The sequence below is a fragment of the Toxorhynchites rutilus genome, chromosome 2 (assembly GCF_029784135.1).
Source record: "Toxorhynchites rutilus septentrionalis strain SRP chromosome 2, ASM2978413v1, whole genome shotgun sequence".
Lineage (NCBI taxonomy): Eukaryota > Metazoa > Arthropoda > Insecta > Diptera > Culicidae > Toxorhynchites > Toxorhynchites rutilus.
Genome location: NC_073745.1, coordinates 48,314,990 through 48,387,078, shown reverse-complemented (window position 1 = coordinate 48,387,078; position 72,089 = coordinate 48,314,990). Strand labels below are relative to the sequence as shown.

The 72,089-nt window shown below is 38.7% G+C and overlaps 6 protein-coding genes across 6 annotated transcripts in view; 4 read left to right on the top strand and 2 right to left on the bottom strand.

Moving 5' to 3' along the window:
- Positions 1 to 30,655: 30,655 nt before the first annotated feature.
- LOC129768338 (chymotrypsin-2-like) lies at positions 30,656 to 31,646 on the bottom strand. The gene is made up of 2 exons (XM_055769916.1): positions 31,542 to 31,646; positions 30,656 to 31,482 (listed from the first exon to the last, which is right to left on the bottom strand). Exons 1-2 carry the CDS (start codon positions 31,591 to 31,593, stop codon positions 30,785 to 30,787), a joined length of 750 nt encoding a protein of 249 aa, XP_055625891.1. The 5' UTR covers positions 31,594 to 31,646; the 3' UTR covers positions 30,656 to 30,784.
- Positions 31,647 to 32,374: 728 nt separating this feature from the next.
- LOC129769251 (chymotrypsin-2-like) lies at positions 32,375 to 33,245 on the top strand. The gene is made up of 2 exons (XM_055771370.1): positions 32,375 to 32,432; positions 32,494 to 33,245. The coding sequence occupies exons 1-2, from the start codon at positions 32,375 to 32,377 to the stop codon at positions 33,204 to 33,206; spliced, it is 771 nt and encodes a 256-aa protein (XP_055627345.1). The 3' UTR covers positions 33,207 to 33,245.
- An 11,107-nt stretch (positions 33,246 to 44,352) lies between these two features.
- Positions 44,353 to 45,216, top strand: LOC129765723 (trypsin-like). The gene is made up of 2 exons (XM_055766142.1): positions 44,353 to 44,410; positions 44,472 to 45,216. Exons 1-2 carry the CDS (start codon positions 44,353 to 44,355, stop codon positions 45,185 to 45,187), a joined length of 774 nt encoding a protein of 257 aa, XP_055622117.1. The 3' UTR covers positions 45,188 to 45,216.
- A 568-nt stretch (positions 45,217 to 45,784) lies between these two features.
- LOC129771032 (chymotrypsin-2-like) lies at positions 45,785 to 46,661 on the bottom strand. Its single transcript, XM_055774276.1, has 2 exons — positions 46,604 to 46,661; positions 45,785 to 46,540 (listed from the first exon to the last, which is right to left on the bottom strand). Exons 1-2 carry the CDS (start codon positions 46,659 to 46,661, stop codon positions 45,822 to 45,824), a joined length of 777 nt encoding a protein of 258 aa, XP_055630251.1. The 3' UTR covers positions 45,785 to 45,821.
- An 8,302-nt stretch (positions 46,662 to 54,963) lies between these two features.
- On the top strand, positions 54,964 to 56,313 carry LOC129768287 (chymotrypsin-2-like). The gene is made up of 2 exons (XM_055769820.1): positions 54,964 to 55,060; positions 55,119 to 56,313. The coding sequence occupies exons 1-2, from the start codon at positions 55,003 to 55,005 to the stop codon at positions 55,829 to 55,831; spliced, it is 771 nt and encodes a 256-aa protein (XP_055625795.1). The 5' UTR covers positions 54,964 to 55,002; the 3' UTR covers positions 55,832 to 56,313.
- Positions 56,314 to 70,403: 14,090 nt separating this feature from the next.
- Positions 70,404 to 72,089, top strand: part of LOC129764427 (neuroligin-1-like) — a 615,422-nt gene continuing 613,736 nt past the window's right edge. Inside the window, exon 1 of the mRNA XM_055763494.1 lies at positions 70,404 to 71,863. The gene's annotated coding sequence lies outside the window, so the exon portion shown is untranslated. The remainder of the gene's footprint in view (positions 71,864 to 72,089) is intronic.

Below are 72,089 nucleotides of genomic sequence, written 5' to 3'. Positions count from 1 at the left end.
TGACAGTTCCGGGGAGAATTAAGGTCTTCCATACTTCTAATACCGCAAATTTCTTTAAGATTGTTGTGTTTCGGATTTGGTCACCAACTCTTTTTAGCAACACGAAGTTTTTCTGTGTACGCTTAAAATAATGTTTTATTAAATATATTACTTCTGATTGAATTCAATTGCTTACAAATTTGGTGGGCTATGGTTGCAGAAGCGGTATTGGGCCCAAATATTCCGGAATCGAAATTAAATTAAATGCTTTAAAAAAAAAACCTTTCAGATGGATACTACACTACACGGCTTGTTTTTGATGAGAGCTCGATCCAATATGGGGATTAACAAAGGAATTTATGTACAGTTTCTAGCAGGCGGTTTCTGGCAAGCGTGTTCCCTTTGGATGAGTGAAATAGGGCTGTCGCTGGTACCGATATCGACAGTGGTACTGTGTTGAGGGGTCCCGTCGTGACAATATAAATATATATATATATATATATATATATATATATATATATATATATATATATATTTATATATATATATATATATATATATATATATATATATATATATATACATATATATATATATATAGGTTTATTCATTCATTCATTCATTCATTCTGACTTGATTATGAATTGATTCTGATGCAACTTTAAACATGTGATTACCAAGTTAGCGGTAGTCTTACGTCTCAGTTGCGGTTATATCACACATATAACTCACTCCTATTTTTTTTCATTTGTGACATGTGACATTTACAGTTTATTCTGTCACTGTCATGCTATTTTAAATGATGAAATTCATTTTCGGTATCAACCGTTTTCGTTTATTTTGCTTTTGTTAAATTCTGACATTCGAATCACAAAAAAAATTAACGACACAATTGGAATACTAAAGTACTCCCGAGCAGTGTTCAGTTGCTTGAATTGAAATACAAGATGCAGGAGACAACTTTCTAAGAGCAATACCCTAAAATTTATATTACATGTGGCAAAACAAAAACTGCTCATACACTCTTGCGAAGAACCAAATTTGCATTTGTGTACCATGTGCTCACTTTTTTCATGAATTTATAGCCTCTCCAGGAATCATGAAAAACTTTCTACGTAGCACTTAGTTCAAGCAATTTTTTTTGACGCGACTAAGTTGTCCGGAGTTCGGCTAGTTCTGATCGATTTTATTTTCCATTTGTGTTGACGTAGTGTAAAAATTCTTTAAAACGGTTATGGAAACGGATATCTATCGATTTTATCGATTCTTCAATCCTAAGTGAATGATTTTTTAGCACAACCGCGATTTTTATCAACATAAAGGGTGTGTCACATCAAATTGCATCACGGAAAAAACGCCGTAGAAATTTAATTTTTAGGAATTATATATTCAGCTTTCGCTTATAATCAGATAAGAGTGTATAGATCACGTTGGCCATGCTTCACTGTCAATTTTTCGTAAATTTGGAAAAATGTCGTCGAACGAAAAAGAGCGTCGTGAATTAATCCTTCGCACTCATTTCGAGAATCCGGAGTTGTCACATCGGGACATCGGTAAGATGCTGGGAATCGTCCAATCCACGGTCAGCAGAGTACTAAAACTGTTTTTCGAGAACCTAACCATCGACCGGAAGGTGAAGAACGGCAAAAATGGATGCTCCGTCAGTGAAAAAGATCACAACCGCGTAGTTAAGCAGTTTAGGCGTGATCCGAGAAGTTCGGTCCGGGATGTCGCCAATAAGCTGAATTTGTCAAATTCATTCGTCCAGCGGACCAAGCAGCGGGAGGGTCTGCGTACATACTGTAGTATCCGCAGTCACACTACTCACCTCTCAATGTAATCATCTTGGCTTTAGAGTACCTTACATAATAATTTACCTTTATAAACGATACACACACACTAACTCGAAGGAACAATAAACGGCATTCGTACTTTGACCAACGACCAGGATTCACGGTTTTATTTCCTCTCTCTCCGATCGACCAGTTGAATACTACATTTTGGCGACGAGGAAAATGGCAAGTCCAATGGGTGAGTATTTCACATAGAAAAGGTAACAAATCAGCCCGAAGCCAATTTGTGCGTTGAAATCAAAATTGGGATGGATCAGTCGCTTAAATGCGGACGTAAAATGTCTGATTCCATTCTGCGAAAGAGCAGGAGATAGTATGTGATGTAGAATTTTGAAATGAGTCAGTCGCTTAAATGCGGAGTTTGAATGTCTGATTTCATTCTGCGAAAGAGCAGGAGAAGGAATTGCTGTGAAAAAAACAAAACTTGCAATGGATCAGTCGCTTGAATGCGGAGTTATAATGTCTGATTCCATTTCTGCCAAAGAGCAGGAAAAGGTTTTGTATACGAATGCACGCTTCAATGCGGAAGATTGGTTATGTTATCTCATTGTTGTGTAGGTGAAAAAAAATAATACTATTCTCAGAAGGCGAAAACGACGGTGCTCAAGAAGGCAGAATGTGTGCGTGAAATTCGATATTAATCCAATAAGACACACTGACATGAGTTTGACAATTGGATACGATGTGAGAGTGATAAACAGAAAACTAAACTTGTTAGAATGATACGTAGAAGGATAATACATAAGAAGGCAGAATGTGTGCGTGAAATTCGGTATTAATCCAATAAGATTCACTGACATGAGTTTGACAATTGGATACAATGTGAGAGTGATAAACAGATAATTAAACTTGTTAGAATGATATGTACCGTATTTGAATCGTGTAAATAGTTTTGTTTTTTTCCTCAAATTTATTAGACAGAATACACTGTGAAAAAAATTGTAACATTTGAAAGAAGTATAGCATTAGGTGATTACGTGATTATTTCATATTCTGTGAATAAGAAAATTTTCGAGGTCAATAAATTGAAGACTGAATGGTAACAGTTATTTTGTTGCATATTTTTACAGAAATGATTCGAACGCTGGGATTACAGTTACAAGCATTCGACTATGCTTCTTACACCGATGATGTTGGTATCCAATGGCGTAGGTGGCTCAGAGCATTCGAAACGATGATGCGAGCCAGCCGCATAACTGATGAGGACTGGAAAAAAGATTTATTACTCCATTATGCGGGACCAGGGGTCCAACAATTATTCGAGACATTACCGGAATTACCAGAAGCGGACATGCGTGGGCCGCTGCTCAACGTAGACCACTATACACCAAACATGACTAGCTACGACGAGGCTAAAGCAAAGCTGAACGATTTTTTTTTACCTAAGGAAAATTCGACGTACGAGCGTCATTTATTTCGCCAGATGAAACAGAAAGGGGGTGAAAATATGGATGCATTCACAATTAGGTTGCGGGTTCAAGCAGAACGTTGTGGTTTCGAAGACAAAGTGGATGAGAATATTAAAGATCAAATCATACAAAACTGCCAATCATCAATTCTACGCCGTGACTTGCTAAAGCGAGGTGATGTTAGCCTCGAAGAAGTACTGAGTATGGCCAAGATCTTCGAAACTGTGGCTCAACAAGAAAAGTCGTTTACAAATGAAGCTACAATTAAATCACACGTCAGCGATGTCAATGAAGTCAATGTTGTACCTCATTTTGGCAAGAGGGCTCGTTTTTCTGAATCAAGACAGTCTGGATGCTATCGCTGTGGCTACATGGGTCATCTGGCTAAAGATGACAAGTGCCCAGCAAAAGGGAAAGCGTGCAACAAATGCGGTGGTAGAAACCACTTTGCAATAAAGTGCCGTAGCAAGCAACTGAATAGAGTGGATAGATTCCGACGTCCAGAAAACTGGAGAACTTCCAAGACAGATGGCAAGGATGGTGACTCACATATCGTGAAGCATGTAGATGATAGTTCAATTGGCAACAAAACAGAGTATATTTTTCATGTATCTCCTTGTGATGAAGACAACGAACTACAGTGTGAGATCGGTGGCGTTTCTGTTTCTGCGGTGATCGACTCAGGATCCAAATATAATATAATGAGCCAGTCCAACTGGGAGTATTTGAAAAGGAACAAAGTCATCGTATCAAACCAACGACGTGAAATATCCAAGGTATTCAAGGCCTATGGGGGACAACCACTTTTATTGGTTGGCGCATTTAGTGCAACGCTCAAGTTAGGTAATGTGAGCGACGAGACGAATTTCTATGTGATAAAAGGGAACGGTAAAATTTTGATAGGTCGTGACACTGCAACGTACATGGGAGTGTTAAGAATAAGCGTTCCTGTGAATGAAATTGAAGCCAACGGATCCTGTAAACTTGGAACAATCAAAGATATTGTCGTGGACATCCCTATCAGAACCGACATCGTACCGGTTGCTCAACCATACCGGCGTATACCGGTGGCACTAGAAAAACTGGTTGATAGAAAAATCGATGATTTACTTAGCAAAGGCATTATTGAGCCAGTTAACGAACCAGCCAAATGGATATCTCCAGTAGTTGTTGTACCCAAAGGCGATGGTAGTGACGTGCGTATATGCGTGGATATGCGACGGGCGAACGAGGCGGTCGAGAGAGAAAATCACCCACTACCAACTTTTGAAGATTTTCTACCGCATCTAGCAAAAGCAAAGGTTTTCTCTCGATTGGATGTAGAAAGTGCTTTTCATCAGGTAGAAATTTCACAGAAGTCCCGAGAGATCACTACTTTCATCACAAGAAGAGGATTGTTTCGATATACTCGATTGATGTTCGGTATAAACTGCGCACCTGAATTGTTCCAGAAAACGATGGAACAGGTTCTGAGTGGATGCGACGGATGTGTAGTTTTTATTGATGACGTCATGGTGTTTCGAGCTAATGAAACTGAACATAATTCGCGACTGGAAAAAGTTCTTCAGAGGTTGCAGAAGAGCAATGTTGCACTAAATGAAAGCAAATGCGTTTATGGCGTAACCGAGATGAAGTTTTTAGGACACGTTTTGTCAGCGAAAGGCATTAAGCCAGACACAGATAAATTGGAATCAATCCGTAGTTTTCGGGAGCCAAAAACCGGAGAAGAAGTTTTTTGGGGCTAGTGAATTACGTTGGAAAATTTATTCCCAACTTGGCGACATTGACTCACCCACTTCGTCAACTAACGAAACAGAGGCAGAATTTTGTTTGGGGATCCGAACAGCAGGAAGCGTTTGAAAAATTGAAGAATTATATGCTTTGTCCAACAACGTTGGGTTATTTCGATATAGACGATCGAACCCAACTGGTGGCGGATGCTAGTCCAGTTGGTTTGGGGGCAGTTTTAATGCAGGTCAATAAACTAGGCGCTAGAATCATAGCTTACGCCAGTAAGAGCTTATCGGATGTGGAAATGCGCTATGCGCAGATAGAAAAAGAGGCTTTGGCTCTCGTATGGGCTGTTGAACGCTTCCATTATTACTTATATGGTCGATCATTTGAACTTATTACCGATCATAAGCCTTTAGAAGCAATTTTTAATCCAAAGTCCAAGCCTTGCGCACGAATCGAAAGATGGGTGGTCAGGCTGCAAGCATATAAAGCAAAAGTGGCATATCGACCCGGTAAATCGAATATAGCTGATCCTCTATCACGGTTGGCTATTAAGGATAATATCTCTGGCAAGACGTTCGATGAGTGTGCGGAATACTATATCCATTGGGTTGTCTCGAATGCAAGGCCAGTCGCGCTGAAGATTACGGAAATTGAGCAAGCATCTGAGATAGATAAGTCGATTCAATCCGTCAGAGATGGTTTAGAACAAGACGTATGGTCAGAAGATGCCATACCGTTTAAAATATTCGCTTTGGAATTGTGTTTCGTGGGCACGATCTTGTTACGGGGAACACGAATAGTTATACCAGATGCTTTGAGAATGAAAGTTTTAGACCTTGCACACGAGGGTCACCCTGGTATGACAATAATGAAACAGAGATTGAGAGCTAAGGTGTGGTGGCCGAAACTTGATACACATGTCGAAAGATACGTTAAGAATTGCCGGGGATGTATGCTAGTGGCAGCACCCTCTGCACCGCAACCGATGGAACGCAGAGAATTACCGTCAGGACCATGGCAACATGTGGCTATTGATTTTCTTGATCCGCTTCCCTCGGGCCATTATCTATTCGTTGTTGTTGATTACTTCAGTCGCTATATAGAAGTGGAAATAATGACCAAGACGGATTCAAGTGAAACCATAAAGCGATTAGATTCCATTTTTGCGCGCTTTGGCTTGCCGTTGTCGATAACAGCAGACAACGGACCTCAATTTTCTAGTGAAGAATTTCGAGGATTTTGTGACTCAAACAATATTAAGCTAATCACCACAACACCGTACTGGCCACAACAGAATGGGGAAGTCGAGCGGCAAAATCGATCAATTTTAAAAAGATTGATCATCAGTCAAGGAATTAATACTGATTGGATTAATGAGCTAAACAAATATTTATTAATGTATCGTTCATCTCCGCACTCGACTACGAAAAGGACACCTTCAGAGATGCTTTTGGGCTACAATATTCGTGACCGACTCCCAAGTATATACCAGCCGAAGGATGTTGATGAAGAAATTATTGATCGAGACAAGGACTTGAAGATGAGAGGTAAACTATACGCTGACAAGCGGCGAAACGCTAAGCCGAACGTTATTTCTGTGGGTGATGATGTACTGGTGAAGAGAATGGTGAAGACGAACAAGTTGTCATCTAATTTCGACCCAAAAATATTTGAAGTTATTAAAAGAAAAGGTGGAGACGTCATAGTTGCTTCGAAAGAAACAGGCGTTAAATACCGAAGACATGTGTCCCATCTACAGCGAGTTCCAGAAAGTGTTGAGACCAATTCGTCCTTGCGCTTCAATGAAGGAGACAAGTCATTAACATCTGGCCGGATCTCGCTTCGTGCCACTATTCAAAGGACGTGTTGGAGTGGTACGAAGCCAACGGGGTCACCTTCGTTCCAAAGGAAATGAACCCGCCCAACGCGCCGGAGCTTCGTCCAATAGAGAAATATTGGGCGATTATGAAGCAGGCCCTCCGGAAGAACCCAAAAGTTGTCAAATCGGAGGCGGACTTCAAGAGAAAATGGATTTCTGTTCAAAAAAACTACAACCTGACGGTGTACAGAACCTTATGGACGGGGTAAAGAGGAAGGTGCGAGCATACGGGCTTGGGCTCGAAGTATGAATAAAAAGAAAATGCCAAAAGTTGTTTAATAGTTTTTATTTTACTGTCTAAAATTTTCAAAAGGATCGGTCTACTGGGCGAATTTCTACAGCGTTTTTTCCGTTATGCAATTTGATGTGACACACCCTTTAGTTATTAGTTATCAGGCCAATCTCATAATATTCAATCTAGCTGATAAGTCTCAAGTATATAAGAAGCGATTGCTCCGCTAGCTAACAATTACTTCAAAGCGAAGTATGTCTCGTTTATGTTTAGTGTTTCTGGTCGCCGGAGCAGTCACTGTGCTCGGCAGTGGTGAGTTGTGTTCAAGATTAGTGTGTTCCTAACATCTGTCCCATACCTGATCCACTCTCTCGATTCAGATCTACCCGCAGAGTACCTCCAATGGGAAGGACGTATCGTTGGAGGCTTGGACGCTAAACCTGGTCAGTTCCCGTACCAGGTATCACTACAATCCGCTGCCGGTTCTCATTTCTGTGGTGGTTCGATCATCAATAAACGGTGGACCCTGTCAGCTGCTCATTGTACTATCGGACGATCGCCAGGCAATACTCTCGTTGTAGTTGGAACCCATCTTCTGAATGATGGTGGGGTTATTCACCATGTCGAAAATATTTTGAATCATGAATCATACAATTCTATCTTATTAACGAACGACATATCGCTTGTGAAAACTGTGTTACCCATCGTGTTCACTGAATTGGTGCAACCTATTGGTCTTGAACCAAATTTCATTGATAGCGCTGAGGATGCTGTTGCGTCCGGCTGGGGACGAGTTGGAGCGAATGATCGTATCCCAGATAACCTCCAGTTTTTGACGAAAGACATCATATCTCTGGATGAATGTCGCGCTCGTCATTCCATTCTTCAGCGTGTTCGTGTTCATGACAACACTATCTGTACCTATGCCCCAGTCGGTAGGGGAATGTGCATGGGAGATTCCGGGGGTCCCCTCGTTCACAACGGACTCCAGCAAGGAATTGTTTCGTGGGGTATTCCCTGCGGACTCGACATTCCAGACGTTTTTGCTCGCGTTTCATCGCATCATAGTTGGATTTTGAGCAATACCGTTGAGAATTGATATCCGCAAAAGGTTGCGGTACAATTTTTGTGGAATCCATGTAACAATACTCCCAACAAAATAGATACAACGCGAGTGAAGCTCGATAAATGTGATCAAATGAATGAAAGAATGTAAATAAGAGTGGAAATGATGTAGTAATATTATATATACATAGAAACAAATAAAACAAAGTTGAATGTATGCCAGGTCAGCAGTCAAATTACGGGTGTCTCCATACCGAAAAACAGTTCTACCAAAAAATGTCAGTTTCTTAACGTTTCGATTTAGTAAAGAAAAATAATGTATGCATCAACAATTTTAGTTCTCGTCTATCATGAGAAATTGATCATCTAGTTCCTGTATAGTTTGCTGTAGTAAATCCTGACATGCTAACATCTGCATATTCTCTGCCAGTCAAGCGGCACTTAAAGCTCTAAATGCCTACAAGTGATCTTCAAAAATTGTCTGGAAATGCGTTTCACTTTCACGGCAATTGAGTCAGATAAGTTCGGTACAATTGTACTGGATTCCTGGCCATTGTGGTATAGAGGGCAACGTGCGAGCAAATGAACTTGCCAGAAACGGCTCAAACTCACCATTCACTGGTCCAGAACCATTCTGTGGACTCTCCGACTGTGTGTTGAAAAGCGAGTTGAAAAAATGGGAAGACCGGGAAGTGACAGCCAATGGCTGCATTTGCGGAACATTTGCTCTGTAACTGCGGAGCTCTAACTAGACGCAGACTTCATTATTCAACACCTTGATAAAGCTATTCTGGAGCCCAAGGAAATTTGGTCTGCGTCGCCGATCAGGATTATAAATTTCATCAAACAGATTATTCCTGATTGGCACCTATCACACTATAGCTTTCAGTTCTTTCTTTGCCGTCATCTGTGCTAGCTAGATGGGGGCTGTGGAGGTTTATGCTGATGTTGAAGAAGTGCCCTCGCATCCACAGTCTGCAGATTCGGTCGTTTATCGGCCACCAGCCAATCACCCGTTCCTAAACCCTTCCCAACCTACTCGCCCCTACCCCCTCACGATGTAAGCTGTACCCAACCCGTGTGTGTTGCAGCTCCCCTAGAAGATGGTGTAGCCATCTTGAAACGATTGAATCATCGAACCTTCCAGCGGTGTCTGCAGTGCTACGATGATCAAATTGCGAGCTCTCAATATTTTCGAAATAACTCGGGTACTCGCATGAAAGTTGAGAAACTTGCAGTTCCATGTTCCGAGTTTCCAATCTCTAGTCCGTGTTCTTTGCGTGGGTCTATTCTCATTGTACTGTCTTGAATTTATTCGTAAATTTTCTTGTGCGTTTCATTTTTACGGATGACCTGTAGGGCCTGCACCAACCCCCTGTCTCGTAGGCGGACCGGCGCGCACAGCTCTGTTTAGAGTCCCCGCTGGCACGAAGACAGTGATCAGCGACCCCTGACATGTAAATCAGACGTTGTTTTGAGCCGCATCTCCATAGTGGACAGACGCTCGGATAGGCCCCCTTTCCTGTCAGCTTACGACCAAGATCCCACCGGAATTGGTTACCCGATCTTCACTATGGTTATTTGTACCCCAGTCGGCACCGCTGCGAGATACGGATAGAAGTTACTGGAGAGGAAGCTAAGGACCACAACCATGAAAGATTTGAGGAGAACGATCTATTAATTTGATCGTCCGGAACGAAGAAAGAGATCTTGATTGATAAATGGACAGTTGCAGATTCTTGGGAGCTAATCCGGTTCAAATAATGGCTACGCAAGTGTGGCCGAAGAAACATCCAAAGAGTTCAAAGGTAGCGTGTGCATTTATCGATGTAAAAAAAATGGGTGGGTTATATTTATGATATAACCGCAAGGTTGACGTGGGACTACTGTTGGCCTAGTAGTATGTGTTTGTATTGATTAAATTATTGATAGAATGAACCAATTTTCGAATTCAATTGAGTTCAACAATTTGCTATCTAGAACTCGGATATCTACGTCCGGGATATCTTAGGTAGCCGTGATCCTGATCTTCTGCTTCATCTATGCCTATTCCTCTGAAACGCCGATGTCAACGTGTAATGATGTTTCCTTCGTTGTGTCCCTGTTTCATACCCCTCCTATCCGATCTATAAACTTTTACTTAGTCGCGGCAATACATACACACACTCTTTACAGATACACGGGTCGAAGGTTGTGCAGTCCACTGATCATTCAACAAGAGTCAAAGGTTGTACCGCTCATGACAACTCTACACGATCTGATGATTGTGCCGATTAGTAACCATTCTATCCTGGATTTCTCGAGTCGAGAAGACGCATCACGCTAGATATGAGGTACAGACTAGGGGGTCGTTGCTGGTTAATGATTAGCTGCATCACAACAGGAAGTATCCCGTGTCGGGTACACATACAGAGCATTGGAGACTTCAATATCCCAATTATGAGAACATCTTGTAATACTAACCTCGAGTTAAACGCGAGTAATCGGTTACTTATTCCTAACAAAGATGATAAGAAAAATTGTCAAAATATTGAACTCCCGGCCCCGTCAGGCTAATGCCATATGAGCCTTGATAAATATATTTATATTTTATATAAGTAAATATAGGTAAAGAGTTTGAACAGTTGCCATGTAAGATCAATTCATACATTATAATAGATTATGTTCTTCATTACAAATAAAGTTCAGTCTGACTGAACACCGGCTAGTTGTCAAACGATCATTGTATTTTTCATTTCCCTCTGAAATTATTGCATCTCTCATGTGTACGAAGCAAGGCCCGAAATCTTCGAAGGAGAAAAATGAACACCTACTCTACTCTCAGTAGCTTCCCTTTGACTAGAACTGCTTCGGCAGTCGCCCACAACAAAAAGTGACTTGACTAGAAAATGAATTGACTAGCGTTGGCTAGCGAGGATGACTGGTGAACTAGTCCAGTCAGTGGTTATTTTAACTGATTCGACTAATGAATACAAATCTGCCTCTTCACTTCTTCACATTTCTATTCCCCTAGGATAATAATATGGTATAAATGTCCCGCGTACCCAATCTTATTTTCAAGTCCATATACAGAGGAACGAAAACATGATTTTTAATGCAAAGGAGAAGTTACCCCATTAATGGACGGTTTATTGTCTACCCATCGTGAACTCAGGTATGCTATAAAGGTCCTCGCGTTAGTATTAGTAAATAGCGTGTAAAATAGCGCACACACACACTGCACGCTATTTCATACGTGTGAGTAATTTTCGTGTACGATACAAAAGAATCTTGCTCACCTGTAGCGTATGTCAAACCACGTTAAACTCAAACATCGATGCATGCACACGTACATGGGAGAGAGAAAGAGAGGAACGAATTCGTTTTGGGGAAGTCACTTCAAAATGCAATGAGGACAATTTGACTGGGAAGAATGAAATGATATAGTCAAGTCGGTAGAGGGAGATAGCGACTAAACGCCCGACTGACTGTTCAGTCGTTTTGGCGGAGAAACTACCTGAAGAAGCCAAAAGTCATTACTAACTGAATACGGATATAGTCAGTTAGATAGTCAGCTGACTATCATCAGTAGACTATGTCTATGCAGAGCCCTGGTACGTAGTTCTCGAAACGCGAATTTGCTTGATCCGATGAACTTCAAGCAGTCAGTTTCGATTTTGACAAGCAAGTCCAACGCATATTGTTGAATCAATCGACGTTATCGCAGCAAACGGTTATCAGCATTTTGTCTAATCATGAAACGGTGTGCGTAGAAATTCAGTGAGCAGAAAATATGAAGGCACATCTTCCAATGCAGTCTCAAATAACCGAACCATAGAGCTGTGTTCGTACCCACTTTTGTAGTCCGTGTTAGGACTATGCACATTCCGGAGTGCAAAACAAATTATAGGGGGCTGTGTCCAAGAAACGACCGCATTGTTGACGTAGAACTACGCTGTTATTTTTTTTCAATACGCTTGTTTACTTCGGATGTTATTTTAGAATGCTGCAAAATATTAGAAATAACTGTTTAGTAGAACGGTTTGATCGATTTGAAATAGCTTTTTGATTCAGTTGACGTTAATTTATGATTCTGTCTCGCCCTCGCAGAACAAACCACAAACTTATATGTTGCAATTTGTTTCATATCATAGCATTAAAAATTAGGGGGTCTCCGTATCCACATTGGTTGCGCGTTCGCTTAGTAAGCGATCGATCGTGAGTTTGAATCTCAGGCCCCTCATTGACCATCTTTGTTACAGAATAACTACGCCCACGCAACAATCATCAGCGATGGAGATCGATCCACGGTCGAGATAAGATCGATTCATCCATACAACTGCTCTGCTCTGCAAGATACATCGGGCTGCTGTGGCATCTCGCATCTCTAGACATCGTTCGTACAACTCAAACCAACCAGCATCAAACAAGCGTTAAACATAGCATGCAGACAGAGCCATATGCAGGTAGCTTGAAGTGGCCATTTTGCGCTATTCTCAAAAGAATCACTGTCTGTGAATATTACTGGCTCCGAAAAGAGTTGCATTACTTTCTCAGGCTCGCGATGAGCGTAGCTGTTATTCTTAATTGAGAAATTTTTGCTACTGGTAAGCGAGGCCAGATCACAAAATTCTAGAACTACACTTACTTTCTCGGTGACTAATAAACGAAATAAATTCTGTATGTTAATCTAAATAATCTCGAAAAGAGGTGCATTGCTTCATTATGATTAACATTAGCGCAAATGCCATACTTGTTGAAGGCAGTTTTGCGATTGGCACGCGAATCCAAATAACTCACAACATTCCAGCACAACATTCAGAGATCCATTATTCATACCCTGGCGCAAATATTCCTCTTCCGCTACCTGCCTTTTTTGTTTATATTTATTATAATGATAATAATACTGAAGGTCCCGCCTCATTCCCCTACATAGGTTTGAATTGGTCGATTATCTAATTGATAATTTATTTAAAAACATAATCAGTGTGGCAAAAAAAACGAACTGATTTACTTGATTAACTTGATTAAGATAAGACATCTCCTCTTTGTGATATCGGACCTTCACTCAGCTTCATCCATTCAAAAGTTTCTTTGAACTGCTTGTGAGAAGTACACAACAAATCATTCAGTTTTATCAAGTCACGTAAAGACGCGTTTGCCGTCAAGCCATCCCGTAGCATTTTCTGAGTTCACTGAAATACGACTGCCAAATTTATCAGACAAACTGTTCTGATCTCCAGATTAATCAAACATTTGACCCGTTGGAGGAATTTCAGGTTGTAGCCTTTCCATTCATTTTTACGGTTGTCTGCTTGATTCTTCAGAAATCGCTCATGGGCCTTCTTTACATGACAACATTTGCTCTCTCGATCTTCAATCAAATCTCCATCATAGCTGTGCTCCTTTGTATCAATTCAAGAACAATGAGAACAAACTCTACTATAATTTAATCGCTATCACAATTCAGATTTATCATGGCTGCAATAACTCGCGCGTGCTCAAACTGATGTAGACTACTTTCTTTTTTTTTATTCCTTTCAAAATCATTCATTATCATTGAGACGAAGATCTTTCTTGTAAATTAGTTCAAAAATAACTTCGTCGATTACAATCTCAACATTCATATTACATTTTTGACAGGTGAAATTCACTGCCGTTCAGCTATCAGCTATTTTAGTTACTCTTTTAATTTAAACATTTGTGTTTCATTAGCAAGGAAACGAATTGATGAACAGAAGTCTATGTGTGACGATATAATCGATTTATATAATTGAATTTCAAACACCGAGATACTTTATCTCTCTAACGCGATCAAGTGTCTCACCATTTATTTGTACAAAACACTCGGTGTTGTAATATCTCGAAGGAAACACCATGTATTTGGTTTTTCCAACATTTAGTTTTAACTACTTATAGTTCAACCAAATATTGAGACACTGCAAATCCCCATTTTAGTGCAATGCTGATTCCAATTTTTTAGCTGCTATGAACAGAACTGTATCATCAGCAAATAAATTTATATCACAAAAACGTAAGACTCGTTTTATGTCATTTATGTACATTATGAACAAAATGGGCCCTAACACGCTTCCTTGTGGAACACCGAATGTACAAGCTATTGGTTCAGAAACAGTATTAGCAAAAACAGTCCTCTGAATGTGATTACTCAAATAATTTTCGAACCCTTTAAATGCCGAACCCTCTAAACCAAAGCTCCGCAGAGTCTGTAACAACAAGGGCCTGGAAATAATTTCAAAAGCGCGCTTCACATCCAAGAACACTGTAATGACCGTAATCTCGATATATTCCTTCCATTTATCGCGTCTGCATAATTTGCACCACCAAACAATCGTCCATCATAGCATTAAAATATGAGGTGATTGTTGCATCGCGACAGGGCCAATTCTCACGGGAGCAGATACAGATGGGGTACCAGCGTATCGAAGATGCAGTATTTTTACGTACGGGTTATGCAGCACGCACAAAATTCCTGAACAATAATTTTCTTGGTGAGTCGATGATAGACTAGTTTGATGATTCCCCACACAATTGTGTAGTTCAGAACCTTAATGGAATGGCATCAGTTTGATGTAATGATTGCAATACCAGAGACATCAGCTAGTAATTAATTTGGTCGCGTCCACAACTCAATCCAAAACGAAGACATGTGATGACGCAAAACGAGGAAGCAATATTCATTGCTTCGTATCTAGAACGAGTCTGCAAGTTTGCCTCAGCGACATCTAGTATTTATGCTCTAGGCAAATATTCCCCTTCGCTCTTCTTCTTCTTTTCTTTGTTCACGTAGACTTCAAATCATTGTTCTCTGTTGATCGCCGATAAGGTGCTCGTTATTGACGGCATGGGTAGGGAAGCTCACAAATGAGCTGAAGAAATGTATGGGAAAATGGAAATAACTCTAGTTTTCATCAACTTAAACCGTTTACACACCGGGGGATTGCAATATATAGCATGAAAAAACAAATCTTTGGGAATTTACGATTCGTTTGGTATTTAAATCGTGAACATCCGTTCGCGGCAAAATCTGACGATCATCAAAATAGTTCAAAAATTATGAATTTTTAGTAAACGGTATTTTTGGAAAAAAGTGGAAAAAATAGATTTTTCGGACCACCCTAAAATGGAAATGGACATCGTAAAAAAAATAAAAAAATACTGGTCTAATGTTTTGTGATAGAGAACTGGCTGTATATTAACATTTTTTTAAACTTTTATTGTTTAGTCGTTCACCAATTCGTTGCAGCAAATGGTTATTTGTCTTCTCTCGACCAGTTCAATACCTGTTTCAAAAGCTGCTCAAAGTTTTCAAAGTCTGATCCTGCGACCTTAAATTTGATGTTTTGTTCTGGGCATATATTATCCGAAGAGTAAGATAAAGAGTTTTGGTTTCCTAGTTGATCTGAGTGAAATCAATAGCAAAATGTAATTCAAAAAAAGTTAAATAGATTTGCTTATCGAGTTGTTCAAATGATGTTAAATTCGTTTCGCTGTTTGGTTTCGTATTTAATTTGAATATTGAAAAACAGCTTCAGTTCGTCCGTGGACTACCTTCAACGACGGATTCCAGTAAGAGCAAACTTGTTGCAGATAAATTCAGAGTATTCAATGATTTGAGCTCCACTACTTTCCCCTCTCCATAGGGGAAAAGGGAGGATTTCACAGTACAATAATTAATTCTATGATAGTACGACACTCCTCCCTTTTCTGGAAGTAGACATACATATTTCAGCCAACCATATTCGAACCAAACATGACAAATGAAAAAAAATCGGAAAACACTGAAGGAAAATGGGAAAATGTCGAAAATTGAATTCCCATATGTTCTACAATAACATCGCGCGGAGCGTTGTCAGTCCATCTGATGTTTGATGTCTATATACGAGAAATGTGAATATTATACGAGAACATTATAATGACGAGTTTTGGTAGAAGTAGGGTAGGGTGGGGCTAGTTGGCCATTTTTGAATGAATTTAGCTATAACTTTGTAGTACAAAGTTTTGCGTTAGAATATTATGTAACACAATGAAGCTTACCTTTCAACTTTTCAATGAAAAATAACCAGAGATTCATTTATCTGACATTTTTCTTTTATTCAACGTTTTTTTATTTCAGAATAAATTGACCCCACACACGGGGTAAGTTGGTCAATCATGGGCATGTTTTTTTTTTGAGCAAATAATAAGCGTTTTTTCCATTACAAGTTTCCTTCATTATATATGAATTAATTAAATCGAAAAAAAAACAGTTAACAAATGTCATGTGGTGAAGTAAAAAACGAATTAATGAAAATTTCAAATTCAAATCGTTGTTGGAAATTAGTCAGGCTATCTTCTCTATCGATTTCGTCTCTCCTCCACTTTATGGCGCACCAGAGATGCCAGGTTTGAAGAGATGTCTTAATTTTGAAGACATTATGAAATATGTGAAGACATTTCAGTATGATAGCGTACGTGGACTTTTAAAAAGATATTATTTCCATGAAATTCTAACTATTGGCCGAAAATATCGTCAAAAAAGTAGGGCTTTAGTCTCAACGAACGAAGCGATGTGAATACATATTGTTTATAGATCAACCTAGATCTTTCAGACGACCACTTCACAAATCGAAGGTTTTCCGGTTACTTACCTTTTCAACAATTAATTTCATGGGTATGGTTTGAGTTACAACCAAAACATCGAAGCTGAAATAAACAAATAAAGTTATCACAGTTCCGTTTATGTGTGAAGAACGTTCCTCCGATACTATTGTGAAGACATTTGAAAACCTATTCTCGTACCATGCAAAGACATTTATAAAAAAAATCCACCTGGCATCCCTGAGGCGCACAGACAGTTTCGTGCTTGCATTTGTTTTGATGACAAATGTCATTGTTCATTGTTCGCCCCAAATTATATTAAAATATCCTCCAGGTATGCTACATTACTCGATGCATTATTGTGAGTTTTAATATTCAATGTGAGCGTTTATTATATTTAATTGGAATTTTACATAAAAAAATACAAATATCACAATTATATTGCAAGTGATTTGTGCGGTGGTTGGTATCAGGTTGTCTCGTTTCAAATACATTGGGTTAAGCAGTAAAACATATGCTTTCTATATTTGTTTATAGCTTGCGTAATGAAACGAAGCATGCCTGAAAATTTTATATTCGTTGCTCTCAAACGAGCAATTTGTGTGATCAACTAGCCCCTCTATATACAAAAAAATATTCATGAAAATTCAATAAAAATAATTTTAAAAGCGATTTCCAATAACATTCAAAACTAATACTTACAATAAACTTTAGTTTTACGTTAGAACCGATTTTTTTCATGATTTTCATTTCATGATTACTTATTTTCAGAACCAATTTTATAATGCGCAAACGGTGAATGATTTTTGGAAAATCGGCATCATGTTCGTATTTTTCAGCCTACTTAATAAAATGTTTTTCCAATCTACTTATTTTATTGCATCAGTAGTCGCTATTTTCCATTAATAGATCGCTAATTTTTTGGACGCTCAGATTCCAAGATTCGTCACTGGCCAACTTACTCCTATGACCAACTAGCCCCGCCCTACACTACCAGGAAATTTAGCCGCAAAACAAAAGAAGAAAAGAAAAAATATATTTGTAAGATGTTGTTGAAGGGAACAATTAAAATATGCTTTCTTTCACTGACATTTGATGGATGATGTTGAAGATCGAAGTATTAAAACGTTTTAGCACTTAATTGCAGAGTGTAATAGCTTGTCATATTGGAAATCAGGTCCAGCGTTGTGTGAACTTTTACATACTGACAAATATTCATAGCTCATCATTTCAATAGCAATACCAACATAAACATTATTCAAACTGACCTACTTTTCCTGATCGAAATGAATGTCAGGAATGAATAAAAGGCAGCCAAATTATTGAGAAAGCAACATTTCATTATATTTAGTTCAATTTAGAGAAAAACGGTAAACGTCATTAAGGTCTTCGATGTGAGTTGACCGCAGTTTGTTAGTAAGCATGCCGAATAAATTATTTGAGCTGATTGAGAACAAAGAGGACATATCTATTATGAACTTGTTGTAAATCATGCGAAAAAGATGGTAATTCTGTAAAGTAGTAATAATTTTAAAAACTACTAACATCTGGTTCTACAGTTATGAAACTCCCGCATTTTGGTTCTCTTTGAATGTTTCGTGCCTGAACAAAATAATGGTGGTTATAAAACTAATTTTACAAATGAAGATAGTCTTTGTACTCCATTTTATCATTTCTACCGATATCTTTCGCATATCTGGAGGCTCAGAAGAATTGAGTGGTTCTTTAGTTATGGAACGGAGTGTATGTTCAACTTATACAACCCGATGCGACATGTCCTTCAACACCCTGCAAAATTAATCTTATTTGCTACACTTGCACCACATTTCAGATGAAGCATCTGTGACGGTTCGTTAATTAAAAGACGGGAATTGGCCCTCTCAGATGCAACATGATACTACTCAAGTATCAGCAGATAATAACACAGGTTGGTTCTTTTGGCTTTCGTTTCATAGGTGCTCAGCTCTTTTTGATGTGCTCAGAGAACCAACGGATAATAACCGAAGAACAAAATGCGGATGTGTTATGTTGAATAGAGATTGATAAAAAAAACAACGACTTCAATAGTTCAAGTATCCTTGCTCTATTTGCAATCACTTAGCTATACAAATGAAGTGTAGTTCTTTCCCAATGTCGAGACATTCATCTGATAGTTTACAGTTTCAGGTGAAAGACAATGCTTTTGCTTTTAAGCTTCTCTCTCTCTTCACTATCGAACAATTCGTGAGGGTTGGGCAAGAGGAGCCCACTCAGCTCCTCCATATCTCTGTCTTTTGATGGGACAAGGATGGCAACCCACTTGTCACCTACTACAGATGGAAGAGCACACAAAGATTAGCTCTTGAGGGGGGAACCACTGTTGAAAAAATCTCACCCCATTGTGGTGTCTTTTGTAGAAACGATACTAGCGCTTGATTCCAAACTGGTGAAGGAAGAACTTAGAAGTATTCATCAGAGAGCTGTAGGGTTGTATTGTCCACAGAGCTGGAGATATTATCTCCGAATGGAGCGTCAAATTAGATTCGTACGGTGAGTTTCCTTTTGACTTGGGAAACTGGTTCGGTAATTGCTTGCCCTTGGACCGATACCCTTTTCTCGGTTCACTCTCGCGTTCGATCATAGGGGCAACTTTCAGATGAAATTGAGTCAAGCATAGACAGGGTCAGAGTCATAGTGAAATAATCACAACTTTACGAGCTCATAACGACTTTTGAAGTGGATTCGCGAGAGCTATGATGGAAAGTGAATCCGAGTAACTTTGCTTGCTTGTTTCACTTGGAAAGGGCTTGTTCCGCGAAAGAATGGAGATGATTCCCGGAAGAATCGGGTTCGCAAGTGAGGTGGTCTTGTGCTAGTAGAAAACATTCTAATAAGCATTTTTTTCCAACCTCAATGCCCATATCTTGGCTGTTATACTTCAGCTTGAATGCTCTTTATATTTATAGACTAGTACTAAACTCTAAACTCGAGATGAAAAAAGTTTTCCGCTCCTGTTCTGCTATGTTTGTTCATTTCATTCAGTTTAGTCGGACTTTTAATTTCATTTCCCTCAGCATGATGCTTCTTCATTTCAATTTTTATTACGAGAAATATTGTTTAGTCCCCTGCTGTAACTGAAAAGCGCTGAAAATTTTACATGACTGTATTGATTAAAGTAGTTGTACTTCGGAGCTTGCATTGGGCAGAATACAAATCGTTTTCTGTCATCCATCAAATCGGTTATCTCGGCCAGCAAAAGTAACGGCACAGAAATCTGCCCATTCGGCGGATTTGGGTCGCGCCGTTTCCGCCGTATCCTCCGATGAGTCGTAAAATTCTGCACTGTTTCATTATTCACTTACCATTCCGAGGATGCACGTGGAATGTATCCAAGTCGGGCAGCGCGGCGAAAGAAATCCAATTGAAAGCAGAAATATGTACGGACGATAAATATTAGATGAATTACAATTCCGGTGCCTTCGCTGGCTGTCGGTGGGAATTGGAAATCAACGGGCGATGAGAGAGAGAGGTGACCCGTGCCAGGTAGGCAACTTGGTGATGATGGGTGTGTCATTAATGTTAGAACTACTTACGCTGCATGAGTGCCGTATAAGCTTTGCGAAGATCGAGAGCTGGTAAGTACAGTAAATAAAATGATCTGTTGAAAGGGTTACTACATTCATGTTTATAACTTAAAAAGGAAATAACGTGATTTTGAATAGAGAATTAAAACAAATTTTCAAATCATTTTCATGAAATAATAGAAAATGCATACTGCTGCTGGCCATTAGACTAAGGGGCCGACATCGTTGAGGAATTTCTCAAACATTATTTTCATTCCCGAAGTTTCAGATAAGTTTTTAAATGTGAGTTGTCCAAACCAATTTAAACTCTTATAGCTATGCACCCACGAAAATGAGAAAACTGTTCACCTATTTCCGAGTAATTCAGTAACTGAGCTGGGAGATTCATTTTTTACTGTGTGAATTCTTCTCAATGGGTACCGTTTCGATGTGCACCCGTAGCCGAGTGGTTAGCGTCTCACATCATCATGCCGGGTGTTCGGGTTCGGTTCCCGTTCTGGCCGGGGGATTTTTCGTCAAAGAAATTTCCTTCGACTCGCACTATGGTCACGCGTATTCTAAAGTTTGCCCCTCGAAATACATTCGAGGCGTGTTATTTGGCTTAAGGAATCTCAACTAAGTATTAATAAATGACGCTAGTTAATGCATTAGTTAAGATGGCAAAAGTTTCACAGGGAACGTTAACGCCATTCAAGAAAGGTACCGTTTCGTATGCCGCTCGCCAGAGATTTCCAGATTAATCAGTTGCATAAACAAGGACCAAAATTGGCGATTTTTCATGGCTTTACATTCACACGCACTGAAAAAACCACCCATGTAGCATCAATCATAGTAACCCATGAGTCAGAAGAAAAAAATTTTACAGCTCTATCACTCGAAGGCTAACCGTGATGGCAAAAACAGTGGAGCTACTCAGAAGTGTGCGCGTTCAAAGAACGGTACCCCGCCGCGTCGAAACGGACATCGTGCGGCAATTTGTGGACGCCGGATACGCTTGTTCCGGCATCTACAACATCTTGGCACTATTCGACAACAATCAGAGCATCAGAAGAAAGCCCTGTTCCGCACGGCCGACGGACCTGAGCGACAAGAAGCTCCAAAGGATGAAGAAGAGGAAGATCGAGGGACCATTTTTTCTGCAAGATAATTTTTTTTAATAAAAGTCTAGCTCATTCGTTTCAATTTGATATACCGATCATCTAAATCGGTTTAGTGGTTCAATAGTCATAATTTTTTGAAAAAAAGCCCACCCTAAGATGGACATGTTTTGTGATAAAGAACAAAATAACAATTTTTGACGAAAATCTGAGAACCACTATATGGGTTGGGCATGGCTGTATTTATAAACTTGATTAAAAAGAATTCTGCTTCAAATGTTGCACATTTTCAGATATCTTATATTGTCATATTGTGTGAAAAGTGATAGTTTTTTTTTTATCCCATATATTTATTTTAGGCTCATTAGCATTTTATCTGAAACAGAGCCGAATTTTAATCGTGTACATGTCACATGGTTATCATTATCTATAATTAGCACATTACACAGTTGCCATTTGCCAGTATTCCTTCTATACCATTACATATGGTACATTCACACAGTAGCCATTTAGGCGTAAGAGTATTCTTTCTGTTCTTCCATTATCCAGTTGGACCACCGGACAGCGGAGACAGTTGATTGATCATTGTTGAGTTATTTATAGAACAGCAGCCCGATGTTTCCTGCAGAGCAGAGCAGTTGTATGGATGAATCGATCTTATTTCGACCGTGGATCGATCTCCATCGCTGATGATTGTTGCGTGGACGTAGTTATTCTGTAACAACACAAAGATGGTCAATGAGGGCCCTGAGTTTTGAACTCACGATCGATCGCTTACTAAGCGAACGCGCAACCAATGTGGCTACGGAGACCCCCAAGTGATAGTTTTGTTCCTCATCAAAAAATATTAGACCCGTCTTTTTAATTTTTTTCATTCGGGTGCCCATTTCCATTTTAGGGAGGTCCAAAAAATCATTTTTTTTCCAAAAATGACTTTTGCAAAAAATCATAGCTTTCGAACTACTGAATCGACTCAGATGATTGATATGAGCTAGTCTTCTTCGAACAAATATGACATTTGCGAAATAATTGTATTTTGTTCTGTAATTATTGATTGTATATGTTTTTTTAAAATAATTTTCATGGCCACGGAACCAGCGGCGCTATATGATAAAATATCCAAAACCAGATGCGTTCTTTTTCGTTTTCCAGTAATTATTTTTCAACGTTCAATTTTTTTAGAGTAAAACGCTGGTGCGAACTTTTGCCTCAAAAGCATTTTTTCAACTTATCTAATTTCTAAAAAAAAATCTAAAACAATTCTTTGAAAAATTCTAAAAAAAATTCTAAAAAAATTCTAAAAAAATTCTAAAAAAACTTTAAAAAAATTCTAAAAAAATTCTAAACAAATTCTAAAAAAATCAAAATTTAGAAAATATTTGTACTGCGCAACACTGTTAAAATTCTCAAAAAACGCGCATATGTAGAAAAGGTGTAGAATCAAATTTCAATACGAATTAGAGTAGTAGTGAATCTCTAAATCTTCAAAAGAAAGTCACAGGAGGGTTGTGTCCGAGACACGACCGCATAGTTGACGTAGGATTTCGTTAGGTTATCTGTTAATTTTGGATATGTTTGAAGAATTAAATCTTTAAACACTTTGATAATGATTTGGTGGCACTGAAAAGGGCCGTTTTGTTTGGTTGTTGGATATTGTTTGTTCACTCCAACAGTGTTTACCGAGTGATGATGACAGAAGGATGATAAACAGTCATTGGTTGGTGCGTATCAGATAAAAGTTACAGAAGTGGATCGAGATATGATGAAAACCGCCCTCTATGATCCAAGACGAGGTGCCTCCTTTGTTATGTATGGATGAAATAAAGAAAAAAACTCACCAATATAATATAAGATAATTACCAATACCGAACACAATTATCAATTTTTCTCATCAGTGAAAACATGTTACTTTGATATAGAGAAAACATATTTGAAATGGAAAAGATAATTCTATTCGATAACTTTTACTTTCTGAGTATTTATTCAACCCAATGCGAATTTTAATTGGACTAAGAACACTCAATAATATTATATATGTTGAGCATATGGGAAAACACTTTTTCTAATATGTCTTCACTTTTCCAATTTTTTTCGCCGTATAAACTTTTCTTGGGTGAAAATGAACACAACAAAACAGACAGCTTAAACCAAACGACCCGTTCTCGAGCGGGAACACACCTTGGTTTTTATTTACGAAAATTGAAATAAATTGCTTCATAACAAGTCTTTTTTAACACAACTGCTACCATATACAATTTTACACTGACACTTGTGCTAAATTTTTCACAATACACGATCGGTCATTGATATAAAATTTCACGAAGCAACCAACATTAAAATTTTAAATTTAAATTTTATTTGCTAGAATTAACCGTATCACTCACCTTACTTGCAATATAAAAATGCCTCCAACTTGTGTATATTTGCGATGCCGATTTCCCCTGGCCACCTTGGTTTTGATGTCTCTGTTAGGGAAATTGTCTCGGTAGGAACAAAAGTTTCCCCTACTTTCATGTATTTACAATGCCGATTTCCCCCAGGCAGCATGGTTTTGATGTCTCTGCTAGGGAATACATTTCGGTAGGATTTCATCATTAAATTACTGACCAATAAACGTTTGAAATTGGACAATTTTCACGATGTGCTCGATTTTCGATTTTCAATTTGTACCCGAAAAGACGTAATCCTACTTCAAAAAATTTCAATACTTCAAGATTTTTTTTGGTGTTCAAAATTTTGGATGGGTGTAAGTTCAAAGTTTCGAAAACGAGAGAGTGACGCTGGACTGCAAGGTTCTGAACGTTAATACCTCTTTACCGGCTGAATGGAGTGGTATTATTATCCGAACTTCATCCGAAAGATAAAATGTCAACTAGTTATATGATTGCCACCTATTGGTCCAAAAAATCGTTTCAATAGTTTAAAAATTGCTTTGAAAGTAAGCTATTGAAGTCATAACAATCTAGCTCATTGATGATGATTGGTGATGTGTTCCCGAACACGGACGCAAAATCTAGGCACCTGGAGAAACCGCCATAACGAATACATGCAAGCTGTGATATCTTTTGCCCGCTTGCATTAGTGTTTGGGAAACCATAGCGGACACATGCAAGGCGTGAGTACTTTTGCTCGCATCAGTTTCTGTTCTGCTCTCGTATGGAACGGTCATGAAAAATTTTTTGCGTGTGAATGCGTCCGAGCGAAGGAATATTCGCACTTATTTACGCATTGGACTTGGTGTTCCCGTGATGCAATCCAATAGCATCAGTTTCTGTTCTGCTTCCGCATGGAACAGTCATGAAAAATTGCCACATCACGATAAAAACGAAATTAATTTGATGCAAGGTTATGTAGACTTCATTTCGTTTTCACCGTGAAATGGCGCCCACAGTTTCTATTCTGCGCATGGAGTGATCATGAAAAATCTCGTGTTATTCTCACGAAAACAAAAATGAATCATGTATCAAATATCTTTAGTTGCACAAGGCCACTCAAATTCTATCGGTTCGTTTCGGAGCCACCAACAAGTTTGAAAGAGTTGAATTTTATGTTAATAACAATTCCATGCTTATACTCATCCACCCACACACAAATAATAACAACTTTCAGCAATCTTTCAAAATATTCATTCATTCATACATTAAGCATTGATTCAGATGTAATTTCAAATAAATGATTCCCGAGTTAATGGTAGTCCTACGTCTACCTTGCGGTTATATCACAGATATAACCCACTTCTTGTTTTTTCAAATTTTTATCTCGAAGCTATCGAGATTGGCGTGCAAAAAATTGAAAAGTACGTTTTTTACCATTGATCCTTTGTTGAACCCAGTCTTCAATGTTTCACAAAAAACACTGCGTCCAGGGTAAACATGTCCACGCTACTGTTCACACTTTTGTGTTTGAGTACAAACATGATTTTTTCGTACCTATGTTTGAAAATGTGACATGTTTGTATTCATAATATGTTTGGACATACGATGTTTAATCCCAATGTTTCACATGATGTTCGAACATGGTGTACATTATCTCTTGCATTTTCACCCCAAGCACCGGCAGTGCGTAGAGTAGAAGAAGCGAATTGGACACCACACCACCACCACTCAACGCGTGGTGTGTTGGTTTGTTGACATGGAAAAAATACTTTCCTATCATGGCAATGGGTGCTTCGTCTAGAATATTGGGCAAATAAAATAAACCTCTTTTTCTGTTCTGAACAAAATAAACATCGATTGATATCAGAGTTTTTCACATTTGATATCATTATTTAGTGCACGCATCAATTTATATATTGAATTCATGTAATATTCGCTATTATTAGCTATCTGAACAAATACTAAAATTGAATAGAGCGTGGCGGAGATGTTTTGTTACCCACAAGAAATTTTGATTACAGTATTCCTATAATTTTAATCGAATATAAAGTACCAGAATTATTCAGCAGTGACGCTAACCACTAGACCACGGGAGCAACAATTTTAGCTGGATCTTTGAATACAAATGGCCAATACTGCTTGTTCGCGACGAACGCGACCCGAGCTATAAAACGAGCGAAGAAGAGGTGAAGAAAGGATGATGCAATCGCATGCACACATAGCATATGTAGTGCAGTGTAAGTGTAGCTTTGAGTTTTTTCCTTCATTCAGTTTGTGATAACATCGAGAAATTAATGGTGTTTTTTAGCCGCTGAAATTTCTCTGCTGGTTCTGCTGTGTGCCGCTGAAGGTTGCATCTAAAACTAATTTTTGGGTATTTATTTTTTTGGTCAGCATTTGTACGACGTCGCCCGCTGTGCAGTCGGCTCCCCAGAATTTAATTGCCAACATGCACGCAAAAATAATCTCATAGAAATATTCTTTCTATTCAGAGAATTTTTTCTTTGCACGAAACCAAGGATCATTTTATCAGACTTGCAAAATGTGCATGAACTCATAGCCTCTCAGTTCGTGCAATTTTTGAAATGCGAGCTAAATTTCAAGTTCGTTTCTGTGAAAAAGTATTCTACGAAGAAATGTTTTGGGATGAATAATTTCTTTCCGTGCATGAAAACAAACGAAAGCAATCAATACTGCGACATTGGGTGATATGTTTGTACATGATGTTCTTGAATTATAAACACCGTGTTTGTTTTCACATGTTTAGGTTTGGGTATCATTGTTCGTGTTTGGGATAGACATTCAACACCAGCGAAAATCATGTTCGAATTCAAACAAAAACATGGAATTTTCACATCGCGTGGACATGTGTAAGTGTTTTTCGGAAGACTGGTTGAACCTCATAGGGGTTCAACAAAAATAGTCAAAATTTCTTATTTAGTACCCTATACAATATTTTCCATAAAGCGGGTGATTTGGTTTGGGGTTACTTTTCACTTTCATACCCGGCTTGACCCTTTGTAAATTTTGTTGATATAAATTCTTTTTTTCTTTTTTTTCACAAAATTGAACTTGGACAACTTAAAATTTGTTCAGAATTCCACACTACTTTTCACGCTATTTACTAATACTAACGTTTGTCTGAGTTCGTTGGTTTGAGTTCACTGTGGGTAGACAATAAACTGTGCATTAAATAAGATTGAGTACGCGAGTAAAAATATTCGTGTCAGGGGGAAATAAAAGTGTGGATTGAAGTCAATTGGATGAAGAGGCAGATTTGTATTGATTAGTCATTTAGAATATTTCATCAGTCATCCTCGATCTCAATGCTCGTCAATTCATTTTTTAGTCAAGTCAAATAATGTTGAAGGCGAATGCCGAAGTAGTGCTAGTCGAAACGAAGCAACTGAGAGGAGAGTGATGCATACAGCAACAATATTCATTTTTCATCTACAAAAATTTCGGGCCCTGGTCACGAATATTCTGGGCCATGTCACTCGGAATACATTCAAGGCTTAGAAATTGTAGATAAGCACGTTTGGTTATGCGGTGAAAGCAGTGGATTGGTAAGTAACTGCGTCGTTATATTATTTAATGCTAAAACCAGATTTGTATATTTTGCTACAAACCTACTAAACCTATCTACAAAGTTGGTTTTTTGATCCTTCATGATTTTTGACTCTTAGAACGTACGCTACAGCTCACGCCAAGCATTCCCATTTTGAAAATCTCAACAAATGTAACTTTATGGTGAATGTATACGGGGCGAAACATTTCTAGTGTCTCTGTAACACGTAGATTTTGATGAGGCAACAAACTGTCGATATTTTCTCTGGTCTGAACGTGTGCACGCAGCTAATTGTTTCTTGTTTGATCATCCGACAGTATTTATTACAATAATCAACAGGCACAATCTATGCCCCTTTTTGGTATCTTTAATGAACATTACACTAGCTTTCATTAACTTGAAGACCCTTGTTCAGTGTATGTTGCCGAACTGGCTGCAATATATCATGCAATTAAGACCATTGAGTCCTTACCACCAGATCACTATTTTATTTTCTCGGATAGTCTTAGCAGTATACAAGCCATTCAATCCTTGAAACACCAGACGAAAGCATCATATTTTCTTATCGAAATTAGGAATGCATTGAATTTTCTTGTTGATAACGGTATTCGAATCACTTTCAGTTGGATTCCTTCCCATTGCTCTATTCCTGGTAATGAGAAAGCGGATACACTCGCAAAGATCGGTAGTATGCAGGGCACAGTTTTTGAAAGACAAATAGCGTATTGGGAATTCTTCTCCATTTCCCGGAGGCAGTCACTCACCAGTTGGCAAAACCAATGGAACGGAGATGAGCTTGGGAGATGGCTATACTCTATTATCCCCAAAGTTTCAACGAAGGCCTGGTTTAAAGGGTTAGATCTTGACAGAAATGTTATTAGAACTATGTCCAATCATTCCGCACTAAATGCGCATCTCTTCCGCATAGGTCTTGCTACTAACAATTTATGCAATTGTGGTCAAGGATATCATGACATCGAGCACGTTGTTTGGTCATGTAATGAATTTTGCAATGAAAGAATTAAACTGGTTGCCGATTTAGAGGCTCAAGGAGTACACTGACGCATGCCAGTTCGCGATATCTTAGCTACTCGCGACCCTAATTTTATGTTCCTCATATATGTCTTCCTAAGAAGCGCTAATGTTATTATTTAGGTCACATCTCCTACTCCCACTGTCCATTCTCCCTTCCTTTCCTATTACACAAGCAGAACTTAGTACCCGTTGAGATAAGATCATTACAGGAGCTATTAACATAACAAGGAGGCACTCACTACCGAAGGATACCATTGCTACATCAACTGGCGATGTAGTTGTTACGACCCACCACAGGCACTGTTCCAGACAAGGATAATACCGACGAGGCAACGAAGGAATAAATTATTTTTTTTTATATTGCACTGTAGTTTTAGCTAATTAGACTTAAGTTAATAATTATGTAGTTATAATATATTCAAATAGTTTTAAAATGTATTGCTTGATGGTGGCTCTTTATCCACTCGAGCCTAATTAAATCAATAAAGGAAAAAAAAATCTATGCCCAAATGATATTTGAGTTGGTTACAATTCTCTTAAAGTTACGTTTAATAGCTTCCCTACATGAATTGAAATCATAGCCCTCTGCAATTCTGTTGAACATTCTGAGCAGACCAGATGTATTACCGTAGGTCGCGTAATTTGTTCGCCGGACCGGTATACGCAGAAAATTTTGGTTCTGCAGACTTCTTGGAGGCACCTGTAGTTTGAATGAACGGAGCAATGCCGGACACTCTGTTTTCGACGTCAGGACATCAGACACTAGCATAGCACGGGCGACATTGCGGCGAACAGCTAAGGTGTCTAAATTGATTAGAAAGCATTTACTCTCACAGCTGGGTAACCGGAACGGATCCCTCCACGGCAAGCGTCGAAGAGAAAAGCGCACAAACCTGCGCTGTACAGCTTCAATTCTGTCGACACCATTTTGGTAGTAAGGACTCCAAACTTGACAGCCACACTCAAGAGTCGAACGTACCAGCGAGCAGTACAAAGACTTCAAGCAATATATGTCATTGAAATCTTTTCCGATACGAAACAAAAAGGCCAGACTTCTGGAAGCTTTGCCAACAATATATGAAATGTGCTGCTGGAACGATAGTTTGCTGTCTAGAAGTACGCCTAGATCTTTGATACAGTTGGGTCTCTCGATAGAAGTACCGTCCTGAATCATATTCCGGACGCTTAAGGCATATGATGCAGAAAATAGATCCATGCTTTATGCATAGGTATTTAAATATTTATGAACGGGTAAATTCTACGTGCTCACGCTAAGCAAACGTCAAACACAAACTATAATGAGTAGTGTTGTCAGACTTTTGCCGATTATGTTATAATTCAAATGTAGTTCTCTTATGAAATGATAGTGAAACCAAGGGATTACTCTAAAGAAGCAATTGTGATATTAATTTTATAGTTTTATCATCTGTGCATTAAGCAATTCAAGATATTAGAATGTCCGAAATATGATGCTGTCCGAAATATGATTCAGAACGGTATCCAAGAGCTTATAATCGAACAAAATCGGTTCCCTTTTTCTTGAATAGGTGATGATGACACATTTACTTGGGTTCACATTCATGCGATTAGCAATACACCATTCTGCAAAACTATCCAACTGTTGCTGAAGTAAGCAGGCATCGGCAATCGAGTTGATTATAAAATAAATTTTCACATCGTCGGCGAATGACAAGCGCGGAAGGTTCAGCTTAAAATTGACATCATAAGTGCAAAAAGAAAATTAACGGCCCCAGAATGCTGCCTTGAGGAATCCCAGATGGCGCGTCGAATTTGTGTGGGAAATGATCACCAAATTTTACTGTTAAATGGAGACCGATTAGATATGACCGCAGCCAACTGATTATTCTGCCGCCAAACCCCAAATTCTCCATTTTAGAAACCGCAATCTCGTGATTAATGCTGTCAAACGCTGTTGTCAGGTCGAAATATATCGCATCTTTGGCACTATTGAAATCTTCCGTTATATAAGCCGTGAAATTCAACAGATTGGTTACAGTCGATCTCTTAGGCATAAATCCATGTTGGTCTTCTACAATGTAATGCTGGCAGACACTTAAGATCGGTTCCAAGACAACGAGCTCAAGCAGTTTCGCGACCGAGCTTAGGGCGGAAATTCCTCGGTTGTTGTCGACTTGAGTCTTGGCACTTTTTTTATGTACAAGCGAACGATAGGCCTTACTTGAACTGTCAGTCACATCGAGGTAGACGAGTTCCTGAAGCGTCGTTCGAAAAATAATTCAAAGTGTACATGAGATGCATACAATAAGTTTATTTTATTCAGTGCAGAAGAAAATTAAATGTATCGGCTGTTCGGAAGAATCGCACAATAACATTTTTCTGTTCATAGTTTGATGTTTTGATGTTATGGTGAATCAATTTCCAGCTTCTAGTTCATATGCCAGCGGTGCTCCGTATCCATGCCCGATGGCTTGGTACACTCGTGAAAACGTCTGGAATTCCGGTTGCACAAGGGACACCCCATGAAACAATTCCAACAACAGTGTGATTGACAACCAACGGGCCACCAGAATCCCCCATGCAGGTCCCTTGACCGAAGAGTGATGTCGTGCACAAACTACTGCTATGGATCTTATTCGCATTGTGGTAGTTATGCCTCATAGCACAGTCACGGTAGTTCAGGGTTCTAACATCCAAAAACTGCAGCATGACGGCCGCTTCCATTCGTTCATCTACCATTCCCCATCCCGACACTGTTCCAATTTGTCCATCCAATACCGGCGATTCACCCATCTTAATCGGCTGTACCGTTGTGCTCATCTCGATGGGTCTGATTGTCCTCAGTAAGGCAATATCATTGTTCAGTGTGAACTGATTGAAGTCCGGATGGTTGATTATCAGCTCCACATCGTACAATTGTCCACCGATTGTGCGATCGATTGATCCCACCATTACCTGGAGCATATGGGGTCGCACACCTATTGTACAGTGGGCTGCTGTTAGAATCCAACGGTCACTAACAATGACTGCTCCACAAACTTGTTCCCCCTGTTGGGTGTGCAGTGCCGCCACAAAGGGAAACTGTTGGCGGGCTGCTTGTGCGCCACCTACAATGCGATTGGATGGCGGCCCTAGAGTGAGAAATTCCGGAATGATTTAAATATTTAGCTGACATTTATTTGTGACTCACCATCCCCAAGAGTGGAACTAATAAAGCAAGCGAGCACAAGATGGCGCAACATTTTCAGTTAATATACTTAGTAAGTTGATTGTTGCTCGGGTTTTTATATCTTCCGTTGCAACGAATGGTTTTTGCGATTCGAATTTGTGCACCCAATTAAAAAATTCACTTCCAACAACCGAAACACCATCTGCCATCATTCACTTGTTCACTTGTTTTTCGTTACAACCATTGACATATGATGGCTACCATCGGCGTTTCTAAGAGGGTGTACGGTTATCGAAACATGTGTTTCTTTTGATCCGATAAACGATTGACTGCCAATCAGGCAGAGCTACTGTCTTGCTGAATCAGATAAGAGAGTTCCGTCGTGTGAGATACCGGAATTGTCAAGTAAAAACTTGTATCTTTGTCGTGGTTTAGATTATTTTTTATTTCATGATACTGGTCTCCCCTGATAGAAGATCACAACTTTCATCTATTTTTGCATCAGTCGAGATTCATTTTTCCTGTGCTTTTTACACAACGCTGTAGACTATTTCTCATCTAGCTTCCATTTTGCACAGACTTTTTCATATGTAAATCACACCACAAACAAATCATAAAGACGTAATATTACGTCAAAACAACCACTTTCTGATAAAGAGCAGTAATTTTCAAAATCGAATAATAGGTGAATTATGTGAAGTCGGACACAGGAAGGTTCATATCTATTCGAAACGGACAGACTGATCGTTCCTAATGATACTTATCTACGAGTGACACAACACAACCGACTCCGATATGGCCTGGTTGAACATATAAAACCATTATTGAGAACCTGCTGCTAGTCACTAAACAAAATGTTTCGAATCTGGTTGCTAGTTGTGCATACGAGCGCAGTCAATGTATTCGGCATTAGTGAGTATACCGGGGATGAAGAACTTCCGTGAATCTCTCCAATAATGTTCGTTTGACACAGCCCTTCCAGGCGATTTTCTACAAGGAAACGGACGTATTGTTGGTGGGAACAATGCTGTCTCGAGACAGTTCCCATTCATGGCCTCCCTGCATACCGCTGTGAACGATCATATCTGTGGGGCCTCAATTCTAAGCGAGCGTTGGCTTGTGACAGCTGGTCATTGTACAGTTGGAAGACTACCCGAAGGTGTTCGAGCTGTCGTTGGATCACATTTGTTCAACGCAGGAGACCATCATCGGGTGGCTCGTATAGTGAACCACCCTTCGTTCGACCCAATAACCTCTCGGGGTGATGTTGCGTTGGTACAAACTTCATCGATGATGATATTCATTCCCGTCGTTCAGCCAATCGCTCTGGCAGACGAGATCGTAGAAGCGGCAGTTGGTGCCATAATAGTTGGTTGGGGAAGGTTGAGCGCCACTGGTGGATTTTCGAACACTTTGCAATGGAAAAATGCTGAAATTATCTCGCTTGGTGAGTGCCGTGGGCGGTTTTCAGATTATTTTGCTTCGCTAGTTTCCACCGAAAACATTTGTACGACGAGTGCCCCGGGTGGAGGTGTTTGCTACGGTGATGCTGGTGGTCCTCTAGTTTTAAATGATCAACTGCAAGGTATTGTTTCTTGGTGGATCGGATGTGGCACCAGTACGCCTGTGGTTTACACCCGTGTATCGTCCTATCGCGAATGGATTTTGGATACGATCAGATCGTAAAGTTTTATGGAACATGACATGATGAAAATAAAATATTTGAGACCGTGAAATCATGCAATCGTTATTTCTCTCCAATACATCTGAGAGGCATACACTTCGAAGCTGTCTGTTTAGATTAAACGTGCGTTAATGTAAAAATATATATAATTTTGCCTGAAATTTTAGGTTTGTTTTAGCGTAGATAGAACTGAGGAGAATTCAGTTAAGGTCAAATACGCTCTGTTTTGTTCCAACAACATCATGTCTGTCTCAAAAAAACCCTCATCAGAAAGAAAGGCTGCAATAGTCGTTTTGGTTCACGATGAACTCTCTTAGTGCCAGATCGGACTGTAAGGAGGATATATAAGAACCTCCCAACCAAATTTCCCGAGTTAGTTAACTTTGAGCAATTGATTTCTACTGACGGCATCAAGGAATTGTCATCAAGCACACAGCAAAACCTTCCCGATCGTCAATCCTTGGTCAACGGTTCGTCATGCGTTTCTACCACAACTGTTTTAATTTGACGCTGTCGAATGTGACCCACTTTGCATCACCAGTCGTCATACACTTCAGAAATAGGTCGATTTTGTTGCGATTCCGCAGCGATTCATGTTGAAATCGGTCCATGAGGGTTGTTATTTGCTCTTCACTCGGATGGCACCAATTAATCCTTCTTTTCGTATTCGGTGATTCCAAGTGGTTCCAAATGGTTTTTGTGTAATGTTTCGCTCTAGTCGTTTTCCATTATTTCATTGACACTCTGAAAAATAACTGCCCAAAATGTGGTGCATCTTTGGTATTAAAATTCCTGAAACGGAATCGACTCAAGTGAAATAGCGTGTGATTGTGGTACTTTTGATGAATTTCATGCCAACTCGTCTTAGGAGTTGGCAGCATCATCTCAGATAGTAGTGAAACGTTGTGGGTGTAAAGACATGGGTAATTTAAGCAACTTTGCATAATTGAAATATTCGAAATTTGTTACGGATCGGCACGGATTCGACAAAGAGGAACACACATCGATTTAATTTCAAATTAATTTACTTACACAACTACAAAAAGATACACTAAACACTTGAACATCCGCAACACATCCTGGATCCGCATCTGGAACCTGCAACACTGCAACAACAAAAATCTTATATATAAAATTCTCGTGTCACGATGTTCGTGGTCAAGCTCCTCCGAAACGGCTCGACCGATTTTAATGATATTATACTCAAAAAACTTGGTAGGCATGAGAATGGATCGTAAACTATATATGATACCGCTAGGATACCTATTACTTTATATTTGATACCGATTAGGGTGGTCCCATGCAAATAAAATCTGAATAACTTTGTTTTCGTATTTTTTCGCATAAATTTGGCTTGAAAAAAAAACTTATAACTATATATAACCAATTTTCACCCTCATCTCCTTTTTTTATCGCGATATATGTATGTTTATATAAACGATGCCAAATAATTGATTCGTCGTTCGTTTTTTAAACAGGATGAATTTATTTACGTTGTTCAATGCCAGATGGCACTTCGTCCTCTTCATCGAATTTCACCCTACACATACGCAAGTAACCTCAATTCGACTAAAACTAGGAATATCGCCGGCGAGCTGGAAGCCTTTTTGGATGAGCACAATGAATTATTGAAATTATTCTAAACACACCCATACTCGGAATGCAAAATAACAGTCACGCTATTGTCGTCAATCCTGATAAAAAACCGATTGAAGAGCACGTGTGCAGATCCAATGCGCCACAGTTACTTTAATTATTAGGAACATCATTACTCATTTTGAATTAATATTTTAATATTATGTGGTTGGAGGAGACGAAACAAACAAAAGAGTGCCCTCGATGGATTCATATGTGTGTTGGCGCAGTCAGGACAACGTCATTCTAGGATGTCTTGAGCTGTGTCAATAATCCATGGTCAACATATTCGCAAAGGTAGAGAGCGAACGACTGCGATTCCTATGAGACAATCAACAGAACCGGTTCGAGGAATGATAGCGAGACGCTATCATGAGTAACACCTACACAGCCTTTGTTCAAACGACAGCACATGTGTTCAAACAGAAGAAATGCAGTCTTTAAGGTGAAGGTGGAAGCTAGCTACAAATGGCTGCCACAATGGCGCTCATTTCTTTCATCTCCCTCCCTCACCTCTCGACCGAAAATCAATAATTTTGCGAAACAGTGTGAAGAAAATGATCGTTTTCGCACAATTCCCATCAAGTAATATCAACAAAACTCTAATCGATTACTCACAAGATATTAAATTTTCATCTGCTTTCGCACCGTATAGTGAAGAACGTCGGAAAACTCGAGCAAGTGCTCTGAAAGTTAAATTTTCGTTTTTCAATCTTCTGCAATGGTTTTGTTTGTATTGGTGGAAGCATCGTTATTTTTTCGACACTGATGCCAAACAACATCATCGAAACAGCTATAAAAACCACTCAATAAAATGTTATTCCGGAGTCATAGCGTCCCATGTCATGAAAATCAATAGAATAAAATTGTGTTGATATCAATACAATTATTATTTTTACGTTTAATGGGTCTATAATGTAAGTTTTAGCAACTTTAACATTGGGTAAGAAAATTGTATTGCAGAGCTCGGAACACTGCCACGGCTGCCTATGCTTTCAAAAACACTAAACGGAAAAGTATTAAATTCAATCTAAATGCCTCGGCCAACGAAGAGAAGGGTTAAGGCTTTCCAACGTCAATATGTGAAAACAATACGATCAACGAAGGAAAATATTAAGGAATTATCAACATCGAGTTACTATGCGAAAGAACTTGTTAATACCAAAAGAGCCCCAATTCGCATGTGTTATAAATTTGCTCATGTTACGTTCGCGTATAATCAGAATCATATGCAAATGCACCTTCTATATATATATTTATATTTGCAATTGTTCATCGGAACATATCGTTCATACATTTTACTTTAGTATTGAATTGTTATTTGTTTTTTTTTTCAAATGTATTCAAAGACTCGTGTCAATGAAGCGCCACACAGTCTGATAAGTGAATTGATCTATTTACGTGTGCTTTGCTCTTCTCTCACAAACACTATTACCCCATTTTTACACGAGGGTTTACCTATACTACAACAATGGCTAGCTTCCACCTTCACCTTAATGGGCTCTATTACAAAATTACACGTATTTCGTCCAACATGTTGCTGAATGTATACAAGATTTATAGAAGAATCGTTAAGTTCGGACTGTTTTCTAAGTATTTAAACAACATCGAGTAATGATTTTCTTCCAAATTCAAGCAATTTAAAATTATTTTCGTGTCTGCTAATCTGATACAGATTAAATTGCTCCACGGATACGAATTACTTACTTTGAAGTTTGTTTTGCGCCGAGGCAAGGTTGCTACATTTCATGGCATGAATGATCAGATTTCTGAATGCTAAAGACGAATCCTGAGATCCGATCGTTCCGGCCCATTTCTCTGTACATCATAGATCTCATCTCCATCTCCATATCACACTCAGGTTCGGGAAGTTCGCACGGTCCAATGCAATACACGGTCAAATCTTCACGTATCTGCTCGATATCCACGTGGAATCTATCCTTCATCGATCATAATCAATTAATTTTATAGATCGTTGAAACATTTGAACACACATGTATTGCAATACATGTATGTACATGTATTGCAATACATTAGTTATTTTTCATTCAACAGTCAAAATATTCACTAGAAGTAATTTATATGGCAGAACAACGTTGGCCGGGTCAGCTAGTATTGTTATATTAATCTAAATGCATAACAATAGGTACTTACCCGTTTCGTCGGGAACATTCTAGATTGCACATAATCCTCAAACGAGCATTCACAGGAAACACATCAATAACATTGTATAATCAAAACAATAACAATCGAATTGTCATAGGATAGGAACGCATGAAAACGAACCTGGTATAAAATAAATTCCCATTGTTTATAGCGAATATTCTAGAATACCCGAGCAATAATGCAACAATAGAATTTACTGTAGCGTAAAATAGGGCACGAAATGTTCAGTATATACAGCACCACTGTACTGAAGTCTTAAAAGTACAGTGGTTCTGTTAAAGATCAACCAACATAGTTAGTTGTTCAGTTTCAAATCAACCATCGTAGTGAAATTGTTCAGTAGTAGCTAAATCAATGTAGTGAATTGTTCAGTTGTTCGGAAATTCACATGGTGAAGTGATTGGTTTGGTCGGCCGAAGTACTAAAAGCGTCGGGAAGAGTCCAAACCAAGTTCGTAATTTTTCCCAATTCCCATATATATAGATATATATATCTATATATCTATATATTTATATCAAACAAATCTTAGAGAATTTCCGATTCGATTGGTATGCAGATCATGAGAATTCGTTCACAGTGAAAATAGTTAATAACGTTGACTTTATTTCATAAAAACTTGACCTGTTTTCTGATTTGGCACCCTTCCTGAAAGACTTAGTTCTACGTCAAAACAAAATCTGAATGAATTGTAACAAAACTTTTACTAAACAAAAAAAAATTTACAAATCTACTTACTGCTTTCAAAACATTCCATAACCGATCAGTAGGAGTGCTGTAGTGCAATGACATCAGTGACACGCGAATTGAAAGAATCATCTATATATATAATATATATATATATATATATATATATATATATATATATATATATATATATATATATATATATATATATATATATATATATATATATATATATATATATATATATATATATATATATATATATATATATATATATATATATATATATATATATATATATATATATATATATATATATATATATATATATATATATATATATATATAGACACAGGTACAGAGCATTGGAGACAGCAACATCACAATAACGAAAACACTTGTAATACTAACCTCGAGCCAACCGCGAGTAATCGGTTACATATTACTTACATAGTTATAAGGCAAACATTGTCGAAATATTGAACTCCCGGCCCCGTCAGGTTGACGCCATATCAGCCTTAATAAAAATATATATTTTGGATGATAAAAAGACGGCTGGGTAATGTCGGGGACATAACCGGAGTGACGTAGGACTATACAAAGGGGACAGCTTTTGTTAAATATATATTTTAAATATATTGTTTTATTTTCTTCTCCTACGTGAATACCTATCTATCTACCTGAAAAATGGATTAGTTTACTGTTAACTCTTTATGAATATGTTGATGGTTCTGAAAAGAACCTTTGGTGTTGTGTTTTTGTTATCACTCGATATTCCCATCTTGTTCGGTTAAACCTTCCTGTTTAGCTTTTGCGTTTGCCACTCGCCACAGCTTTCACAGTTGGAAAATTTCTTCCCATCCAGCTTGTGACATGTTGTTCAGTAAATTACATTTAATGCGACGTGCCGGAGAAACACTTTGCCACTCACTGAAACTAATTGTTGCCTTGATGAGCGCCGAACCGAAGCTGCTCTGTTCTTGATGCGGGTTTTCTGATTGTCGTGAGCAGCTTTGCAAGCCAACTCGAGCACTCCGACGGCCGAAACTCTATAATCGCTGTTAGGTATACTGGTGCTCCGGCACCAATCCGTTCGGCCTAGTTACCCTTGCGGAGCAATCAGTGAATGCGACCAACAGGGAACTGGAGACCTGCACGGTTCGAGTGAGACTTTGCCTTTCCCTTAACTTGTCCTCCTTTGTTACGTCCACGATGCCGATGCCGTACAACCACACGGGTTTACGGTTTGAATGAAAATAAGATATTTTTTTGGGGTCCGCGTGTTTTATACTCTAGCGGTACATACTCACAGGATAGAGACAAATCGGCAGACTCAACCAGAGGGGCGAGTCCAACGAGACGAACGAATGAGCGTTAAAAGGGAGCGATGGCAAAAAAATACATTCATTACGATTTGTTCGCTCGTTGGATTCACATGCAGGCTAAAAAGGGTCCTTTTCAGGATCACAAAATTATCTTCAATCTAAAGAGTTTATTGTTTTGTTATCACTCGATATCCCCATCTTGTTCGGCTAAACCTTTCTGTTTAGCGATTGCATTTGCCACTAGCCACAGCTTTCACAGTTGGAAAATTTCTTCCCATCCAGCTTGTGACATATTTTACAGTAAATTACATTCAATGGCACGTCGCATTACCACCACTCAGTATCGGATTGGAGGTAATTTTAACCTGTAATTGAACAATTGCGATGACAGTGGTACAGTGTCGACTTTCAATGTGGGGTCATAATTTGGACCCCGAACTCTATGTTTACAAAAATGTCCAACTAAATATGTCGTATTACAGGTCCGTCCAATTAGCTAAATGTCGAGATAAGTGTAAATTACTGTACTTTCAATCTAGAAGCAATTTAAGAATTGGTGAAAATCAATAAGCTCAGAACAACTGCCAAATTCTCATACTCATCATATCCTGGCAAACAAATTATAAAAAAATCAATTTGTGTTTTATTATTATTTTGGATATTGTTTTAGAAAGTATTGAACTGTATTTCCTAAACTCTTTTTTGGAAGGTTTAATGGCCCTGAAAAGCGCCTTGTTTTATGGAATGGTTCCAACTTAGAAAACTTAGTACTCGTGGTTTTGAAAAAAACAATTTCGAACGCCCTCGATGCCGCCTTGTTCTGGCCACCAAAGCAGTTTGTATAAAGAACAAACTTTTTTCTTCTGCTACCTGATGCCGTTTTGCGATTGCGTTTGCCACTCGCCACTCGCTGCAACTGCCTGTTGTCTTGATGTCCAACGAACCGAATGTGTTCTGTTCCGAATGCGGGTTTTCTTATCGTCGGTCGCGAGCAGCTTTGCCAGCCAACTCGATCACTTCGGCGGCCGAAACTATATAACGCCGACTAGGTGGACTGGTGCACTGGTACTAACGCGCTCGGCCTAGCTACCCTTGTGGAGAACTCCAGATCAACACGGTTCGAGCGGGATTTTGCCTTTCCCTTCATTTTCCTCCTTTATCATGTCCAGACATGGCTGCTTGGGTTGGTTTGTTGATGTGTTGTGATGCGAACCGATTTTTTTTTTCCCAAAATATATTTTTTATTAAGGCACATGTGGCGTTAGCCTGACGGGGCCGGGAGTCCAATATTTTGACAATTTTTGTCTTACAACTATGTTAGTAATATGTAACCGATTACTCGCGGTTGGCTCGAGGTTAGTATTACAAGTGTTCTCATAATTGGTATGTCGCAGTCTTCGATGCTTTATACGTGTGCCCGACACGGGCTACTTCATATTGGGATGCAGCTGACCATTAATCAGCAACGCCCCCCTAGTCTGTACCCCATATCTAGCGTGGTGCGTCTTTCTCGACACGAGGAATCCAGGATAGAATGGTCACTAGCCGGCGCAATCATCAGTTCGTGTAGAATTGTCATGAGCGGTACAACCTTTGGCTCTTGTTGAATGATCAGTGGACTGCACAACCTTTGGCCCGTGCATCTGTAAAGAGTGTGTGTATGTATTGCCGCGACTAAGTAAAAGTTTATCGATTGGATAGGAGGGATATGAAACGGGGACACAACGAAGGAAACATCATTAAACGTTGACATCGGCGTTTCTGAGGAACAGGTATAGATGAAGCAGAAGATCAAGATCACGGCTACCTAAGATATCCCGGACGGGGATATCCGATTGTCTGCCTTGTGCTCTCAGTGCTCTAGAGAGCTGAGAGCGAGCAGCATGGAACCGGATACACGACCAGACAACATGCTCGATGTCGTGGTAGCCATCGCCACAATCACAAAGATTGTTTACTGCGAGCCCAATGCGATAGAGATGCGCGTTTAGGTTGTAGTGATTGGACATAAGCCGAGATATCACGCGAATGAAATCACGACCTACATTCAATCCCTTGAACCATGCACTCGTCGAGACCTTAGGGATAATCGTGTGTAACCAACGACCGAACTCATCTTCACTCCACATGCGCTGCCAACTAACGAGTGTGTCCTGACGAGGAATGTGAAAAAATTCATTATAGGCAATTTGCCTTTCAAAAAGTGTGCCTTCTGAAGCGCCCACCTTAGCTAGCGAGTCCGCTTTCTCATTCCCCGGAATCGAGCAATGAGAGGGAACCCATGCTAAGGTAATCTTGAAAAATTTTTCGACCAAAACACTCAATAGATGTCTTATTCTTGTTAGGAAATAAGATGAGCGTTTATCAACTTTCATTGAGCGGATTGCCTCTATTGAGCTGAGACTGTCTGAAAAAATAAAATAATGGTCGATGGGCAGTGTTTCAATGATCCCTAGAGCATAGTATATCGCACCCATTTCTGCGACATACACGGAACAAGGAGGTGTACGGGGGTGTGCGAACCGATGTGGTGTACGGTTTGGATGAGAATGATCGTTACGGCAGCGGAGCGGGGATTTTTAAGCTGACTGGCTGGCTCGAGAATTATGCATGTGTGAGACTGCGACCAATGTTTCGTTCATTTTTTTCTTTTTCCTTTCCAATCGTGCTTCATTCTATTTCGCTGCTGCTCTGGTTGCCCGTTTTGGTCGGTACGATTTGAGGAGCACAAAATGGACCAATCAAAAATGGGCACATAGTGCATTTTGACAATGCTTGATATTTCACAATTATTCAATTATTTATCTCAAGAAAAATGAAATGCTATTCGTTATGATAGAAGCGTAGATATATTTCCTATCAATTGATGCAAAAACCTTTGCGATCTATTGAGAAATGCTCGAGTTATAAGCGTTACAAATCTTGCATTTTTTCCTACTTGTTCAGTGCCTAGATTTCCATTTCACCCCCTATATCTTCCGGTTAGACGTAGTCCTACGTAAAAAAAATATATATATAGTAGGAGCCTGCCTGTTGGTCTCAAATGTTCCTATCTCACGCCTCCACGAAGATCATATGACGACATTTTTAGATCGGGCGTGAACTGGAAACACACACCTGTTCTTGGCTCCGAGAACGGGTGTCGAAAGTGGCTAAGTGAGGGGGTGCGAGCGAGTCAGAGCGCTATATCTCTCCCGGGGAAGGCCTCCCGGGTCATGGAGGCCTTGCCAACCCGCTGTCTCCCGGGCAAAGGAGATACACTCAATAAAATGGAGCTACGATCACGAAGAGTAATAAGAATGCGATCACCCGAGAAGGGTCCCCGAACTGGAGCTGGTCCTGGAACGGGCGTAAGAGCGAGCGGCCAGCGGCTGGAGGGCGAGGAGCAAGAGCGGGCCACCAGCCGGGTTCAACCCGAAGAGCTACCGCCACACGGAAACAGCAGCCATCGACATCACCCAAGAAACGCTGCGCCTACGAGACGTGTTGCGACTGCCAGACGACAGTCGTCCACACTTGTGGGTACCACTAGGCGCCGGATCATGTGGACACACGAAATGAATGAATTCGTGATCCGCGCCTATTACATCTGCACTGCTTTGGAGACGGACATGAGCGGCCGTCCTCGAATACTAACAATGTTCGAGGAAGCGTATCCAGAGTTCGTCGGGAGGCTTGATCAGAACGCGATGAACGCGAGGCGTAGAGCGATAGTACGCAACAACATGCTCTCCCAAACGCAAATCGACGAGATCAAGCAGCAGGTGCAGAGAGAAATAAGCTCCAGGAACAACAGAGCAAGCGATTTATATATATATATATATATATATATATATATATATATATATATATATATATATATATATATATATTATATATATATATATATATATATATATATATATATATATATATATATATATATAATGGATTTCTGTCTGTCTGTCTGTCTGATTCTTATGGACTCGGAAACTACTGAACCGATCAACGTGAAAATTGGTATGTAGGGGTTGATGGGGTTTTCGTGATAGTTTAAGACCCCTCCCCCCTCTCTAAGGGGGGGCTGCCATGCAAATGGAACACAAATTTCTGCATTACTCGAGTATTAATCAAGCAAATGAAACCAAATTTGCCATGTGAAGGTTTTAGAGTCTAATAAATGTTTCTATGGTGGTTAGACTCTCCATCACTTTTCTAAGGGGGGGCTGCCATACGAATGAACCACAAGTTTCTGCATTACTCGAGAATTAATCACGCAAATGAAACCAAATGTGGCATGTGGAGGTTTAAGGGTGCAATAAATGTTTTTACGGTGGTGAGACATTCCACCCGTCCTCTTTAAGGGGGAACTTTCATACAAATGAAAGACAAATTTCTGCATAATTCGAAAACTAATCAAGCAAATGGAGCCAAATTTGTCATGCGAATGTTCTAAGGGACACGAAACGTTTCCATGGTGAATAGACACTCCTCCCCTCTCTCTAAGGGGGGGGGGGGGCTTCCATACAAGTTTCTGCATAATTCAAAAACTAATCCAGTAAACTGAACCAAATTTGGCATGTGGAGGTTTTAGGGGGTAAGAAACATTTCTAAGGTGGCTCAACACTCCTCCCACCTTTCTGAGGGGGGTTTCTTCTATCTATACCAAAAAAAAGGATCGCGGGATGTGTTGATAAGAGCAGAACTCGAGGAAGAAATTGTGCGATTCAGGGCTGTCTTTATTCTATCATATTTTCTGTATAAAACATTTATTCGATGTAACGTAGAAACATGTTATTTGCAAGTGGTTGAAAAATCTTGAACGAGAATTGTGTCTGAAAATAATCTGATATTATAATGATGAGTTTTGGTAGAAGTACTAGGAATTTTATAGTAAAAGGTAAATTCAACGGGGTCGAATCAAAGATCAATCAATGAACAGTTCTGCGATTGGACCCATGAACTTGGGCGCTACGAAGTTTGCCGGGTCAGCTAGTTTTGTATAAATTCGTGTACATAAAAGATGTATGAACAAATTCAAATTATTTGAATTATTATGAATGGTAAATAGAAACATATTTCCAAATTTCAATTTATTTCGGGTGGATAAATTGAAATTTGGAGAAATTATTCAAGAACACGAGAAAACATTATCACAGTAAAAAAATATATAATAGAATAATAATTATTTTTAATGTGCCAGAACAGGAATGACCGCTTACCAGCTTACCAGGTCTGATAGATACCCATCTACATTTGATATAACATGACAGCACATTCAATTGCCTCCGGCAGAAATCTTTGATAACACGGATCTATAAAAGCTTCGTTTGGAACTGCTTGTGTCAACTGATACAACATGTTCCGAATCAGTTTGTTGGTTGTGCTTACGGGCACTGTTGTAGTTTTAGGGAGCAGTGAGTACATCATCTACATGAAACACTTATGAATATTTTCAACATCCATCGCTTAATACAGCCCTTCCAGAGACATTTCTACAAGAAAATGGACGGATCGTGGGGGGGAACGATACCGCTCCCGGACAGTTTCCATACATTGCTTCCCTGCGCACCCTCTCGAACAGTCATTTTTGTGGTGCTTCAATCTTAACCGAACAATGGCTCCTGTCAGCTGCCCACTGTACACTTGACAGGCAACCAGGTGGGGTCAGTGTAGTGGTCGGGTCGCACACGCTAAACAGGGGAGATCATCACCGGGTGGCTCGAATCGTGAACCATCCCTCGTTCGATCGTACAGTCTCTACCGGAAACGACATATCGGTGATAAGAACGGCGTCGATGATGATATTCACCATCGTCGTTCAACCGATCGCTTTGACCGAAGAAAATGTTGATATTGCTGAGGGTGCCATCGTGGCCGGGTGGGGAACTACGAGCGAAGAGGGTGCCTTCACGAACATTATGCAGTGGAAGTTTACCAAAATCATCACGCTGGATGAGTGCCGTCAGCAGTTTTCGGAGCAGCTTGCGGGGCTCGTCACCGCTGGACACATATGTACGACGAACGAGCAGGATAGAGCCGTGTGCTCCGGTGATTCCGGTGGCCCATTGGTGCTCGGAGGCCGAGTGCATGGCATAGTTTCCTGGTCGGTCGGGTGTAACTCCCGTACCCCGGATGTATACACTCGCGTTTGGTCGTATCGCAGATGGATTGAGGACTCTATGGCATCGTAAATTTTTCACTGAGATAAAAAATGGAAAATACAAAAATGGATACAATATTCAAAAATAGTTTGTCTATCTTTTATTTGTTTGGTATTAGAAAAGGGTAAAAGATCGATGTCTACGATAGAATTTTCCGAAATTTTCCGGCCTTCAGGACTCAGAGATCGGAAAACAAAAATTAAGGATGCTATGTTTCACCACCGGTCATAATGTTGTACAACATTTGGTATTTTCTTGGCTGTCAGTGAATTTTTGCGGAACACGGCAACTTGGACCTCCGAAAAAGTGGTCGCACAAACTCAATAAATTGTTGTTTCCAAGATATTGAATGACTTGGAAATCCTTCATCAGTTTTATTGAGTTTTTAAATGGTTTTCAATGAACTCACGCACAGTTTAGATATCATCTATCACAAGTTTCGACCGCGAACATGCTTCATCTTCAAACATCTTAATAATCGATATGTTTTGGTAAATGTTTGAAATGAAAATGTCTAAAAAATTCCGTTGGCATTCAGATAGGTAAATGAAATTTGATTTGGCAGAGATCTATTGCTCCAAAGCAAGAAATGAATAAGATATACTGACCACGAATTTGAATGTTGACAATTTTATTTTATTCCATCTGTATTTTCAATATTTTGTTATGATTCCAAAGTCTCCGAAATCCACTCACGGTATGACCAAACTCGGGCGTAAACATCAGGTCTATTACCGCCACACCACACCGTTCTGCCGATAATACCGATCAATTGGCCAGCGAACACTAGAGGGCCTCCTTCATCGCCGTGACACACTCCTCCGCCGACTGGACTCATCGTACAAATGTTCCTATCAGTGACATTCGGCCCATCTGCCAAGCCCGAGAGTCGCTGGCGACATTCGTCCACTGAAATAACGTCGGTGACCTTCCATTGCAACGGGTTGGCATGTCCACCAGTGGAACTTAACCATCCCCATCCGAACACCATGGCACCACCGGCAACGAGTACATTCCGTTCCGTCAGAGCGATCGGTCGAATGACAGGGATGAATATCATATGTGATGCCGTCTGTATCATCGCAATGTTATCCCGAGAGGAGCTTGGATCGTACGTGGGATAGCTGACGATTCGACCAACTCGGTGATGGTCTCCTGTGTTCTGCGTGTGTGATCCTACGACGACTCGCAGACCCACTGGGTCTCGTTCCCATCCACAGTGGGCAGCGGTTATAACCCATCGCATAGTCAAAATTGAGACGCCACAGATGTGTCTGTTGTTCATAGCAATACGCAGTGAACCCATGAAAGGAAATTCTCGGGAAAATGCACTGTTTCCGTTGACAATACGTCCATTTCCTTGTCGGGATTCTTCAGGAAGCGCTGCAAATTGAATTATTCAGATAAGTTATTCTTAATCAGTCATTATATTTGGGGTGTACTTACTATTGCCGGAAACCACGACAGCGCTCACGAGCGTAACCAGCAGAACAATACGAAACATTTTCTATCAGTGGTCAGCGACAGTTCTCAACGTTGCTTTTATAGATATGTATCCGATGTTATCAGCGCTTGGGGCGGGTAGCTACTGTTAGCTCCGTTTCGTTCTGTCGTGTTATGTCAAATATAGATAAATATCTATCAGTTGTGATGTGAACAAACCGTGAACCCTTTCATACCTTGCTTTTTAGATTCTCAGTTTTGTTTGTTTTCATTGAAACAGTTCAACCAATTCAGACATTAACTACCCTCGCAAAATTGTCGCAAAGGATGGATGTGATAGTCTCAAGTAGTAAGCAGTTCTTTTTTAGTATAGTATTACTCATCTAAATCGCCAGGTTGGAAAATATTGAGCCGATGTTATCCAGGGTATTGACATGTAATCCTTTTGCTTTGACCTTCAGAAATATTGAACAGTAAATTTTTAACAAGAAGAGATGCATGGTTATGTCCCCGAAACAGCATGTTTTGACATAGGACTATGTCTTCGAATTCTATATAGTGGGTCACTCTACGAAAAATGTAACGATTTATTAAGAGTTTTCAAACGCATATTACTCAAAATGGTTATTGCGACATATGTTGTGTTATATATAATTAGACAGGAAATTTATCCAGATTTTTTTTGCTTGAAATATGAACAATGAATATAGTAAAAAATGTTAACAATTTGACGATTTAATTGGGTTTGTTTTCTTTCGATTGCACTATCCACTCGCTTCCTCCCCGACGCACAGTGCGTTGAATATATGGGAATGCGGGACAAAAATCAAAACAACCCTTATAGTCATTTTTTCGGATAGGTATAATGGACAAAATGTTAGTTATGATGAAATCTACTTAATACATAAGCATTAAAGACTTATGTATTATACGTAATCGCAAAAGTGTCTTAAGCGCCAAATTAATAGTGTATAGGATATTAATAGTGACATAAAATTAAATTGTTCTCTGGAATGCTTCTCCTGTTTAGATAAAAGGCTAATAACACACAATCTTTCATATCTCATCCGACGACATAGTGACCTAAACCCGTGGTGATTTTTAATTTTTTCTTATACATTTTTTCATCTAAGTTGCTATTCCTTCATTTTTAACAATTAAATACATTTTACTCTAGGTGTTCTTTGCTGGATCTTCTCGTTACAAACATGCCAGATGCTATCCTGAGACAAGATCAGTTGTCAATGCCTGGTATTTCCAACCATGACATGATATTTTGTTCACTTAAGTTCTCATGTAGTAAATCATAGTCTACCGTGACTATGTCAATTTTGACTCAAGTAAACTTTTAGAAGATGTCAAATCATCAATTGGGATCCGTATTTTTCTATCGATGATCCGAAAGTTATGGTCGAATTTTTGAATTATCATTTGCTTAAACTTCACGATGACTGCATAGCTTTGAGACAAAAAAAAAGAAGAAGAATGCATGGTTTAATGATGACATTGAGCGAGCAATTATCAATAGGAAAAAAAATTGCTTATCGAACCTGGAAACATACAAAAAGTGAAAATGATAGAAGCCGTTATAAAAATTTGAGAAACCGAGTCAACTATTCAATAAATCAAGCCAAAGTTAATTACGACAAACGTAATTTCAATGCAAATTTACCTAGTAAAAAGCTATGGAGTAATATTAATTAGATTTCTAAAAATTGTTCTTCCTCTGACTTTGCCCATTTATAAACAATTGTTCAACAATATAATTTCTTCTTCAGTCTACCCAAGAGCTTGGAAAAGTGATAAGATAATACCTATCAAAAAGAAAGGAAATAGTGCTTCTGTAAATAATCTACGCCCCATAAGCATTCTATGCGCACTCACGAAAGTTTTCGAAAAGCTGATCAAATTTCAAGTTTCAAAATATATGAATGATTATAATCTGTTGCACCGATTGCAATCCGGATTCCGCACTTGTCATAGCACACATACTGCATTAATTAAAGTCCATGACGATATAGCTCGTGCGATTGACAAAAAAGGCATAGCTATTTTGCTTTTGATTGATTTCGCCAAAGCTTTTGATCGAGTGTCCCATTGCAAATTGGTTAATAAGTTAATTATTTTCTTTAATTTCTCACAATACTCTGCTAATCTTATGAAGTCTTATTTATCTGGACGAAGTCAGGCTTTGTTTTATAATGGTATTATGTCTCCCTTCTCCTATATTGAACCAGGTGTCCCCCAGGGTTCTATCTTAGGCCCACTCCTGTTCTCGCTTTTCATCAACGATTTACCCTCTACTCCTGAGTTTTGCTCCATCCATATATTTGCCGATGACGTACAAATATATTTGTGTACCTCTTGTCCGATTAACCTAGAGAACATGATTAGAAAAATCAATCATGACTTGAAAAATACTTTGCAATGAACACGGACAAATCTACTTTAAGTAAACCATTCGAAGACTAAAGCAATGCTTATTTGCAAGCAAAAAACTATACCTATTCCACCTCCAATAATTTTTGATGGTCTGATTGTTGAATATGTTGATAAACTTAAAAACTTAGGAGTCATATTCATGGGATACTTTCATTAATTCTCAATGTGGTAAAATTTATAGCGCCTTGAAACGCTTGAACTAGACATTTTGGAGTATCTACGAAAATAAAATTATTTAAACCGTTGATTCTTCCACATTTTTGTACGGAGATTTTATCTACACCAATGCTTCTGCGACCGCATTCAACAGACTAAGAGTTGCTTTGAACTCATGCGTTAGATATGTGTACAATTTATCGAGATATTCTAGTATTTCTCACTTGCATAGCACGTTAATTGGGTGTAGTTTCAACAAATTTTAAAGGGTGTGCCACATCAAATTGCATCACGGAAAAAACGCTGTAGAAATTCGCCCAGTAGACCGATCCTTTTGAAAATTTTAGACAGTAAAATAAAAACTATTAAACAACTTTTGGCATTTTCTTTTTATTCATACTTCGAGCCCAAGCCCGTATGCTCGCACCTTCCTCTTTACCCCGTCCATAAGGTTCTGTACAACGTCAGGTTGTAGTTTTTTTTTAACAGAAATCCATTTTCTCTTAAAGTCCGCCTCCGATTTGACAACTTTTGGGTTCTTCCGGAGGGCCTGCTTCATAATCGCCCAATATTTCTCTATTGATATATAGATATAATTCCTAAAAATTAAATTTCTACAGCGTTTTTTCCGTGATGCAATTTGATGTGACACACCCTTTATGTGTACCGAACATGCATATTTTTTTCAAAGTAGCTAAAAGTTGCGTGCCACATTACCTATTTGAAAAACTTCAATGTATGAGAAACACGAGGACCATGAGTTTTTTAATTCCCCAACATTCATCTGTATATTATGGGCAATCAATGTTAGTGAGAGGTATTTTTTGTTGGAATCGGTTATCACCTGCTCTTAAATCGTCCGTAACTATGTCTAGCTTCAAAAGGGGTCTACTTGGGGAACTTGATCGCATGCAATGAATGAATTTACTTGAATCAAATTATAAATTCAGGAATTTGTTAAATTTAATCCATTTTAAATATCACACCACAGTGTAACGTTCACAAAAAAGGATTTTTCCTTAAGTTACACGAATAAAGTAAATAAATAAATAAATAAATAAATAAATGTTTGATTTATATATTCTTACTTTTTGCATAAAAGACTAACTATTAAACATTCTATAATGCTAACCTGTAACCGATGTGAATTACGCATTCAATACATTTTATTTTGCAATGCAGTGGTGACAGGCCTAGCTTGTAAGTTTCGGTATTTGGTACTGTCTCAACAGCCTTCGATGTATTCATCTTTTTCGGAAAAGATCCACAAATTAAGCATTTTGCAGAAGCTTTATTTCCGGAAAGCACATTTGCCACCTTTCCATCTATCATAGTAAGATGGAATTCAAAACTTACAACGATCTGAGCGCTATCGTTGTTGATGATGAAAATCTGTAACGCTTTAATTTTCTTCTCCATTTTTGACTGAATGCCAAGAATAGCTTGTGAGTCTTCCTTCGTGAACACAAATTTAAGCGGTCTACAGTACGATTTTGAACTTGCTCGAGGATTCATCCAGATGATAGCGTTATTTGCGGAGTCGATCAGTTTTAAGGAAACCAGTGCAACGACTAACAAACTTTCGTCTGAACTTCCTGCTTCCGTATAATATTGCTTGTATGCACTATGCTCTGAATTGCCTTCAAAACCACATTTACAGACGAGATTGACTGGAGTTGAAGTCATTAGCGAAATTTCTTTGACGATGCTAGCGGAGGTGCAATTCATATAATCTTGTATTTCTATTTCAGCAGACGTCTCGTTCGCAGAGATCAATTAAGGAGTTATTTTTGCTTTTTCTTGTTTCAATACATAAATACTTGGTAGCAAATTTGGATGTATTTCATTCAAAGTTCTTTGAAGTACATTGTACTTTCTTTCAGAGTGATCTATAGAGCCAGTGCTTGTGCCGCCGTCAGTGTTTTCTCCTGATTTCCACTCGAACAGTTTGATACATTGGCAGCGAATGCAAGCACTTCAGGTACATTGTTGTTAACAATGTCTTCAACGCGTCGCCTTTTTGTCTTTTTCGGACATTCGTCAAACGATTTCTGAGATCTTCCTTCACCAATTTGAGGAACAGACTGCAAATCGTCTTTAATTTTACCTTTCTGATATGCCGGAAGCTTAACTGGTTTTGACAACCAGTCAGAATTTTGCTTTACGAATTTTGAATATGATCTGCAGCATTTCGACAATCTCTGGTTAATTTTGTAGCAATAAACTTTGCAAAATTTCAAAAGCTCTTCTTTCAATTCTTTAGAGAAATCATCCGTATCATAAAAACTCAACAAAAAGGTGAACAAACGATCTTTTCTTTGGGAGGGGTCAACTGGGAGCCATTATCATCTAAAAAACGTAAACTGTGGTCAGAAGAGCAGACTTGAGCAACAAGAATCACTTGCAGAATATCAAGAGTATAATGACTGAAAAGTTGAGGGGTGTCTTGGAGCGGAACTCAGCGGAACTTTTCTTGCCGAATGATTTGAAATTTTAGTATCTTTTTATCTTAAGGAACAGAACTACCTTAACAAAGAAGCGTTTATTTTCACAGTGATTGCCGCATGTTCCAGTAATAGTTGAGGAAACGGATTATACTTATGTGTTGCTACCGTCGCCATTTGGGGTTTCACTTTGAAAGATATCGAACATGAACGAAAACTCAATGTAAAACTGCGATGAATCATTAAAACTTAATTTGCCACGTGCTTAGAAGAAACTTCTTGACTGCACATGCTAGTTCTAACAAATTGGGTGGTCTAACAAAGCTACTGAGATCGTTTCAGCATGCCTGAAACATGAAAAAACACACCACCTACTTAGTTTGGGTGAATATTCACCGAAATATTTTTTCGAAATGCGCACAAATATGCATTATAATTCTTAACGTTTTAAATGTTAAATTAGTACAAAAAGTTGATGGGTCTGAGCCTAGGGGCACGGACGGGATCTTGACATAGGACTGTTATTGTGTGTAGTAATGCATTTAAATTGAGTTTTTCATTTTTCAAAATCTGTGTTTTTTTTTCTCTTATGACACATAAAATGGATGCCCTGGAAAAATCGTTTCCTGTATGTACTTGTATCCTTTAAACGGGTTAGATGTTAGATGACATAACGTGGCAGAATCCGGTACCGCATTTTGTTCAAAAATGTACACAAGAATACCATTAAAGCCATTACTACCCTTTTCTTCTGTTTATTCAATCATGCAGAAGAAGACAAAGAGTCATCATGTATCATTTTCAAACACAAGTCTAAATAGTTAAGACCTACATAAATCAATCAATCTATGACTACAAAAATATATTATTTCGATCCTCTAAATCAGCAGCCATTCATTCATTAATTGCATTTTTACATAACCAAACAACATACTCGATATTATGACATCCTGGACCACAATTACACAAATTGTTAGTAGTGAGGCCTACACATGAATTGAGCACAAATTGATTGGACGACATACAATATATTATAAAATTAATGCCTAATACCGGTAAATGTAGAGTAATTTATTTTACGCATCAATTCACATTATGAACTAACGCCCGAATTTTGGCAAAAGGATTGCTCGTTGTGTCGGGGAGGAAGCGAGTGGATAATGCAATCGAAAGAAAACACACCCAATTAAATCGTCAAATTGTTAACTTTTTTTACTATATTCACTGTTCATGTTTCAAGCGAAAAAAAATCTGGATAAATTTCCTGTTTAATGATATACAACACAACATATGTCGCAATAACCATTTTGAGTAATATGCGTTTGAAAACTCTTACTAAATCGTTACATTTTTCGTAGAGTGACCCTCCTATATAGAAATCAAAGACATAGTCTTATGTCAAAACTGTGTTTTTGCTCTAACTTTTATGTCTCAAATTCTACATGCAAACAGTCTTCGAAAGACTTTTATAACATACCAATACAAACATTTTTCGGTGCAGAACTTGTCAATAAGTCATCTTCACTCAACGTTATTGATATTTCTTCCCAAAAAATACGCTCTCTTCAATTGCTTGCCATTCTTCCTGGGGCAAGCATAAAAAAAGTTTGTTGACGGAATTTGAAAGAACAAATTTCACTCTATACAACATGTGATTTTCAAAGATATGTAAAAATTGAACGGTGAAAAAATATTCATAACTAGAATAGTTAAGAGCTCATGAAGTGAGAGGGTTAATGAAAACAAGTTGTGCCATGGCGTACACGATTCCTTTGACCTTCTTGTTATCTGAAACAAAAAATAGATTCAGAATCAGCAAAGATGCCGCTATCGCATGAACCTCGGACAAGTCAAAAGCACCTTTTTTGACAAAATGGCGGCCGTTCGAAAAACAAAATGCGGTTTAAAACGCTTTTATTTATTTATTTATTTTGGCTTAACGTCTCTACAACATGGACTGATTCACAATTTTTCTCAAATCATCTTGTGTATCGTTCGTTGCTTGGTGTTTTTAGTGGTGAGGCTTGCAAGGCCTGTGACCAACCTCACTATCTCGCAGGAGGACCATCGTAATACTGCTGCTTTACGTCCCGAGTACCACCAGGACTGGGCAAAGACGCTTATAGCAGCGTCAATTCGCTTAGAGGAGCTGTTTCCGAGTTTTTGTGGCTTTTCTTGGGGACTGGCAATGCCCAATGCTCATCCCACCACACCCTAGACAGTTCCCCTTTACCAGTGCAAGCCAGAAAAACGATCTATGACGATAGAATTTCTGACCCGAACGAGAATCGAATCCGAAGCCCCCATCTTGGCAAGCGCACCGCTTACCACTAGGCCATGGTGACCACGCTTTTTTACGTTTCCCGAATTTTTAAAAATAGTAAAATTTTAAAAATATCATTTTTTTAGAGGTTCGTGCGATAGAGAGAAGTCTGCGGATTGTATCCATATAAATTTGACATGAATCGGTTCAGTAGAACTTGAGATATAGTGTACGCCAGTTTGAAAAAAACAAGTTTCGAGAAAAACGCGTTTGAAGTTAATTGTTATGGCCATACCAGATTAGATACCGCATCACTAAAATGGCTCTAATTCGGTAAATAATAGGATTTTCGATAAGTCCTTTCTAGGATATATATTTGAATGCCTAAACTACAGAAAGATGAAGGAAATTAATTTTTTATTTTTTTCAAATTTCTAGACTAGAACACTGCCTTAAATCAATCGCATTTTCAAACGTTTCCGAGAACGGAAAATATCATTAGGTTGGAGTAAAGTACGCATCGTAATGAAACTTACGATCACCAGCTGCAATGAAAAGAATCGAGGATTATCAGGGGAAACAGAGTTCTTAGGGTTCTCGGATGCTCGAAAAAAAAAAGACTATTTCAATCAATCAGTCAATGTATTGTGTGAAGATTCTCTCTCGAAATCCGACATTGACAGTGAAGCGCTTAACGCAATGTTTTCAGGCATGAGATACATGTTCGAAAGGTTCATAGACTTTAGGTTCTCAATGTCGATCTACTCATGATAGAACAGCAATTTAAACTAAACACAACACAAGTGACAGTTATCAAGAGGGCACACATAACGAAAATATTTTTTTCAAAAATTTGGACTATGCTTTACATATCAACATCGAACCGACGAACCGATGCTTTGACTATCCGCAATGCGCCACTACCTAGGTTCTTCCACCTATAATTTTTTTTTGCTGTTCTTGAGGTTGATACTTATCTACTACTGATGTAACACGACAGACCGAAATCGGTAGCGGGTTGTTACCCTCAACCAGCTGCGATAACAACCATATATAAAAAGACGGTAGTTCAAATCATACCTGGTCACCGAGACATCATGTTACGAATCAGCTCACTGGTGCTGCTTATTGGCATCGTAGAAGTTTTCGGCACGGGTGAGAATTTTATCAGTCTAAACGTAAATTGTCTGTATCTAAATTGTCTCCATTGCAGTGCTTCCCGACGACGTTTTGCCAGCAAATGAACGCATTGTTGGTGGACACGATGCGCGCGCTGGACAGTTTCCATTCATGACCTCTTTGCGGATAGGAAATAGCCATTTCTGTGGCGGATCGATCATGAGCGATCGCTGGGTTCTTACAGCGGCCCATTGTCTCGTTGACTTGCAACCAGCCATTGTAAGCGTGGTAATCGGATCACATCAGTTGAACAGTCGCGGAGAGACTCACAGGTCGTCGCGTTTTGTGATGCATCCAGCGTTCAATGAAACGTCCAATTGGAACGACATTGCACTGATACAAACTGCTTCAATGATGATCTATGCTCCAACCATTCAACCGATCACTTTGGCAGAACGGAACGTAGACGAGGCCAGTGGCGCCACCGTAGCCGGCTGGGGACATGTGAGAGAAGGTGGTGGATTCACGAACACTTTGCAATGGAAGGTCACTAAAATTATCGCACTGGATCAGTGCCGGAAGCTGCATTCAGACTTCCATGCGGCTCACGTATTTGATGAGAAAATTTGTACAATCAACAATGTTGGCGTGGGTGCATGCGTGGGTGATTCCGGTGGGCCGCTAGTGTATGGAGGTGAACAGCACGGCATTGTGTCATGGGGATACGGGTGCGCCAGAGGTGCTCCCGATGTGTACACTCGCGTTTACTCCTACCGGGAATGGATATTAGAGAATATCGAATCGTAAGATGGATTCACCAGTATGAGTCCTAATAACCAACATTTAAAAAAAAAAAAGATGAATTCTTCTAAATAATTCTCCGTGTTCATTTTCCGAGGCATTTTTATGTTTTTTTTTCGAAAATACAGTGTCTAGCACAAGTCACAGGATCCACCATCAATATATCAGAATACTTATGCAGAATTCATCCAGTTTCATAAGAGTTATGTTGTTGACGAATACAAAATTTTAACCTATCTAGCACAAACGTAAGCATTAAAAAATGGATGGCGATAAAAAAAAAACTACAAAAAGGTGATTCAATGGAGCAATCCTATCCAAAATTATCCTAAATTATTGGAATAAACCCTTCGTTTGAGGTTCGCTTAAACATTTTTTTTCTCGTTCCTTTCTTGGCTCTCGTTATTTTCTAGAAGGGAGAGTATGTTGTAAATGTCGGATCGGCAATATCCAGAGAACACGAAAAAAAGTAATAGAAAGAAAAAAAGCTTGGAGTCAGAATATAGTTGAGTTAATGCGACATAAAAAATCCCAAAAATAAAAATAAATGTAGAATTCTTTCTCACAAAACTACGGAGAATACATCGATATGCGAATGTGATCGGTAAATGCCATGGATTTGAGTCAATACCAATACCGAGCTGAAGCATCAACAACAAAACCTCACAATTCTTCGTTAACAGCTTTTCTCGAAGTTTCCTAAATTTTCCTTTCTCAAAGGCTTGAGATAGATTTGTTCAAAGCGTCATAATAGAAAAGATTCAATCTATCAACAAAAACATTCCAGAGGAGAATTAACTTTGTAGTCTATATTCTATAGACTTTTCTGGAGGGGTTACTCAGTGCTGAAAGCAGCAAGAGTGACAGGGATTTCACTATGCGAATATCGATAGATGAACAATTTCATACCAATTCGTCTTAGGAGTTGGGCGCGTCATATCAGATTGCAATGGAACGTTGTTTGTATTTTTTGAAATCTCAAAAAAATAAGACTTCTTTGAAGAGCGTGAAAAAATACCAAAATATTTTTTATAAATAGCAAAAGGTTTATTTCCTAACACTAGAACTACTGACCGATCAAAACGATAGGTTGTATCATTTGTTCACGAGATTTTATCTTGAAAATTTATTCAATATTTTCTTATAATGTTATAACTTTTTCTAAATATAGTTTATTTCTTTGAAATTTATATATTTTGACAACTAACCAATGCAATATGGTCAAAATGATCGGTTTGGTAGAAATCCATTTTTATGTATATATAAAAATGGATTTCTGTCTGTCTGATTCTTATGGACTTGGAAACTACTGAACCGATCGGCGTGAAAATTTGAATCAAATTTGGCATATGAAGGTTTCAGGGGGCAAAAAATGTTTCTACGGTGGCTCGAGACCTCTCTCTAAGAGGGGGCTGCCATAATTCAATAGCTAATCAAGCAAATGGAACCAAATGTGTCATGTCGAGGTTTTAGTGTTTTCATAATGGTTCGAGACACCTACCACCTCTCTAAGGGGGCTGCCATACAAATGGAACACAAATTTCTGCATAACTCGAGAACTAATCTAGCAAATGGGGCCAAATTTGGCATGTGGAGGTTTTAGGGGACCAAAAATTGTGGTTCGACACTCCTCTCCTCTCTCTAAGGGAACTTTTGGAAAACTCTGAAGGAAATGGGAAAATTTGGAAAATTTAATTCTACAATTACATAGTGACAAGCGTTGTTAGTCAATATAATGTTTGCACTAACGAAATTGTTCTTTGATCGAAGGTGGAAATGGATTTTCAGATGAAAAAACAGGCTCCTTTATCTTATTAATACGAATACGAATACGGACCCGTCCGATTCGAGATGTCTACATTTTGGTATATTTTCTGTATCGAACATGTATTCCATGTAACGGAGAAACATGTTATTTGCAAGTGATAGAAAAATCTTGTACGATTATGTCTCAAATTATTTCATATTATAATAACGAGTTTTGGTAGAAGTAGTTTGCCGGGTTTTGCCGGGTGCTCCCGTGGCCGAGTGGTTAGCGTCAAACCTAACATGCCGGGGGTTCGGGTTCGATTCCCGTTCTGGTCGGGGAAATTTTTCTTCAAAGAAATTTCCTCTGACTTGCACTGTGGTCACGCGTATTCTAGAGCTTGCCACTCAGAATGCATTCAAGGCGTGTTATTTGGCATAGAAATCTCAACTAAGTACTAATGAAAAATGACGCAAGTAATACTACGTTGAGACGGCGGAGTTCCTCTAGGAACGTTAGTGCCATATAAGAAGAAGAAGAAGTTTGCCGGGTCAGCTAGGAATTTCTAGTGTTAAATTGTTAAAAAATTACATGGATATCCCATACAATAATCAACAAGTCATTCTCAGATCAGAACATGTGCGCCTTCACATGGAAAAAGTTTTTCTTAAACCAACTTTTTTATGTTTTCCCAACCAAAGCCAAGGGATACAATGTACCCGACGAAGTTTTAGATCTTAGTCCATATTTCAGACTTTTACCGAAGACGTCAACTTTCTATCTTTTATAGTGTCTGGAATATAACAGTTCGGCTGAAAAGTTTATAAGGTAACACAGTAAAACAATTTTTTTTTGCAAAATTCAATAACATAATTGCCTTCGAGGGCGATACAGCGATTATAGCGATCTTGCAACTTTTCGATACCATTTTAATAGTACTCTTTCGGTTTTTCCTCAAAATAGGCCTTAGTTTAGGTAATCACTTCAACATCGGTCTTAAATTTCTTGCCAGCGAGCATTCTCTTCAGATTTGCGAACAAAAAATAGTCGCTGAGGGCCAAATTTGGAGAATACGGTGAATGCGGAAGCAATTCGAAACCAAATTAATGCAATTACATGCGAAATTCGGATTTTTCCATTTTTTTCGCAATAAGAAAAGTTGCTTTACTCTCAATGCTGTAATCCAAGAACCAATCGACCGATTGCTGTCAAATTTTGACACGTATTCATTGAAAGATTGTGCTTTGTGATAGTCAAGTAGATTTTTGCCAGAGGCACCATCTAGACGTCAACCTTATGAACTTTTCAGCCGATCTGTTATGATAGTTTTGTTTGGAAACTCCTGATAACTGAATGTTTCACCTGTAACATTTTTGTGCATAAATTCTCGCGTTTGATATGTTCTTAACATTTTTCTAAATAGATAAAAGTTTGCAAAAATGTTACGAGTAAAACATTAGTAGTAATTTTCCAAAAAAAAAAACATCAAAAAGTTGTTGTCAAAAAAACTCTCTTCCTGAAGCAGTGCCCTTCTTCCTTCTTATAATATTTTTTTCTTGGAAGCCAAACTAGCCTTGTACAGAATTCATTGAATTATTCGTCATCAAAGGGTTGATTTATCATTCAAACAATATCAATTAATATCTCTGTATGGAAAGGTCCTACAGGAACGTTCTTTGATAAGGTTAACTGGATTTGCTACTGAGTCGTTTGGCAAAACATTGTGTTGGTCTACTAAAAGTTAAAAAAAAAACAGAAATCGGTTTTTCATTTCTTACTGATATTTTTGTCCACTTCATCTACACACATGCAGATAAAAATATGTTCGTAAAATATTCCGAACCATGAAAGTTGAAGCTTAAAAATAGGTACATACCATATTCATGCTTTAATTTATCACAAAGCTACAGCAATTCGGAAATCATCATAATCATCTAAGAATTTCGACTTTTGATGATTTGAAATTCGTTTTTCTCAAAAGCGTAATCTTTTAATATTCAGAAAAAAATATATCAATAGCTCATACAATTACCAACAAATCATCCATACATCGGACGAAGGGCACTGCTACAGGAAGAGAGTTTTTCTCACAACAAATACAGTAAAACCTGTTTTTGTGCGGTCTTTTGTGCGATTTTTTTGTGCGGTATATGAAAAGAAGTATATTTGACGAAGCTATCGTCTATTTAGTTTTTTTCGATGGTTTATATGCATTTCAGTGCGAAAAAAGCATATTTGCGTCTCAATTATCCACTTCTGAAATCATTCCCTTCCTCCCATCAAATGTTCTAAGTTTTTCTATGTTTTTGCATGACATGATTTCTAACAACCACGCTTTTCGATATGCAACTAAAAGCACAAAACAGCCACGCGCAACCGAAAAGGCAAACTTTTCCATCGCAAAGCAGGGAAACAAAAGGAAATTGAACGGTGAATGGATTTGAGTTATTTTCTTGGGGGAAACTTTTTTTATGCGGTTCCTATCTACCACACAAAAAAAGTGGTTCACGCTGGTTCACGCTAAACGTATGTATGCATAAATAACCGCGATTGGCATGATCTGTAAACTTTTTTCTACTTGGAAACATGCCAGAAACATATCAAACGCGAGAATTTGCAAACAAAAATGTGACGGGTAAAACATTTTGTTTTCTAGATATTCCAGAAACTATAAAAGATAGAAAGTTGACGTCTTCGACAAAAGTCCATATTTTAATAATATCTAATACTTTGTCGAATACAATTTATTGCCTTCTAGACTTTGAGCAATATGATTAGTTGTAGAAGTTGTAAAAAGTTGTAATTTTTTCAAAGAAAACGTAATAAGGTTGTCGTGTGAAAAACTAATCCCCTGTGGAAGTGCCCTTCTTCTGATGTATGGATGACTTGTTGTTAATGGCATGGGCTATTCATGTAATTTTTTGTGAACTTTGAAAACTCGTTCTTGAAAAAAAATATTTTGGCATTTTTAACTGGAAATTTAAACAATTTCCTACATTAAATTTTTTGATCAAAATTTTGTAGGTCTTATAGTTATTGAGTTGAAAATTCTTATGAAAATTTAGGAAAAAAATTTTGACCCTTTTCAAAAAGTAGTTCAAATTTTTTTTGGAGATTTCGAGTATGCAAAGTTGTTTAAATGACCAATGCACAATGGTCCAGGAGATGTATTTAAGTGGAAATTAGCATTTAGAGCTCGACAGTTATTCTCTAGACAAAAACTGTCTTCGACAAAGTTGTTACATATAAAAGAGCGCTCATTTTTATGTTATCAAAAATAGGGTGACCAAAATTGTCGATGGAATAACAAATTTAACTTTCTTATCTTTATAGATAGAGGTAAACATAGTTCGACAATGTTGTAGTCCCAGTTATTTAAGACATCTTTGTAGAACAAAGTTTTTTTTCTGTCTCTTGAAATAACCGATCTAGCGCCTTTTTTCTATATTACGTTAGGGTCACCATGAAAAAAAACTGTTTTTTGCTCTAACTTTTATATTTCAAATTCTACATACAAACTGTCTGTGGAAGACTTTTAGAACTTACTAATATAAACATTTTGCGATGCAGAACTTGTCAATATCTTAACTTAACTCAAAGTTATTAATATTTCTTCCCAAAAAATACGCTCTCTTCAATTGTTTGTCATTCTTTCTGGGGCAAACGTAAACAAAGGTTATTGAAGGCATTTTAAAGAGCATATTTCACTCTATATAATATGTGATTTTCAACAATATGTTATTTTTTGTGTTTGAGAAAATTTTAATTTAAATCATGAGTTTTTGGGTAGAAAAACACCAATAACTTTAAGTAGGATTAAGCTATTGACAAGTCTGCATCGCAAAATGTTGGTATTGATAAGCTCTGAAAGCCGTACGAAGGTAATTTTGATGAAGAATTTGAAATATAAAAGTTAAAGCAAAAAAAAACCCGTTTTTTCATGGTCACCCTGATGCAACTTACAAAAAAAGCGCCAAATCGATTATATTAAAAGATAGGAAAAAGCTTGTATAAAATAACTGGGGCTATAACATTGTCGAACTATGTTTATCTCTATCTATGAAGATAGTAAAATTAGATTTTTTATTTCATCGACAATTTTGGTTACCCTATTTTTGATAACATACTAATGAGCGCTCTATCATATATAACAACTTTGTTGAAGACAGTTTTTATCTAAAAAACAAATATCTCCCACAAAGTTGTTTTTGGCACTTTCTATCTAAGTTGCATTAGGGTAACCATGAAAAAACGTTTTTTTTGTTTTAACTTTTATATTTAAAATTCTACATCAAAACTGTCTCAGTACAACTTTTAGAGCTTATCAATACCAACATTTTGTGATGCAAAACTTGTCAATATCTTAATATTACTCAAAGTTATCAATGTTTTTTTTACCCAAAAACTCATGATTTCAATTTTAGTTTACTCAAACACAAAAAATAACAAATTTTTGAAAATCACATATTATATAGAGTGAAATTTGTTCTTCCAGATTCCGCCAACAAACATTTTTTATGTTCGCCCCAGAAAGAATGACAAACATTTGAAGAGAGCGTATTTTTTGGGAAGAAATATTAATAACATCGAGTGAAGTTGACGTATTGACAAGTTCTGCATCGCAAAATGTTCGTATTAGTAAGTTCTAAAAGTCTTTCGAAGACAGTTTGTATGTAAAACTTATAACTTATTTCTTGTATATTATAACTTATATTATAACTTATAACTTATAAAAGTCAGAGCAAAAAACAGTTTTTTTCATGGTGACTTAGAAAAAAGGCACTATATCGGTTATTTCAAGAGATAGAAAAAAAACTTTGTTCTACAAAGATGTCTCAAATAACTAGGACTACAACATTGTCGAACTATGTTTACCTCTATCTATAAAGATAAGAAAGTTAGATTTTTTTATTTCGTCGACAATTTTGGTCACCCTATTTTTAATAACATAAAAATGAGCGCTCTATCATATGTAACACCTTTGTCGAAGACAGTTTTTGTCTGGAGAATAACTGTCAAGCTCTAAATGCTAATTCCCTCTTAAATACATCTCCTGGAACATTGTGCAATGTCTTGACACAAACAAAGTTTCATTGCGATCTGAGATGCGGCGGCCAGTCGAGTTGACACAATATTCGTCAGATACATCAGAATTTTTGAAAGCAGATAACTAAAGAAAGTGAAGAAAAACTAATCAACATGGAGCAAAAGAAACGGAAAAGTTGCAGAAGGCTATAAAGAGGAAGAGTGCAGCGAGGTAATAATATTTCAACTAAAATAAACAAAATTGATATTCTTAACGAATTTGATATCCGATCGACACATAAAAATATGTAGAGACATAAAGTAACCAATATTGATTATTCATTCAGTTTAAGCTAACGGACATTTAATACATTTTTTTTCTAAATTGCTTGATGTAACTATTTAAATCATATTGCACTGTATTGACAGCATGAAGACTGTCCAACTTTTTTTTTTTTTTCAAAGGTTACAGTTCTGGCCACATTCCGATTTCTATCTACTTCCAGTCTACTGGCGGTGGAGAGTCGTTTTCTTGTCTTGTCTTGTCATGTCTCGAGTCCGTGGAATTATCCCCATCCACGGTACCACAGATTACGTGTCGGATCACTCTTCAATGATAAATAACAGTGCGAACTACGAGGGTCGTTCAAAACATAAGTTTCAGCGCTTCAGAAATCGCGGAAAGATAAAGTTAGGACAAAAAACAAGGTGATTTTCGTAATCTACGTTTTATTTTCTATTTTCGAAGTGCGTAGCGTCCAACTTTTTGAAGTACGACGTAACTGTGTCACGAATTTCTTTAGTGTTATCGAATCGTTGACCGACGAACACCTGTTTCATCACCGGGAATAAGTGATAGTAGCTAGGGGCGAGGTCTGAGGAGTCAGGAGGATGCTCGAACACAGTCCATTTGATTTTTTTTTTCAATTACTCTTGAGTTACGCGAACAGAATGGGGCGCGCATTATCGTGGATGAGGAACACTCCTTTCGTTAATAAACCTGGCCTTTTGTTCTTAATCGTGGTTCTTAATAGGTCCAAAACTTCACAATAGTACGGTGATGAAACAGGCGTTCGGCGGTCAACGATTCGATAACACTAAAGAAATTCGTGACGCAGTTACGTCGTATTTCCAAAAGTTGGACGCTACGCATTTCGCGCTCGGAATAGCAAAACTCGTGCCACGCTATGAAAAATGCCTCGAACGTTACGGCGATTATGTAGCAAAATAGAAAATAAAACGTAGATTACGAAAATTACCTTGTTTTCTGTCCTAACTTTATTTATCCGCGATTTCCACGATTTCCGCGACTAGCGCCATGGTGTCGATTCAAGTTTCTTCAATAAAGGACAAAAAACATATGTTTACTTCTGCCAATATTTTACTACCATCACTTTCTTCATCGATATCGGACAATTAATCACAATATAATTGACGATATGATTGAAAATTTCTAATGACAAAAGCATATAAATTGAATGACGGTTATATGTGCGAATTCTCATGATTAACTGGTACCGGAAGAGGTAAAGGCACTCGGTATGTTTTTTTGAAGTTTCGCTGATTCCTACTAATCACCGAATGCAGATGCATGTTTTTCAGTCCCGCTCTAAACCCAGAAGAACTGAATGATATGGTTTATATTGAAAAATTTTGTTTTCCGGGATAAGAGAAAACATTCCATATTGAAAAAGTTGGTCACTTCGCTTCATGTCTTTCTAATATACCAAACGAAATATCGTGTACTATTTATTATTCGTATTATCATTAATCACTCAATTCGAAACCTAGATTTCGGATCTGGATGATCATTTAAAGCCAAAACATTATAAATGGAAATATTTTTCCTTCAACTCAATCCTGGAATTTCCCATCGAATGTAAACCACATCACGAGCCATCACTTCCCAGTGTACAATCCGGTTAAACCAACTTGCTTACAATCAACATACAATTCTCCAAATCCACTGAACCGTATCCATTCGCAGCAACAGCATATGGGATGCGGTAGGACAAAGCCTCCCTTTTCGGCCGCCTAGATTCCGCTCTCGTCCCACGTGGTCCTCCCTGGAAATCCGTTTTGAAATTCTACGCAGAATGCTACGCAATGCGAATACAACCATTTTCCATTAAATCTCATCGTAACTCAACACGAAACACGTTCCACAGTACCAGAGCAAAGAGGGGTTGAACCAACAACAGCAACAGCAAAAAAAAATGGGACACACATCACATGCACGAATATTTAAATCCTACACGACCGGTCGACGGACCCCGATGGATGATGATGGTCTGCCGGTTTCTAGATTTATTTATTGCTGACGCTGTCCCCATACCGATTTCGGTGATGTCGGACACAAAGATATTCATAATCTCCGAGCCGAAGGTTGTGCACTTTGTCATCGGAAAACTTGGGGGCCGCTTTTGGCTTCGGAGGATGACATTGAAGGAAAGCCGACTACATACAGCTCACCTGTTGGGATGTTTGCTTCGAAAAATAAACGTACTCTCCTGTACCTGCGACGGTAGGATGATTCGCCTGAGCAAGGACATGAGCATGGATGGAAGGATCAAACAAAACGAACTCTTTTGTTGTGGGAAAGAGTTGATAATGAAGCGACAGGACGAACAATTCTGCAGAATGAACAGAATGGAATCACTATGACCACGTTCTGTAATTAGGGTGACGGGAATTTTGTATCTTCTACGGGGTTTTTCTTGATACTCAGAATTCTTGTAAAAGTGGTTTCCTAAATTGTAAAGGTTCAGCAGAAGGAAATATATATGAAAAAAACCTACCTAAAACGACACAGAGAATTAGGCTATGAACCGTTTCAAATAGTTATTCTCCGAGGAAATCGATTGCTAATTAAAAACAATTTGTCGAACAACAAACAAGTGTACCAAAACAACATGAAACTAACAACAAAGAGGAAGAAGAAGAGAAACAATTCGAAAAGTTCCTCAGAAACGAACATTCCGTACTGCCAATTATTGCCTTGTACTGTCTGATTTACACCAGTTTCGTGCCAACACTTTTTGGCCAAATGTTTGGCACAAAAAAGAGGGCACCCTTTCATAAACTGAGCTGTGGCGCAAGAGGGCAAAAGAAATGGAACATCACTTCCCTCTGTAGGTATTAATTACCGTCGCTTGTATCCTTCTCCGTCGGGCTCATCCAACCCAACCAACTGACTGACTTTCTGGTTCAGCTCGCTTTTTCGGTTTCACCTCGCACTCGAGTTCGAAAAACTTTCCAAACAGTCGAAATGAACTAAATATTAATACCTCCAGGTAGACTGAACCGGCACAATGCGGCAAAACCTCATACGTTTTAATTATAATGATGATGATGATGCTGATGTCGGGATCCAACCTAAAAAGGATGGCTGTTTTTCCGTTTAGTTTGTTGATGGGGGCTAAATCTTCTCCCCACGCATGCAAGACTAGGAGCGGGCGGAGGGGCAGGCATGACGAATCATTATAAATAGACGGAGTAGACTCAAACGTGGTATGGTTCCATGAATGGGGAAAAAGCTGGTTTCATGTGGGTTTCCGTCTGGTTCGGTTGGTCCGAAACAGAATTGAGAGAAAGACCGATTGGAAAACGTTTGCGGTACTCAAATAATTCCCGTGAAAATCTCCAGAGACTGCTCGAATGCTGAATGAGGTTGCGTCCTGGAAAAGTTATTGGGTTCTCCAGGCCGAAAGGTGATTGGATGAGATGTTATTAGGGTGAAATGTTTGAAAGTGTGGAAACAGATCAGGGTACTAATTGAGTTAAGATGCAGAAAGCGATAGAAGCGGTAAGGAATTGAAACAAATCATAAAGTTAATCCAATTTCATTTTCAAATCTATCACCCGAGAGATCGTTTTGCTAGAATCAATTAATCATGGCCGGATGTGTCACTCTGCGCCAGACACCTCGCGTCAACTGGCAAATTAGCACCCTTCCCCGTCACCGTCACCGAGTAGAAGTAATCAAATAATGACGCCGTGCATCTGGGCAAAAACGAGATATGCAAGCGAGAAAAGCCGCTAACGTTATTGAAAGTTCTACCTCGTCGTGGTGGTTTTTTTTTCCTGAGAAGAGTGCTGCCGAAAGTGGGTGGAAGATAGAATTTCCTTCCGCCAGACTGAAATGACGATGAGGATTGTGCGAATAATGATCCGGTCCATGCTTGTCGGGCTCCACTTCCGATTTGCTCATCGAGGCATATGCATGCACCCTCGTTCGGAAGGGTGGCTTGATAAGGAAATAGAGAAAAATAATTTCCTATTCGCAGGCAATGAATGTTGACTTCAGAATTTCATGGCCGCACTTTGCAATGTATCGAACGGTTTAACTAATTTACTTTCATTTTACCAGGGACAAATTCTCGACATGTTTTTTACTATAGAGCGTGCTTTTCTTCAGCAAACTACACGCTTATTTCTGCATTGAATTGTGAGACTTCTAAAGTCTTTTTTACTGTTTTTAGCTGACAACATTGTGATTTGGGCTGTATTTCAAACAATTATAAATTAATCAAATAATGTTTGACACCAAGAACAACATTTGCATTCACTATTACGTGACCCAAGATCCGATCCAATCAACGTGAAGTCTTTCTGTATATTTTTTGATTCAGGATTTTCGAGTACAAGTCGGACTCGATTACCCGGAGTATTGATTTTTTTTTCACCCCCGATAATCGAGTCATAAAAAACTATTTTCTCTCGGTAAACGTATTATAATTATGATTTGCACTTATTTATTGAACGGTTTTATCTAGGTTGACCCGTTTGTATGTTTGTGACTTTGTAATTTTGTAACTTTGTATGAAGCGCTGTTCCATATCAATAGAAATTTAACGCCCTTCCTGTTGACCGATTGATCTGAAATTTGGAACAAATCTTTATCTCTGGTGTCATTTTAAAACTGCATATTCCATGGTTTTGAAAATCCAAGATGGAGGCCGCTAAAAATGACGAATTACATATGTTCTCAAAACGCCATCAATATGAGTTTTCCCAAAACCTCATCAATATGGGTATCGAATGAAAGGGCTTGACCATTAGAACACAGTTATTTATGAAAAATGTAAATCCCGGCCGCTACAAAATGGCGGATTACACATTTTCTCAGAACCTCATCAATATGTATATCAAATGAAAGGGATTGATTAGTAGAATTCAGTAATTTATGAAAAATGCAAATCCAAAATGGCCGCCACCACAAAATGGCGCCATATATATTTTTTTTCAAAACTTCTTCAGTATCAAAAGGAAGTTCTCGACTAGTAGAACATAGCAGATCATGAAAAATCCAATTCCAATATGGCCGCAGTCCCCAAACAACCAATTACTTTAAAATGGTTTCATTCAGCTTGACCTGTTTTTATGGATGTTTGAATGTTTGTAGGGTTGTCCCACATTAATAGAAAATTGAACCCGTTCCTGTTGACTGATTAATCTGAAATTTGGAAGACACCTTTAATTCTATTGTCATAATCAAACTACGTATTCCATGATCTTGAAAAATTCAATTTAGCCATCCCTAAAAATGGCTGAATAACTTGATATGGAGGACACGAAACATAATAAACAACATAAATTCAAAAAGGTCGCCACCACTAAATGGTCGCAGCCCCATATTGATGGGGCTTTGAAAAAAAATGGCGCCATTTTATGATGGTATCCATTTTGGATTTGCATTTTTCATAATTTTTCATAAGTTGCTGAAAATATGTAATCCGCCATTTTGTAGTGGTCGCCATTTTGGATTTGCATTTTTCATAATTAACAGCATTCTACTAGTCAAGTCTTTTCATTTGATACCCATATCAGCTATTCAATATGGAATTATTATACAAATTATTAAAAATTTCCGAAAATCAAAAAAAAAATACTCTGAATAATCGAGCCCGACATATATATACAGCCATTTCATATCAAACCAATACAGGGTAACTTCGATATAACGTACATTTTACTTTCAAAATTGTACGTTGTATCGAAATGTACGTTTTATCGAAGCATAATAAGGAACTCTGAAACGTAGCTTATATTACTTTATTGTATTGCTGTTTGAGTAAGGTTGATGATTAAAATCAATAAGAAGATGAAGCCAACTTTTCTCATGATTTTTTTTTTTATTAAATCGTTTATTTTTTACAGGCTCAGTTACATAAGTTTAAAGGAGCCAAACTCCTATCTGTATAGTTACAAGTATACATAAACATTTTTTATTAATTCTAATGTTAATGAAGTAGAGAACCGATTACTCGCGGCTTGCTCGAGTTTAGAAGGGTGACATTTTGTTTCAGGAAAAGGATGGGATATAAGGATATGTTGACAATGTTCACACTCACATTCGCACTCACATTCATCACATTCAATTCTTAAGCCCATCTTATATCTAACATGTATTTACATTTCACCTTATTCTATTGTTAGTAAGAAGGGATTTGATTTCTCGCGAAGGAAAAGGAAAAGGAGAATATAAGGATATAAGGACAATCACACACGAAGATCGATAGCTTTTAGGAAGACATATATTTGGGACATGTAATCAAGGTCTAACCGAGCCAACACATCTCTCACCGGCACATTGGGCTGCCTTCCTCTAGCCCGAAGAGAGTTTTCTAAATTCGATCTGGCAACAAGATACTCCTCGCACGACCAAACAACGTGTTCGATGTCGTGGTAACCTTGGCCACAAGCACAGATATTGCCATCGGCAAGATTAAAACGAAAGAGTAGCGCGTCTATTTTCTCATGATGTTTCCCATCGTTCTGTTGATTGAAGTTTGATTCATTTAGAATCCGGAATCACAAAACAGTAGTATTTCGTGATTGGTTAAAGTTACAACACAAGCTTTAGTGTTGTCACCCTTCTAATCTCGAGTCCACCGCGAGTAATCGGTTTCCCACATTACTAACCATAGATTTAAGAAAATTGTTCATATATATAGTTTTAAGAATATATTTAAGATTTCGGCTCCTTTAAACTTATGTAACTGAGCCTGTAAAAATAAACGAATTTATAAAAAAAAAGCTTTAGTGTCAAAATACTGATAATTTATTGTTCTTCCAGAAAAAAAATATTTAAAAAAATATTTTTTTGGACTTTGATCATGTGTACGTTATATCGAGTGACGTTATATTTATCCGCAAGTTGGACTCGAATACGTCGCGTTGGGCGACGAACGGTATTACATGATGATCGTCATATTTGGTAAACCATCACGTATCAATTAATCATTCATCGAAGAGTAAAGTTCATCGAATGAATAAGTCTTCCTTGCCATTTTCAAATACAACCCTTCCGGACATAATTTCCTACGAACGCATGCTCGGTCAGTATTACCCTCCTTGGCAACACAAGCGCCAGTTTGCCAACTGCGGGCAGAAAATTCCCACAACATACAATCCGCTCACCCACTCTTGTGGGAGAACGTGCTTCGGTCTTCTCAGTGTCATCATTTGCTTCCAAAAAGTATCTCTCTCTCTCTCAAAAAAGTCCTCGCCAAACATGTGGCGTCAATGGGAAACCAGCTGGAATAGCTCCAAGTTGGCACACTTTTGCAATCGGTCACAGGAGATATCTCACAGCCTCTGAGCTGGAAAGGAGTACGAGAGGAAGACACAGACAGAGAGAGAGAGAGAAAGAGAGCACATCGTTGGGTGGGAGAACTCATCGGCAGGCAGCGTGGGAAAACGAACTTTTCCGAGGGGAAGGGGGTGAATTTGTTACTTACAATCATTGGGCTGCCGTCGTGCGTGTTGGCCAAGGATTTAGTACAACTTTAACTTCGGTCGTGTCGGGTCGTGATTTTTCCGCGTGGAGCGTCGCTGCGTTCGAAGAACACAAACGGAACAATTCTCGCGAAACACTTTTGTCCGCCCGGTGGAATCGCCTCCCCAAAATAAAAAAAAGCGGCAGCAGGCAGCACGCGCGGGTGTTGTTCTATTCCGGAAGGGGTAATAGTTTTCCGACGGTTGGTCACACTGTGGTGCGTGTCGAGTGTAGGTTGGCCGCCGCGTGTCTGTACCGGTTCTGGGGCTAGCGAACCGGGGCAACACCCCGGAAAAAGTGGTGACGACGTTAGAGTGTAAGTCCCGGCATGGTACCGGTTAGTGGTAGTGGCGTTCGCCAAGTGTCGTTGGCGGTTGTCGTTGTGGGTGGCGAACTGTGAATATTTCAAAAGGGCGCCCTAATCGTGTCCTCGTTAATGATTCTCTTACCTCCGCATGTTCAAAGCAAAACAGAAATTGGTGCGGGTATAGCATTTAATGAATAGAGATGTTTCCTTCGTTTTTCGCTGCTTGAAAAGCTGAGTTTTGTGGCCGGAAAGGTATACTTGAGCGTGGCGAGAAGCTGGCAAACGCGCGAGCCACTGGAAACCCTTTCACTTCCAATTGTAATATTATGCGGAACGTGTATATGTGCTCGGTCCACTGTGATAATTTCCACTTCTGTTTGTATGAATAAGTGAAATTAAATAAAAATGCAAAGTGTATGCGAGTTTATTTTATCTGTATCCACCAACGTGGTGGTTCCGTTCGTGGTTGTGCAAAATTGAGAACGAACCGTACCCTTCCCGTTCTTGGGGATCTGCTGGGGGTAACTTTTGCGCGAGCAAAAATTTGCAAACATTGTGAAACAAGTCTGAACCATACTCGGGAGTGAAATAAAGTTCCGCCCGCAAGGTATTCCACGGAATTGAGAGCATGATTGCTCGTACCGCTCTTATTGCGAAAAAGAAGAAATAAAGTGAACAGCAAAAATGAAGAAATCTATTACTTAAGGTCAATTTCCAAGAAGCTGGCAAAAAACATAATCGAACGCTTGCCCGAACCGATTACCCAAGGATTACTTCAAGGCGAGCAGAGAACGAAAAGGGCATAATTTTCCACGTCACGAAGTCTGTATTACCGTATGAGGGTATGATAGATTGAGTTGCTGATTATGATGTGAATGTAATGTTGGTGTCCGTGAGAAGTGGAGGGAAAAATTGTGCGAAGAATACGAAGCAAAAAGTTGATTATGGTGACGATAATGATGGTGTTATCGATCTCTTCGCAGCCTTCCCGCTTGGCTGGACGCAGTGAGTGCCTCTGGGTTTCTTAAAAAGAGGCCGGTAAAGGGCGAAAGTTTTCCGCTTGCCCGAATCGTGAAATCAACCGCACCGGAAAGGACGCTGGCAGCTAAATTGCGAAGATTGTGGAAGAATAAATATCGCTTTTGTGAGCTGCTGGGCTGACGGCTGAACGTGCAAAAGGTTAGATATTCTCGGCATCATTGATTTTTGTCCATGGCTCCATGATCCTTTTGTTGCCGCCCCTGGGTGGTGGCGGAGAATAACACAGACCGACCGACCAACTGACCTGGGATGATGTGATGGGAACAAGACTTTTCGAGTTGCTACAGAGCTCGGGGCTCCATCATGTAGCTCGCGGAGATAATTTGCTGACTGAATTAGCATAATGGGGAGGGGAAGTCTTGGG

What these genes read in the sequence shown, in the direction of transcription:
- LOC129768338 (XM_055769916.1), bottom strand. Translation starts at nt 31,593, where the DNA reads ATGTTGCGCCATCTTGTGCTCGCTTGCTTTATTAGTTCCACTCTTGGG. An exon ending in TAGTTCCACTCTTGGGGATG is followed by an intron (nt 31,483 to 31,541) that starts GTGAGTCACAAA and finishes TTCTCACTCTAG; the next exon opens with GGCCGCCATCCAATCGCATT.
- LOC129769251 (XM_055771370.1), top strand. Translation starts at nt 32,375, where the DNA reads ATGTTTCGAATCTGGTTGCTAGTTGTGCATACGAGCGCAGTCAATGTA. An exon ending in AGTCAATGTATTCGGCATTA is followed by an intron (nt 32,433 to 32,493) that starts GTGAGTATACCG and finishes CGTTTGACACAG; the next exon opens with CCCTTCCAGGCGATTTTCTA.
- LOC129771032 (XM_055774276.1), bottom strand. Translation starts at nt 46,661, where the DNA reads ATGTTTCGTATTGTTCTGCTGGTTACGCTCGTGAGCGCTGTCGTGGTT. An exon ending in TGTCGTGGTTTCCGGCAATA is followed by an intron (nt 46,541 to 46,603) that starts GTAAGTACACCC and finishes TTCAATTTGCAG; the next exon opens with CGCTTCCTGAAGAATCCCGA.
- LOC129768287 (XM_055769820.1), top strand. Translation starts at nt 55,003, where the DNA reads ATGTTACGAATCAGCTCACTGGTGCTGCTTATTGGCATCGTAGAAGTT. An exon ending in CGTAGAAGTTTTCGGCACGG is followed by an intron (nt 55,061 to 55,118) that starts GTGAGAATTTTA and finishes TCTCCATTGCAG; the next exon opens with TGCTTCCCGACGACGTTTTG.
- LOC129765723 (XM_055766142.1), top strand. Translation starts at nt 44,353, where the DNA reads ATGTTCCGAATCAGTTTGTTGGTTGTGCTTACGGGCACTGTTGTAGTT. An exon ending in TGTTGTAGTTTTAGGGAGCA is followed by an intron (nt 44,411 to 44,471) that starts GTGAGTACATCA and finishes CGCTTAATACAG; the next exon opens with CCCTTCCAGAGACATTTCTA.